This window comes from Vigna radiata, chromosome 7, assembly GCF_000741045.1.
Source record: "Vigna radiata var. radiata cultivar VC1973A chromosome 7, Vradiata_ver6, whole genome shotgun sequence".
Taxonomy (NCBI): domain Eukaryota; kingdom Viridiplantae; phylum Streptophyta; class Magnoliopsida; order Fabales; family Fabaceae; genus Vigna; species Vigna radiata.
The window spans coordinates 46,416,861-46,485,144 of NC_028357.1; the positions used below are offsets into that span (position 1 = coordinate 46,416,861).

The following is a 68,284-nucleotide window of genomic DNA, read 5'->3' on the forward strand; positions in this document are numbered from 1 at the left end:
ATTGAATCAAACTTATTTAAGAAAATATATCTAACTTCAAATTTAAGTCATGTAAATGCTCCATTAATGAGTCATGTAAATGCTCTATTAATGTAGAGAGAGAAAGAGAAAGAGTGTTAAGGATAGTGGGAAGGTGTAAGGTATTTTTGGAATAAAAGAAAATAGTGGGGAGGTGTAAAATATTTTTGAAATAAATTAAATTAATGGAGAAGTACAGATACCATTTGGGAAGGTGTAAGGAGCAACACTCAAAGAATATTTGCATATTGCATTAGGGTAAAACATTGTTCTCATAAAATCATGTTAGGAAAAGTACTTGTTATTATTTTTCTGGTTGAAAGTTCAAGTAAGCTCAAACTCTTATCTCTTTTAGACAGAGGTGTCTACTAATTTTATAATTTTTTAAAACAATAAAAAATAATAATATATAATTAATATTTCATATATCATATAAAATAATTTTTAATTTTAAAGCATATTGACTATCTTTTCTTTAATCATATTTTTCTTGTTTATATTTTTCGAAAAATACTTCTAATAAATTATTAAAGATATAACAAAAATATTTAATGTTTTCTTTCATTTAATTTTGAAATACAAAGGAATCATAAAACTCAATATTTTTAAGACTATACTGATCATTAAATCGACAGTGGTTCAAAATTTAATAGTTTAGTCATAATTGAATTAGTATTAAAACTTATTTTAACATTTATATCATATAATATGTCAAACAGATTTGAGTCTTATAAGATTCATCACCTATCTATCAACAAATATTTTTAACATAATATATTACGAATTCACATTAATGTTTATTCATTTAGACATTGTACAACTAAAATTATTATTTTAATATTGTTAGTATGATAGTATATGAATTATTTTTTATTTTATAGCAAGGACCCATAGCTACAGTAGCATGTGACCCTCATTTTGTCCCCTAATGTTTGAAAAACACTCGTGACTTATCCCAATACTTATTTCCTTTTTTGGCCTTTTTTCTATCACACACACTTTTCTTTTACAATTTTGAATTCCTTTTTTCTAAATTCTAAAATGAGTTCCGTTTATTAATACAAATTAGTTGACATATAAATTAATTTAAGGATTTTTTTAATAAACATGTTCCTGAAGACTTTTAAAAAAAGAAAAATAAGAGAAACAAAGTGAAGTAATTTTTTTTAATAAATATTAAAATTAATTTATTTAAAAAGCATAAAAATTTAGATAAAGCATGAATTTTTATAAACTGGTTAATGCATTGATTTTTTTAACTTTCTGGGAAAAACTTAGAATCAGTAAAAAGTATTTAACTCAACGGATTTGAAAAAAAAAAAAGATTGAAAACATGGATAAGGTACGTGCATGGCAGCTCATCAGTAATTTGTACAGATATAAGAAACGTTCACCTTTTTCTTCAGACGTCTATTTTGGGTTCAAATATCTCTGAAAGTGTAGCAGTGTCCTGCAATGGTTCTCTTGGCAACATCTCACAGACACAATCGACAATGACATTCAAATTATGACAGTGAAAGTGATACCAATGCCACCCTTTTCTTGAATTTGGTAAGAAGTGTGAATGACCATTTCTCAATGACACGCTTATCCTTATCAGTACTTGGAGCATCCAACCAACATAGCATCTCTGTAGGAGATTTGCAATATGTTAGAGAAGATACCATTGACCAAAAGAATGGTAATTGCTAAGATGATTAAAATAAATGAAGATCTTCATTATTCTTTGTTGCATTGCATGTCGGGGAACACCAAGTTGACTTTTTGCCAGTTTCCCTAGAAGAAGGGGAACGTATGGCAACCTCATATATATGTGCTTGCTTAATATCCACACTAACACACAAACAAGACTTGCAGAAAGGGTAGCTGTCAAAATGTCTTTTTATGCCCTTTATTTCTTTCTTTTGCTATGCTGTTGAGGACCACCACATGTTTGTCATTTTCAGATTTTCTTATTGTTTCTGGGAATGAACGTTAGATTTACAGTCTGTGAATTTCTGTAAGTAGAAAAGGAAAAAATGAGTGTCTATTTGGATAACATAAATAGTAAGTGTACAGAAACTGTGTCACTCTTGCAGATCATGATTGAGAGTATGGTAGAAGAGATTTTGTTGTTCAGACTCCAAATTTAGATAGTAGAAGCTAATTATGGCAAGTACACTGCTTGTTTCAAATAGTAAGATAAATTGAACGAGTTCACCCAAAATCCTAAAGCAAACACCAAATTCAAGAATTAAAGTGGCTAAATGATAATTTTGATAACACTACTTATTTAGTCCTTGACAATTTTACACTTTGATGCCTTAAATCCATATCCAAGAAAAAAAGAAACTTGGAATCTTCATGCATCTGAGTAGGAGCAATATTTACAATTTCTTGAAAAACACTCAATAGAGTCCAAGAATAGACATTATTCTAACTTATCCATGTTATAATGTTGATTCTGACATATATAGCATTGGAAACATTACCAAAGAATGTCTCAAGCACTAAAATTGAAGAATTAACAAAAAAAAGTATAATCTATGTATCTACACTATGCTTCAATCAAATGAACCAATGAAACCCATTCGTTTTGGATGATATATACTCCTACAATACAACACTGAAAACATCATCATTTTACCTTAAAACCCAGTACTTTCTTTTACTGTTTCTGTTCCTTCGTTAGTTACTAAATTCTGCATAATATCAATATCACCTTGAGCATGGTTGTTTAATGTTCACTTAATACAGATTGAAGCAGAATTATAAAGAACAGCATTACCATAAAGTGATCTTAGTTTAGGACATTACCAATAATCACGAATGCAAAATAGAGAACTTGAAATGATATCTTTCAGAGTAAAAGAAGATACTCGAAAGATGCCTGTGTTCCTTCTACATTCAAACAAAAAGTACGTCCTTGTTATGTACGAAAAAGTTTGACATTCACATGCACCAATCCAAGCTCAAATTATGTCCTTTATGGCCATCGGTGAGAAAAATCTATCAATATCAAATCATATCGAAACAATCCAATGGCCATGGTGAAGAGAGGTCCATACCCTCCCCTCAAATTATATATAGTGTAACCAACCAAACACCTTTACTAATACTGCATCAAGTTAAGGTGAGAGCATTCCAATCTACAATAAGCGATGATTCTCATTATCTTCCTCGTTTTTTCTCTTTTCTCCTTCTCCCATGCTTCTGTCCTAGATTTCTGCGTGGCAGATCTTGCAGGTCCTATTGGTCCTGCAGGATACTCCTGCAAGAAGCCTTCAAAGGTCACAGCAGATGATTTTGCTTACAGTGGCCTTGCCATTGCTGGTAACACCTCAAACATTATCAAAGCTGCAGTAACACCTGCATTTGATGCTCAGTTTCCTGGTGTAAATGGCCTTGGCATATCCGCAGCCCGCCTGGACTTGGCAAGAGGTGGAGTTATACCACTTCATACTCATCCCGGAGCTTCAGAATTACTTGTTGTAATACAAGGAAGCATTCTGGCAGGATTCATTTCATCTGACAACTCTGTCTACATCAAAAAACTTAATAAGGGGGATGTTATGGTATTCCCTCAAGGCTTGCTGCACTTCCAAATCAATGCAGGTGGTTCTTCAGCCCTGGCTATTGTTAGCTTCAGTAGCTCCAACCCTGGTCTGCAAATTCTGGACTTTGCTTTGTTCAAAAGTAATTTCCCCACACCACTGATAGTGGAAACCACTTTCCTTGATGCTGCTCTGGTGAAGAAGCTTAAGGGTGTTCTTGGAGGTTCAGGCTAAACCATGGTAGTTATCCATGAAAGAGACTGAACTCAAGCATGTTGTATCTCATGTTTAAGTTTATTTATCGCCTGGGTCTACATTTGGATTTAGTATGCATGTGTAGGTAGGACTCTTCTTTGAGCAAGCTTTGTAATTGAGAATAAAACTTGAGACGATGTGATTGTTGTAGTGTTTTTTATTGTTATCAAGTTTCAGTTGAAGGCAGATGATTTCGTACTTCAGAAAATTGAGCTGAGATGAGTTTAATATGTGGTCTGTTCTCGTGTGTATTTTTATGAATAATGATTGAAAATTTTGACATGCACTTGCAATCCAACCATTTAAAAATTTAAACTTGGCTTTTTCAGTAAATGCATGAAGCCCACTTCTTACTAAGTAAAGGGGTCTTCTATTCTATACAGTAATAAGGAGTGTTTTGTTACCATAGTTCTGCTATATTTATTCAAACTTGCTAGAATCTTAACACTATTTTAAATAAAATACATGTTCTGTCAACCCACTAGGTAAAAAGAAATTCAATGAGTTGTTTTAACGTATTTTATATATACTTAACTGTCCAGCACCAGAGTGATGGGGGTGATTTTACTAACAAGATAATGTCTAATGAAGTTTTTTTACACCCCTTTCATTATTTAGAAAAAAATGTCTGACTCGCCTTTTCAAGATGCACCCCCTCTATCATAAAATAATAGCCATTCTACTTTCTTTTCTTTCAACATAATAGTTTTTTAAACCTTTTAAAACCACATATAATTAAAAATAATAAATGAAGTACCACCTAGAGACACAAGTAGTTGACAGATGAAGATTTTTTTTACTGATTTTATATTAATTGAGTATTTTTTTTTACAGGTGTATTATCAGCTTCAGAGACAGTTATTTTATAATGGAGAGTTCAAAGGACAAAACTTTTACATACAGACTTCAGCTTCATTTAGTGGACTCCATGAGTTTCTCACAATAAACAATTTATTAGAAGAAATATATTAAAAGAGTACATTCCTAGTATTACTTTTCTAAAGAAACCAGTTTAAAAAATTGATGAAACTAGATTTCTATTCTTTAATCTTATTGTACAACAAGAATACAACTTATTCAGTCCCACCCCCTTCTCCTGCTATTAGTACAAGCAATGAATAAAATATAATCTAGAAAGAAAGAAAAACCATTCATAAGTGTGGTTAGACATGAGGTCTGCTTAAAAAGGTATGGTGTTTAATTTCTATTGAATGTATTGACAGTGTATACTCTGGCCTGCCCGTGCTCGATCCTTAAACTTAATACTGCTGCTAGGAATATCAGTTTCTTATCCCCCCACCTTGGCTTTTTATAATCTTATCCCAACAGCCAGGAAATCATAGCACCTTACCAGACAGCCCAGCACATTGCTATCTCCTCAAGACAGAAGTATGGAAAATATCAGACAATGTGTCTTTTGATTGTAGCTCTGCCATGACATCATAAGACAGACAACCTTGAGGGGCGTCTCTACTGCTATCTTGTTTCACAAATACATCCTGGCAGAGGATTTGCATAAAAACTTTCCTCCAGCTTTGGAAATTCTCCAGGTTCCCTTCGGTATGGAGCACCAATTCGGTCTTCATGCAGTTTTCTGACCTTGGAGCTAAACTTTTTCCATGAAATTTTTCCTTCATCCAACTGATCAACAAGATTAACAAAATTCATCCTGCATCAACCATTGAAATAAACTAGTGAGAATGAAGAATCAGTTAACACAGATCTAAAATGCATATCACCAAATCATCATGTTCCACATAATAAAGAAACAGGTTAGGAATACATTACTTGTCTGGATTGATGGTCTTCTTGAAGTTTTCAAAGCGCCTATGACCTTGTATCGCCTTTGCCATATTTCCATCATAAGTGTAAAGAAAAACATCACTCTTTAGGGCGACAACATAGTCTATACCGGCCAACATGTTCTGATGATTCTTGAAAGGATTCAACTCTTCTTCAGAGGACAGAGAGGAATGAGAGAAAATGTTGGGGAAATCATCCTTAAGATATTTCATACTCCCTCTTCCATATGCATCTCCAGCTACTAGATAAATCCTGGTGTGTGATGGAAAACCCAATGCTTTAAGCAATAGGGAAGTTTCCCTTGGAGTTAATGGACAACCTCCTAGCAATCTCCTCTCAGTCCCATTAATCTCCTTCTCCTTCCAGTGACTGACTTCATATCGCATCTGTCTCAGTTCTTCATCTTCTTCTGCAGTCAAATTATGACTGCATCCTGTAAATGCAAGCATATCCTTCTCATATCTATAACAAATTACGATAGTGTAAGGTTAGAAGATATTTATTTAAACTTCTTGACAAAAGTACAAATATCTTCTGAGTTGAGATCATCAAAGGAGTGCAAAACTAGGGTAACGCTTCGGATCCTTATTCCGTGAGACAACTTATAGAATCTGATTTAGTGATTAAACTCTAAGCGCGTATTATCAAAGAAATATGGAAGCAGGTTTAACATCTGACTCAATTTGAAATAGATATTGATGAAAATTTAATTATACAACCAACAACTGTAGGGTCCAAATCTTTGACTTTCATTTAAAAAAAAAAAAAACACCTCTAAACTTGCACAAAATCTGGCCGGGTCCAAAATTTCCATGATCAAAATGGCCAAGGAAAACTTTCATGTCAATGGGTCCTTCACCAAGAAGCATGCTAATTTACATTGATCTTATTATTAATCCATGTAGGTTCAAATGAGAGATCAGTTTTCAAGGAAATAATATTCCACTATATATTCTTGTCGCTAAAACAATCTAGGGAAAATCGCATAACATAAGCCAGGCCTTGTAAACTGCAGAAAAGGATCCTAATGTCCTGTCACTAACCCTATCACTATTCCTAGCCAAACAGTGCTTGGGTGTAATTGAGTTGCACTATAATGAGTTAAGAAAATCAACTAGTTAATTACTTGTTCAAACTCATTTATTTAGTTAAACAAACAAACTCAAGATTGAGATTAAACTTTCAAAAGCTCCCCTTAATCACATAAAGTTAGATTAGAAGGAAATGAAAGGTTAGGATAAGAAATAGCTCTTTAAACATGATCTACATCTGCATCTATATCTATCTATCTATCTACACACACACACATATATTAATATTGAGTGGTACTTAGTATTAAACATTATTTTCTAACGCAAAACATTTTGTATGCCTGTAAAGTTCTTAAAATACTAAATACATCTTAAAAATTCATATTAATTTCCTCCCTCTAAAATTTAAACATATTTTATAAGTTTCTCAGAAATTATATATGGTGTTAATTATACATTTAACAAAAATTACTTTTAATTGTAAAATTAAAAGGTCAAAATCGTATTCATTTAATTTTTTGGTATAATTACTATTACTAACAAAAACAAATAACTAAATAGTAGTATGTGTAAATTTTGATGAACAAGGAATAAAAATAATACCAGAAGTTTTTGGAAAACATATTTAATACATTTGAAATGCAAAAACACACTTTCCCCTTTTTTATTTACAAAATTATGAAAATGTAATAGTCTAAAAGTTTTTAATTTCACATATCACATGTCAAACACATTTTTGTATTGATAGATAGTTATCTAGTGTTAATATAGCTATTAAATATTATATTAATAAACAAAAATCTTCATAAAAGCATATTAGTTAAATTATAAATGAACTAAACAAGCTAAGCTGAGCTCAAACTTTGTTTCTTTCACAAGTTCAAGCTTTCAATTAGGCTGTTTAAATAAATGAACCACATCTAATTTTTTTTCACAAGTCAAACCCCAGCTTCAGGGGTTCGAAATGGCCTGGCTTGACTGTTTAACTCCTAATGTCAACTATCCCTTTGAAACTAAGAGATATGGTGAAAAGGTCTAAATAGCAATTGATAAGCACTTGGAAGAACCATACAACAAAAGCTATTCTATGCAGTTAGATTTTAACCTCCACCCTAACCCTTCATATGAATGCATAACAATAAAAAGTAGAAGAGAGAAGGAAAAATCCAGTATACATTTGTATCAGAATATTAAATTGTAACTTGCCTCAAATGAAGGGCAAGATACGAACTTCCATTCTGTTGCATCCTAGATACTAGCGTGTTTCCAAATTCCTCAATTGGAGCTGAATACTTCAGTGCTCTGTAATTTACACGGCATCTTAGTTTCTGTATGGAATGTGGAATGTCATTATTGGCAAGCCTGGAATCGGTATGAGTGAAATAGATCACTTTGTGCTGCTTTAGGAGGGGAAGAACCTCAGTCTTATAATAAGGAACCTGTACATAAACATTATGTATATATTTAACCATGGTTATCAGAAATATAATGAAGGAGCACAATGGTATTGTGTGAATAAAATTCAAACGTTATGATACAATGCCATTCATAATGAGAAACATAACTGGCTACCAAAAAGACCATGTGGACGGATGACAAACTTCAATAAGAAAGCAAGAATCAATTAATCAGACATACTATTCCAGATATGAAAAAGAATTAATCGAAGTTGAAAGTTTTGTGGACCTTGGACCAAGATATTGGAGTTTTTGGGAAAGGCTCAATTCCAGCATAAGCATGAGGTAATTTCTCAACTATGTGTACATCATCCTTCAGCATATGAATAAAATACTTCCAATCAAACAAATCCTTGAAGCCACTGCAAATATATTGAACAAATTAAGTTGTAGACCAGAAAGTATTCAACAAGAGAATGGAAACTCGTCACTTAATAAGTTAAAAAACTATAACGAAAGGGAGAATACATGAAGGAGAGATTAGGAAAACCAGTTAGATCTTTCTGCCAACACCCTTTCTATTAAAGACAAACTTATGATAATTGTCCACAAAAAGATGTTGATTGTATGATAGCAATGGATTGCATACTTCCAAAATAATGTTACAAAAGTACTAAAGGAATAATGCTGTATTCCTACATCTCTTGGACATAATTAATCAGCCGAAGTTAGCTGCTGCATGATTTGAACAAAAATAACATTCCAAGAAGGGGGTGTCAATGACCTGGTTGAGTTGAATTTAATCTATTTTTTTACCCATCCCAAATAAATTTGATTTGGTTGGGCTGGGTTTACATTTTTCTTATCTAGAAAACACAACTCAATTCAATCATAATTGGGCTTGGTTGAGTTAATCATCAAGTTGAGTAATTAAATATCGCATTTTACTAACAAAAATTGTCATCACTTCTCAATATCATAAGGCAACACAATAATTATAGCACATACACAAACCATATTCATATCATAAAACATAAAAACATAATGATAAAATTGTTAAACAATTAATATTCTTATTATATATTTATTAAGTACATGGGTTCGGTCACGGACCCATAACTCAAACCAATTCTAATTGCACTACAAAATACTCAACAAATACACAAAAATGTAATTGGGGTTGGGTTGGGTGGGTTTGTGGGTAACTTGCTTACACACACGTAATCTGAATCATATATCAATTCATACATATAATTAGAATTGATTGAAACTGAATATTGCTTTAGGCTTGCAAGGAACAAGGACATATCTAACTGCATAGTAGGAAAGGGAAAGAAAAAAAAACCTATCATCAGCCCAATAGGAGGTGTGGTCAAGAGAAGGAAGAACAAGCGTTGCCTTCATAATCTTAGCAACAGCAACCATATCGCATATCTGCAATCAAATGTATATTGAGAAGAAATCAGGTTATTGCAGCCAAACTTTCTATTATGTACCATCAGAAATCAACACAGCCAGACCCCAAATCTCATCTGATTCAGACCACCATTTGCATTTACTAGAATGTAGCCGTTGACCTTTGCATCTAGCTCTGGCAAAAGAGAATATCAAAAGTGAGAAGAGAAAATTCTTGGAATAACCTGTTGCATGACAAGAGAAAGAAGTATACTTGATAATATAACTTCATACTTTTACGATTACTTGGAAGATCTATGCATTGGGTGAAATTGTCACTGTTGGGCTTAGACCAGATCCCTGGATCCTAAACAAAAAGCATACTTTTATAAACGAAAAGGAAAAGACATGTTTGAATAGGCCTATAAATTACCCTTTTTTCCATTTCATGCACTTCCTTGAATCATTTGAGAACCGAACATAATTAAGTCAATGAACTTGAGATACAGATTTGAGACTTACTTCAGCCATGGCAGTATGGCTGCCACCTACTCCCGTTGCTAATGTTTTTAAAGTTCGTTCAACATCACTTGCTTCCCCCCTATATGCATAACCAAGGGAGCTTTTGTCCATTAGATTTAGACTAGGAATGGAGTCAGGCAGTTCCTGATAAAATGGTAAAATAATTTACTAGGTAAGATAAGAAAAGCAAACACAATCCCCACACCCCACAAATATTAATATTTTAACGCAAAAGGATACAAGCACCTAGTCGGAAATCGGATCATGATATATCAATCTACTTCTTAATCTCTACGTAGATTATTTTCACAATGGGGTAGAATAAGAGTAGCTGTCTATGGTTAACAGCCATAAATTCACATCCTAGTGCAAAAGACGAGGCTCCCACAAAGTAGACAGAGTGCAGCACATAAAAAAACAAAACAAAACTTAATTGGGTTTTGCACTTCACTTTAAGTGTTAAAATGATAAAATATTATGTAATAGTTAAGAAAGTGGGGCTCCCGCTGCTATTCCAAACAACCCAGTAGCTCACAAAAAATCAGATAGTTTCAAACACAAAAGTAAATAACTAGTACTCACAAAAGGACGCAAAGAAAAAAGCACAATTGCCCAGTTTCAGAACAAGTTGCAAATGAAAAGGTTGAATAAGAAATCCCATAATTTTAAGGAAATTATACTGTTTTGCACCTGAAACACAAGATTTCCTATAAATCACACCAAAATTTCAAATTCAAAAATACCAATCTGAGTTCTAGATCGGATGAAAGAAAATCTAATTTAAGTAATTAACTCAAACCTTCTGCAGCAACAAAAATAGATCCACAATAAGCATAATAAATAAAGAGAGTCTCCACTCAAAGACAAACTAATAAACACTATAAAATTCAGTTCCTTTCCAAAGTTAAATATTGACAGCAGTCTTCCTAAAACTTGAAGAACTTTCATCGCAGTAAGAAATTTACAATACATGATCAAAGAATGTCGATTGACAGGAGGCAGTAGCAGAGTAAAATATGATGCCAACTAACCAACCTTATCCGATTGAGCTCTTTCAATGGCAGATCCAAGCCAGCCAGTGGCACATATCTTGAGAACACCAATGAAGATGCACAACCCACAGAACGCCAAGAACATCAAGTGCCCAATTTTCTTCTTTTCCCTAAACCCCAAATCCTCGACGATGGAAGCAAGGGGCTTCTTCAGCAGCCCCCTGACGTGCACTCTCTGGGTCACGTGATTGTGACTGTGCCTCCCCACTGGAACACCCTCCGACGGCTCTTCCGATCTGGGCGAATTGATTTGGAGCTCAACCTCACCGGAGCCGCCGTTGGAGTTGGCGCCGTCAGTGTTGCGCTTGAAGGAGTGGGCGCGGCGAGTCATTGGGCCAGAGAACCGCGGGCTGTTGACTCGCTGGGACACCCCATCGGAAGCGTTGTGATGGTGATTCGATTCGGAGAATATCGCCATTAGAGTTACACCCAAGCTTTTTCTGCACTTGTATTTGTACTTGTAGTGCCTGTATTATACTTCTAATAATAATGATGATGATTAGTTAATTTGGTTATTATTTATTATTAAAATATCATTTCAAAGACCAATTCAGTAATAAATTAATAAATATTTTATTATTAAATTATAATATTTAAAATTTATTAAAATTATAAACTAACTCAGATTTATTAATCTTTCCCTGACAAATAGTTTTTTCTCTCTCCCCTTTATTACGCGTCCTGAACTCTGGACATATACACTGCTTCAAAGGTTGTTCTTAGTCTTTTCTCTTCTTCTTGGAAAAGAGAATAAAAAAAAAAATATCTCAATTTATGGAGGGTCATAATTCCTGTTCCTAATCATTGACATGGCTGCTTCTATATTTAAGGAAAGATGTTGCTTCTGCTCTGAGTTTCTTTTTAGTTGTAATTAATTAAGAATTAGGAAATAATAATTTCTAACAAAATTAAATTTCTAATGGTTATATATCTCTAACTATTTCCTATACTCAGTTAAAGGAAGAAAAAAAAAACAAAAAATAGTTATTTCCTTATTGACATTTAAATTTATCTACAACTATTGTGTTTTTATATTTAAAAATTAATCATTATTTGTTTGTTTCTGTCTCATAATTAAATAATATCATAAGAGAAAAATATTTCTTATCATTAGTTTTCAATATTTGTTACTTTTATATAAAATTGTAACTAAATAATAATGATATTGTGGTGAAGAATAATTAATACACTGTATTATTTTATAAAAAGTAATAAAAAAAGAAAAAATACCCCTTCTGAGAAAAAAAATATTGTATATAGAAATATAAAAAACATTTTGAAAGTATTATTTAAATTGTAAAATTTGTCTTAATTACGATAAACTTCGAAGTCAACTGTCTATAATTTTCTTAAAATTATATCATGAGTAAACTTACAGTAAAATGTTCACAGAACTTGGATTTATAATATTTAAAAAAAAAAAAAAACTGGAAAGAGATAAATGATGAGATTTAATATTGTATGTTTATGGATGATACTTATCGTATACCACAATTTAATTTTTATCTAAATAAAATTAAATTTATTTATCATAATAATAATAAAAAAAATCTAAAAAGCACGACACAGAAACTAGTTTACTGATATAGTTTATCAAAGTGAAATTATTATATGTTTAATGGAGCTTGTTAAATCTTACAATTTGAAAAGGGGCATTTAAAAGTGTCGGTGAAGAATGAATATTGAATAATTGCATATAAAAGATTAAGTGAAACGAACAGCATATAATTGCAGGCTGTAATTGACAACCATTAATGCATTCTTAATTTGATTCTGAAATTATTTGTGTGGTGTTGTTAGCTGGATGAACCTTTCAGACACGCAAACTGGATAACAGACATTGAACATGTTTTTTTGACCAACAACAAATATTCACTTAATTAGGTCATATAATTCAAATTTCGCATCCAATTTACTTTCTCATTTCACCACAAAATAGTGTAAACGTGTGACGACCAAGATTCCAAAACGGAATTTTGGATGCATTATTTAAATATTGAACCACCTTATCATTTTCATATTCGGTGGTAAAAAAAAAAGGCACTTTTCTCAAAATCCTTCTTAATTTTGTCAAACCTTGTCAGTGGACAACATCCATCATTCCGATTCACTTTCACATTGGACAAATCATAAGTGCCCTACCAAACGGTTTCCTAGCAATATTAAATGTAAAACGTGAGGTCAATTTAGCGTACTCATTAACTATTATATATGATTAGCCAAAGTCACTTGTAATGTTCGACATACTCATTGAGTTAAGTCACTTGTAACTAATAAAATAATTTTGATTTTGTGATTTTAACAATATAAAAAAATTAATCTTAATCTAATACAATGCATTAATTATGTTTCATTCTCGAGTTATGACAAATATGTAGATCTATTATTATTGTGTAAGCTATATAATTACATAATATTTAATATGTTAATGCAAGTTTGAATTGGTGTATTTATAATTAATGGTTTCAGTATCAAATTTGAATATATTAAAACAGAAGAAATTATATTAACTTGTAAAGAATATTGGAAAAGGGTGGAAGGAGAGAAGGTAGGTGAATGGCATAACTATGGTGTTCCAGCGAAGCCTCCCAATGGAAGTGGAGAAGGTGGTGGAAGAATATGACACAAAAACAACCACCAAGTCTTATCATATTCCAACCATGTTGAATAGAAATTCCATATCAATTTTTTTTTCGTACTTATTTTCTTGTTGTCATGAAAAGAGTAATATTTTCTTAATAAGACACGTCAAAATTATTTTTTTATTATGATGTTTTAATGTTTGAGAATAAAACTAAAAGAGAAAAAATAATTTCACGTTTAAGATTTATTTTTATTTCTAAATTGCTATTATTTTTTCTTTTAAGTTAAAGAGAAAGTTATTGTAATCTTTTTCTTTAGTAAAAATATATTATTATCTATTGTTTATTTTGTTTTTTTATTATTAATAATTATAAAGTTGGACTATGAAAAATTTATTGTATATGATTTTTTGATTAACTACAATCCAGACATAGAACTATCAAGCAATTCGAACATCAATCATTAATATATCTGGTCAACTATAACTTGAATGATTAACTACTACTCACACAACAAGTCATTGAGCTTGAACAATCAACTAAGATATCGGATAATCGTACATAAAATTGATTGGTATAAACATAATCAAGTGTAGATCAATCCTAAAAACCAATTAATTCAAGGCTAAAACATGATTATTCATGTTTTGGCCAAAAATTCACCATAAAATTTATAACTAAATGTTTGAGGTAAGAAAGTGGATAACGTTTTAATTATAACATTGTTTGATTAGTTTGAATGCACAAGAAAACTTATTACCAAATAATAGAACTTTGACTTGAACAACACATCAAAGACTATATAATTGACTTGACTTTGACCTGAAACCTCAAACAAAAAAATAACAAATTCTGACTTATTTTTATTATTATTTATCGTGACATTTGATAAACTTTGTGTATTTAGAAATAGTTATTAAAAGTGAAATTACTAGGATAAAAACAAAGACTTATAGAAAATGAGGGGTAAAATTAAAGTAATTTGAAAAATTGATTACATTGATGTTACAAAATGTATTTAATTGTTAATTTTGATTTGTAATAAAACAGGGAAAGAGTAATCAATAGAGATAGAGGTCATAAATGATCTTTGATCATTACCTCACAATATCATGAACTCCAAACTTTCTAGCAATAGAGGCAACAATGGAAAAAAATCTTTGTTTGAGTTTGTAGCTGCATCATGTTGTGTTAACTTGTTTTTATAGTTATGATGCTTATGTTGAGTAGTTCTATAGTTAAAATACTAATGCTGAGTAGTATTATTTATGTTTTTTTTTAAAAAAAAAAATTGGCGTATAGTTTGAATGCTTATATTAAACAATATTGCTCATTCTTTTATATATTATATTAAATTACATTTGTTAACTATATTTTGTATTCGTCATACTTATTTAATTGTGATTGATAATATTTTTATTTCGTATAATCTAATTATAATGTGAAATGTTAAATGCTGTAAAATATTTTAAAATTTAAGAATTGTTTAAAATTAATATGTATAAGTGAAGTAAAAAAAAAGTAATATTCATGAACGAGATATGATCACACTTTAAATATAAAAAGTGATATGATAATTTATTTAGAGAATATAAAATGAGTATACCAATTTTATATATTTCTTTAAAGAAATAAAATTTAATTTGCAATATTTCAAAACTAATTTGTGTTGCCATGTTTTATATTAAAGATGTGATCAACTTTGTCAATGCACTGTGTGTATGTGATTATAAGTTTTGTTTATATCACCACTGTAGTTACAAAATGATAAAATCCAAACAAGCACAACACAGGAAGTAATATAAATATGTAAAGTTTAATAAAAAAAAATAAAATATAGAATATTAGAAATTTTATATCGTGCTATTTGTGATAAGTAAATATAGAATATTGTTATAATCTAGATTATGAGTACTTGCATATTTAATAATCTATAATAATTAACTAATTTATTAATTCGACGTATAATAATTTAATATGCTTGATTAAATATATTAATTAATGAATTAATGATATTAAATATTATAAGACTTATTAGAATTCATATCATTAAGATAATGGAGTTTATATCTCTATCTATTTTGTTTAAACAATTAATCTCCCATATAACTAAATTTTATGAGATATATAGATACATATCGTTCGAATAATTATTAAAATATTTTTTATACATTACATTATAACAAAATTCTTAAGTAACAAAATATATATATATATATATATATATATATATATATATATATAAAAATAATTAGTTGTTATAATGCTTAATTTATAAACTAAAAATTAATGTATATAAAATAGTTTATATTATAAATAAAAAATTATACCTACAAATTAGTAAAATATACCTCGTAATACTTATATCCGTTTTTTTTATGTATTTAATATCAATTAATTAATACTTAAAAAAACATGTAAAATGAAATATGATATTACCAAATATTAAATATCAAAACTATACTGTCACACCCAATTTAATACCCTCCTTAGTGGGGGGACACTTGTCAAACCGTCCGGTCTTCTCTTGTAAGTGGGAGACCAACTCTGCCAAGCTTTAATTTCCCTTCCCTCGTGATCCGTGCAGTATCAGCATAGCAGTGAAACCCAGGGAGTGGAAGTCAGGTGTCACGCTGGGAGTTGGCCGACCGTTCGGATTGGAGGCAGTATTTAAGGTAAGAATGAAATCTGACGCCACTTTTCCATGCAATCTTCTTCTTCTTCCTCAAACTCAACTTATGGAAATCTCAAATTCTCCTCCTTCTCTCTAAACCCCCCCTACCTTCTCTCTAAAATTCTAACCCATCTACTGTTCCGATCACCATTCAGATCACACCTGAAGACTCCTGGTGGTCTCCTCTTTCACTTGAACCGTCCGGTTTCGAGTTTGCACCTGACCTTGGGAAACTTAGAAGAATAGTTCCTACCAACCTACTTTCAAAGACTTAGCTGGAATTAGAGGTAAGGGAAGCTTATAAAGTTTAAATTATAATTTCTCTGTATGGTTTGAATGTATGCCTAATTTAATGTATGTTTGATTTCTTATGATTGAAATATGGTATGTTGTTGTATGAGTTGTATGATAAGTATAAAACTATGAATTCTGCACTGAAAAGAGTATGTATGAAACTTAGAGAAAATATGAATCTGAGATCGAAGGTCATTAGGACCGTTCGGTCCTCCCCATCCCGTTCGGTCTGTTCGGACTGATCGGCCTAGTATGTTTACTAGACTTAGTTTATTTCCTTCAATTATTTCATTGACATATATTTAAGAACGTTGGTCATAAACCAAGCATTCGGCCTTACAAGTGTTCGGCCTTAGGCTGACACTTAACGTATGAAACTTAGAAATATGATATTCTTCCTTTGACACCGTCCGGTCACTTAATGACTGAATGGTCTAGTGAACCTTTAATTATTGAGACATCCAGTTTACTTGACTAAAGTCCTTTTACTCCTTTAAAGAGTTTCTTCTTTCTCCATTCGTCCGGTCTGATAAGTGTTTGGTCATAAACCAACCTTCGACCATTATTAGTGCCTATTTTATGATACTCTTGCCAAACCGTTCGGATGACTATCACTTATAGTCAATCCTTGAGTTATGGTCTCATTCCTTGCCAAACCATCCTATCAACCATTTGACATTCTTTTGTTATTCAGTCTTACCTTTGATATGACCGTCCGGCCACTTACTTGAATTCTTGATACTCAGTTTCCCATTTCGATTAAACCGTTCGGTCACTATATTTATAATTCAGTCTTGGATATTTGGTACTTTTCTCAACACCATTACAACTTGGAAGTAATAACGAACCTTGATTGAATTTGGCTAAGTAAGGGAATTCCACTGGAGGAATGTCTCATGAATTGGTGATGATTGGTAAAGTATGAACGTGGGAATGACTCAGGTGTCGTCCTGATCCTGATATTCCGTGAGGACGCTTTCTCAGGTAGAGAAAGGTCACTCATGTGTGGGAATGGCAGGAGGTCCGCGGTTATATGAATAGATAACCGTTTGAGGACTAACCTCGGGTGGCAGCTGATAAGGAAAGGCAGTTACTACACCACACCGGGTGCTAGGGACGACCGAGCTACATGTTCATACCGTCCGGACAGTGTCTTAGTGGTCGGTCATGATTTGAGGTCTGTAGTATGCATGTATTGAAATTGTATGCTTGCATGATTGATTGGTTTGAGTTTGTATGTTTACTTGTATGACGAAATGATAACTTAAATTTACATAAGCTTACCCTTATCTGTTGTGTCTTTGTCTATGTTGACGTTCGGTATTCAACCGTTCGGTTATTCTCTTCGTGGTCGTGATCATCCTTTTGGATGTGAGCAGAGGATATCTTGGAAGCTACCCTGGAAGACACTCTGGAGGACACTAGGCAGGCTGAGCAACCCGTGGAGGCCGTGCCTGAACATTATGCAGGACCGTCCGGTCCTTAGTTTAGTTGTTTTTAGTTTGTCTTGTGTTTTGTAATTCATTCTGTATAGGAGACCTTTTTATGATTGGCCGTTAGGTCAATGAACTCTATCCAAGGCCGTTCGGTCTAATTTTGTAAATATTGTATTTAATCTAGCTGTTGTACAGTTTTAAATTTAATGCTATTCTCTTATCTCTTTCACCTCTAAGCTTATTCTTCACTGTTCTCACTTATTATTCATGTTAACTCCGAGCAATGAAGTGTAACTTATGTTATATATTTATTGGGATGTTACATATACATTTAACGTCAAATATTTAGAAAAAGAAATAAGTGTATAAATTTTAAATTAGAATATTAAATATCAAATAATAATTAAATAAAAGTGAACAAATTATATAAAATATTATACAATTACACATAAATAAAATTTCATAAAAATCAAAATATCCATCAATTTTAAAAATGTTAATGAAACAAAAATTGATAAAGCTATAACTCTCTTTTAAAAAATTATTAAAAAAAGTAAATATTTAATTTTAAAAATATTTCAAATCTCTCTTTACTTATTTTATTTTATAATAAAATTTTACTTTTTATACATTAATAAATATTACAACCTACTACTTAAATGAAATCACTAAGTATAAAAAAGATTAAATTAATAATAATTCTAATGTGAGACCTATAAATTATTTATTAAAATTCATTGAACATGATAAAATAAAACGTGTAATAAAACGTGTAATCAAGATGGTGATAAAAAGAAAAATACCTGAGACGTGGGTGAATTTTGTAAATTTAGAAAAAGAAAATAAGAATTGTCAAACTAAACGCACACAAGGAAATGAAATTGAACCAACTAAACAAATAGGAGGATGAAATATATAATTAAGCCTTAATTTAATTATTTTATGTTTTTTTTATTGAAGTTGTATTTTTCAAATCATACCTTTTAGTATGTTATTTAATTTTGTTTCTTTAAATTATGTTTCTGAACATGTTTTCAGTTTCTTTATAAAATTATATTTGATGTATGTATTTGGAAAATACTTAATAATAAGAGTTTATTTTTATAAATGATATTCAATTATTTCAATAAAAGGTCAAATTATAAATAAAAAATAATTAATCAAATTTCGTTATATAGAAGTTATCATTTCTTTATAATATTATTTTTTTTCTACTTTTTCTGTAAATTTTAACATTTCTACTAATCTCTTTAAATATAAGAGACTACAAATTAGATCTGGTGTAGAGTACAATAATTTTTTCCGATCAAAATATTCAGTAGAGCAAGTTCCTCATTTACTTTTGAGACATTTTAAAAATTTGCCTATATGGTTCGATAAGTGTTTACATAAGGCTCTTTTGGTTTAAAACGAATCTCTAATTGTCTATGTTTAAGACATGCTTATAAAGTTAAATCAAGTTTTTTATGTACATGTATTGCATCATCGGTGAGCAGAAGTGTTTAAAGGTGTTATAGGATCACCAAACTTAGTTTAGGTAAGAGAAATTACTATATTTTTCTTTCAGTGTTTTGGTTGAATGTAGTAATTTTAAGAATAATTATGATTTGTTAATTAAGATAATATTTATATGTTGATAGAATGTGATTGTATATGAGTTGTTGAATTATTGAATTTTAAGTCAAATTTGAAATGAAATATATGATGATTGTTTAGTTGTGTAAGTTGTTGATTTGATTTTGATATATTATTTTGCTTAATTTCTTCTATGCATCTTTGAACTAAATAATAGTATTTTATAACATGAAAAAGGTGTATAACTGTCCAGATAGACAAATTGATGATATGATACATCAATTCAATTTTAAAAATTATGCAAAATTTGCTAGGTAAGCTAGCTAGCTATTAAGTGAAAATCTTAGGTTAATCTACTTGTTGAGTGAGCCAATACTGAGTAAGCCATTTAAAAAAGGCTCCAAGGGGTTTAGGTCGTTGGGTGAGCAAAATACTCGTTGAGAAAAAAAAACCCAAGGAGCTCAAAAGGGATTGATTATTGGTTGCTAGACAAGTCAGAACCCACTAAGTGAGGATACCTTTAATGGTGTCTCACTAAGTGTGCTTGAAATTTTGAGAACTCCCAACTTTGTCTCGTTGGACAAACTTGGGTGCTCTTAGAGTGAGAAGAGAATAAAATGTGTTAAGATTCAAAAATAAAATGGGTGGGTGTATGGTTGAGTAGAGCCAAGGTGTTAACCGTGGTCTCCTCCTTTTGGTGTGGGTGTGTGGTTGAGTAGAGTTAGGACATGAGCTGTAATCTATTGTGAGATATTAATTGATGTGTGAATGTAGTTATTTCCAAGGAAGAAATACGACATTGAAATGTTGTTATTTCCAAGGAAGAAATACCACATTGAGATGTTGTAGATTCTATATTGAGTAGTGATTTCATGTATAAGACGATCCTTATGTGAGTTGATAAAAGTTCCTATAATCTGGAGGGACAATGTAAAAAAAAATTATGTTTAATAGATAGAAGGAATTTGCTCTCATATGAGATGATGACTTAATTCTTAACATATGTGGCTCTCTATGAGTGAAAGGTAGTATGATAAATGTAGAATATCTTAATCTATTCAATACATTGGTCTTTCGAAAATAGAATCAAATGTCTGATATATAAGTTTGGGTCAAATGATTTGTTATTTAAATGAGACAAATGAACTCTCATTATTAGACATTTGATTGTGATGTTTGTAAATGAATATTTGAATGATAAATAAATATATTTAATGCTTATAAAACACTAACTGACCATTTCTTGTGTTGTGTTGGTTTCAATTGTAATGATAATGTGATACACGAGAACAAATAATGTTGTAGGTCGAGGTGTAGAGTTTAGTATGGGAAAAAAAGTTGTATTTTTATTGGATTTCATAAGTATATCTAAATATAATTATGTTAATAAATAGATTTTAAATTTAACTTAAACCTACATAATTAACTTGTAAAGTGAAGTTTGTAGTCATTTGTATCCTATAAATTTGTTTTATATATAGTCGATGTAAAATCTCCAATACTCACACTCAAACATGTATAGATATCACATGTGGAATTAGACATTAATGAGTAGTTTAATAAAAGATTTATTTTTTTTTAATTTAGTTATAAAGATGTGGCATGATTTTAATTTATTGTTATAGATAATTTTATTAAAAATTATAACGGTTTAAAAATCTTGTTTTAAATAGTTTCAGTTTTTTACTTTTTAGAATCTTTTGTATTTTTGTTTATTTTGTAAAGATACATTTAGAATTTTAAATAAGTTGGTTAGCTAATTTAATTACTCCTATAGAATGAAATTTAAAAAAAAAAACAATAATAGTAAAATTGATTTAAGATTTCTTTAAAAAAATAAAGACAAATAACACGTAAGAAATAATAAGTAGAAAATGATATGTGTACCGATCCTAAATAACAAGTAAGAAATATCTTTATCTCTACAAGGACTTATGCAATATATGACAACTCTCATAATTCACAATTCAATTAGACAATAAAGTTTACAAAAATACAAAGAAACCTTTTTTTGGTAGTTTACCAAGTAGTTGGTGTGCAACCAAAACAGACATAAAGTGCATACAATTATCAAAACTAAATTTCATCTACTTCATTCTCATGCATTTACAAACATCTCAATTCTAATTTAAAGTCAAAATCAACTTGCAAGATTACTCAAATCCTATCCCTAGTGACTTTGAGCCTATGATGATAACTTATGAAAGTCCAATCATCAACAAACAACCATGCATTAAGTTTAATAGTCTTAAAATTGCTAATGAACCATGTTATTATCTCTAGATACAAGCTCCATTAGGTATTTAATTTTTATCTAGATACAAGCCATAACAAACATTAAATATAGAAATAAAATACTAACATAGAAATGAAAAAAAAAAACATATGTATTAACATCACAAAATACATAAAATTCAATTTATTATATCTAATATCAATAAAATGTTTAACTCCATGATAAAGAACCTAAGATTTACAAATTGAAAAAATAAAAAAGAAATTAAAACCATAAAAAAAGATGAAAACCCTTTCTCAATATCCTTAATAGCTACTCCAAGCTTCCATCACGCATTTTCTTTGAATTTTCACATCCAATGTGCAACCCATCTTCCACATAGATGAAGGAGGGAAGTGAAAGAGGAGAGAGAACTTCCTAGCACTCCTAAACATGCTCTAAAAGCCTTCCAAGCATCCAAGTGAAAAGAAATCGTGAAAATGAAGAATTTCTCAAAACCTTCGAAGAGGACATGCTTAAATATCCAATTTTGACAAAGCATCCTCGTCGTCCAACACTATCTCATAATCGTAGGCATTATCAGTAAAAATGCAAAGGAGTGACTTTTGTTAAACTGGTGCTTAACTTTTCATCGCTCAACGTAAGTTCTTTCATATTAACTGTCACTCAACACTACTCTTCCACCAAGCTATAAGAATTGGTGGTGCTCAGCCTCACAAATGTGACGCTCTGCCAACATCACTCTATAAGAAGAGGTGAAGTGTGGCGGGAAAGAAAGGAAGAAAGCAGAGAGAGAGAGAGAGAGAGAGAGAGAGAGAGAGAGAGAGAGAGAGAGAGAGCATGGTGAAGTACGAGGGAAGTTTCTATTCTCTATCGTTCCCCGACATAACAATGGACACGATACAATATTATTAATCTCTCAGTCTCTCTCTCCTCTTTCTTTTTGCACAATTTGATGCAAAGGAAAGGCCCACCAACCAACCCTTTATATTCCCCACCTTCTTTCTCTCCATTCACCAAAGTGCGCAATGCTACCATTCAACCAAGCTACCCTAACTCCTAAACCCCTCAATCCCACTCCCTCACCCAACCACCACCAATCACCACCACATCCACCACCACCACCACCTTCCTCTTCTTCTTCCACTGCTCCAACCATGACCAACACCAATCCAATTCTAGATTCTAATCCTCCAAACCTCGAAGGAGATTCCGATTCTGATATTGACGCTCTCATCAATGCTTTTTTCGAACCTAATCCCCAATTCCACTCTCTCGATCACCTCCAAGGATCCACCTCCGATGCCAAGGAATCATCTCTCAAGAGGGGATTAGACACCGGGGGTGATTCTTCCCACGCACCAATTCTCCTCAAACGCGGTCGTATTGACAATGTCATCTTCCCTCGCGCTGATCTTCACGCCGCCTTTCAAATTCAAAACCCTACTCCTTCTCCTTTTCCTCTCTCTCAGCCTCTGCCGCATGCCGCCGCTACCAATGGAGACACTCAAGTTGTGGAAGGGCAGGGGAGGCGCCCGGTGTTTGACTCCGATTTTCTCTCCAGGGCTCTCCGTGAAGCTGAATCGGTCTTTCCGCAGAATTCAGGCGACAACGACGTTAACTTTGACGTGGAACCTGGAGATTTTAGTGCACCTTATCTATCGCTGAATGATTTTAGGAGGATTCGGAACATGGAGCGTTTCCGACAGATAGCGAAGGAAAGCGCCACTCACTATGCTCGATTCACGTCGGAGGAGACCGCAGATGAAAGGCCGTCGTCTTCTGCTGCGCCTCAGGGAATCGAAGATTCCACATCTCCGTTTTCGATCTCGATGAAGGCGATCAAAGAGGGAGCGGCGAAAAAGAAGGGGCGTGAGACGTGGGTTGCTAAGAGTCAAAAGGGGGAGAAGAGGGTCTGTGTTCCCTCCTTGCAAGAACTGTGTCTCAAAATTCTCGCGGACAATGCTGATGCCATGGTTTCCCTTGAGGGTGTACCGGATGAGTTGAGGCACAAGCTTTGCAAACTGCTCTGTGACTCGAGAAAAATGAATAGTCACTTTCTTGAACTTCTTCTCAGCGGGTCTCCGACGGAGATTCGCCTGAGAGATTGCTCGTGGTTGACGGTGGAACAGTTCGCCGAATGTTTTCGTTCGTGTGACACTGGAAGATTGGAGGTTCGTATGTTGTTCGGATCATTTTGATAGGCATATGTCAATTTTAACATAGAGTGTTGAATTTTATTTAGAATGTTAATTTTTTTAACAGGGTGGTTTACATTTTTGTTTATTAATTTTTATGTGTGTATATTTTTCCAAGGTTTTCTGTTGGTCCTTGTTTGAGTTTTCATCTGCATGCTCTACCTGTTTTCTGTGCATGTGACGAGCAACTTCTTCCATGGTGATCTGAATTCTGTTTATACATCTACTTGCTGTGTAGGTGCTGCAACTTGACCAGTGTGGAAGGTGTATACCTGATTATGCATTATTTGGTCCTCTGAGACAGTCACCATGGTGGTTGCCGAGACTAGTTAATCTGTCCCTCAGTGGTGCATGCCGTCTTTCAGACAAGGGGTTGCATGTGCTAGTTTCTTCTGCCCCATCACTAAGATCAATTAATTTGAGCCAGTGCTCCCTTCTCTCATCTGTCAGTGTCAATATTTTGGCGCATTCGTTGGGATCCCTACTGAAAGAGTTATATCTTGATGATTGCCTAACCATTGATGCTGCACAAATTGTGCCGGCATTGAAGAAACTCGAACATTTAGAAGTGTTGTCAATGGCTGGAATTCAAACTGTCTCTGATGAATTTATCGGGGATTACATCACTGCACGTGGTCACAACATGAAGGAGCTTGTTTTAAAGGACTGTAGGTAAGAGCTGCGTGAACTCTTTACTGAATCTGCTGACATTTGTGCTTGAGTCAGTTGAAGTTTGATTAACCATTCATCACTTTCTGAACATTGACTAATCACTATTTCTGACTTTTGGTTAAGTATTAGTCACTCTTTGAGAACGTCATTATTTATAAATTTAAGAGTTCTTTCTAATTGGGAATTATGTTTGCTAGGAAATCTCAAATTCTGATCTCCTTGCTGTTTTTCTTTGCATATTTTTCACTCTTGTTTATTTATGTTTCTTAATGTGTAGAAAATTAACCAATGCATCAATAAAAGTCATCGCCGAGCACTGTCCCAAGTTGTGTGCACTCGATCTTATGTATTTGGACAACTTGACGGATTTATCCATGGGATATCTTACGAATAACTGTCGAGTACTCCATACATTGAAGCTCTGCCGTAATCCATTCAGGTGCTTTTTTGTTTACTCCCATTTTCTCTTTCTCTTTATACATTTGCTCATTGCTTTTGCTAGTTTCTGATATTTCCTGTCTCATTATAAGTTTACTGTAATCTGTCTGGTCATTGCAAGATAGACTCTTTTAGAGGAGGTTACAGCTTTTAAATAAGATGATTATCTTTGTTCCTGTGGTAATATGAATTCTATCTAGCAGTGGTTAATTAAATAACTATAATTTCCAATTTCTTTTGGATATTGCTCTGATGACTTTCGAGACCTGAGTTAGATTTCAAACGGTTGATTTCAAAAGCGTTTAATTTAAGCACTTTGATCACATGTTTTGGTAGTGATTGTAGTATTTGGAATATCAGGTGTATTTTCTTTTATGGGTCTGAATGACACGTTCCTTGTCATCAAGAGATTTGAGAAAATTCTTCTATGCATCTGTTAATATCACCATTTATGCATGATACAATTGGTGTGTACTGGGATGGTGGTGATCAAGAGATCTCATAAATTCTTGTCGGTGAAGAAATTTAACACATTTTTTTCTCCACTAGTGATGAAGCAATTGCTGCATTTTTGGAGATTGCTGGAGGGTCCTTAACAGAACTTTCACTTAATAATATTAAGAAGGTGCGTTGGTATATTTACTTGTTGACTTTCCCTCGATTTACTCATATCTTACACGCTTAAAACACCGTGCCCCTTGTATCAGTAGCCTGATAAAAAGCTTCTCTGTGCCCGTAAAATGATTAATTTATTATCAGTATAGCCTAAAACAATTAGGCAATTATGTGTTCAGAGTGCAATCTATTCTATGCTGGTCATAGTTTTACTCAAGCAGACACTTCAACATGTAATGTGTACTTCAATTTATTTTCTCCAAAATTGAATTTTATAACTAACAAAGTAATACTCATATGATAAACTATGAACAAAATATGGAAGTTCCTTGCCGTGAAATGATCGGCCATTATATTTCTGGTTTACGGAATCATATGAAACAATGTCTCCCAACGAGTAGTCAACTGACTCTTGGAATATTACTATTTAAAACAATCTCTCCTAAAACAAGACTAGGATATTACTTAACGAATTAAGGTCGTTGTTAATATTGTATTTGGTTTTCAATTAGCATTTTGGTTGTGATGACAAACAAAACCTTATTTATAATGTTTTATTTTCTGACTGTATGACACATTTGGTTTAATTCAGGTTGGGCACCATACAGCCTTATCTCTTGCTAGTCATTCAAAAAATTTGCATACTCTAGATCTGTCTTGGTGCCGAAATTTGACAGACAATGAGTTGGGTTTGATTGTAGATAGCTGCTTCTCACTGAGGTTGCTTAAACTTTTCGGATGCTCACTGGTAAATATGTTTCATCGAATTGAACTTAAGGCATTTCTATGATGAATCTCTGCTGATCATAGAAAAAAAAATTATATATATATAACATTATCGTATCAGAAGTCTTTATATGAAGAAATTAGATTTTGTAGGAAAAAGGTTTAAAAGTTACATATTTTTTGTAGGTAACAGATGTTTTTCTCAATGGGCACTCAAACCCAGAGATTCAGATCCTAGGATTGAAGATGGCTCCTTTATTGCAAAATGTCAGAATGCCTGATACCTGTGAAGGTCCCTTGCGTTATTCACCAGTCTCGGTAGATTAGATATATAAATGACAATTAAAAATGGAACATATGGTTATTTCTAGTAAAAGCAGACATAACTTTCTGCCAACGTGGTGCTAACCAGAAGCAAGAAGACAGTGTTGCCCGATTACTTTTAGTTTTACTGATGCCATTGTTGTTGCAAGGATTCAATCCCAAACATACAGACAATTCATATTCATTATGTACAGTGGATATGTAAATTTGACTGAGACAGGTAATAATATTTTTTTCCTGAAAGGAAGAAAACTTCAACCCAGTTTGTCTACACTACAATGTTTTTTTTTTTTTTTTTTTTTTACGTAATAGAGAGAGAAAATAAATTATATATTTCGGTACGGGCTAAAAAAATTGCAGTCAGATGAGAATTTCCTCGTAATTTAGTGAACCCATGATAATGTGTTTTTATTCTGGAAATAATCTTAGATCCGGATTTAAATTTACAAGTTGAATTGAGATTAAAATTTTAAGTATAAATAAAATTCTAATTTATTTTGCTATGTCCACTCCAATAACTCAAATATATTGAGCTAAATTAAACTTAATGGAATTCAAATTCATGGGCTATGTGAAGTTTCTTAATATAAACTTGAGATCTAATTTATTAAATAATAATACTATTTTATTTATTAATTAAATATGCATTTTTAAAGTATTATATATTTAAGTATCAGATAATAAATTTTATTCTTTTTAGATTACATAAAAATATAACAAAAAAAACTTTGAAATTATAGTAAAAAACATTTAACATAGAAAACAAAATATAGCCTGTGAGCTTCAAACCGTAAATCAAAATTTTCTGTTAATTTTTGTTTCAAACGTAATATTATAAAACTAGAATTATCAAAAGTTAATATTATAAAATTAGTATCATCAAAAAGTTAATTTTACGACACTCATTTAAACCCACTATGAAAGTGAAATAATTTGATAAGTTGTTATTTTTCTTTCTGATAACACTGTTTAAGACAATAATGTTAATGGATTACATAAACTTAAAAAGAAGAGACACGCTAAAAAAGCATAACATTTCTTCAAGAAAAAAAGAGAGAAGGAAATGTGAGAAAAAACAGAAACAGTGAAAGTTGCTTTAACATGTTATGTACATGTATTTATATTAATCACAGTATCAGTTTGAATCCTGTAATCTTTGAATGAAAAATAGTTGTTGAAACTGTAATGTATACATGCTAGTGTTTAAGAAAATATAAAATTGTAAAATATCCAATGGTAGCAGACCAAAATATCTTTGGTCCTTTATATCTGTAAGCCAAGCAAGTACAAATTACACGTAATCAACAAGGGGTTTGCAATGTCAAGTACCTGTACAAAAATTAACAGACAGTTGCATGTATTATATGAAGAACTATACAAATTCATTATTTAAAGTTTAACAACATGAACAACAAACAGTTGCATTACCTCAAACCCCAACTTTTGGAACAATGCCAATGCAGGGCCATCATTTCTATTTACATGCGCATAAACACTATTCACACCTGCATGCATAACCAGTTCTTCACAACCCTTCGTATTAGCGTATAAAAGTTTCTCTCACATAATGTTCACATTATATTACCTCTAGATTTTGCATATTTCACAGCAAAAGACAACATGGTGCTTGCAATACCCTTGCGGCGATATGATTTAGTAACACACACGTTTGCAATATAACCGTATCTGCTTGATGATCTTTCCTTGACTTGAAAACCAGTAGCATACACCCTTTCCTGCACAAATTGTCAGTTAGAAAAGGAGTCAAAGATAAAACAATAAATAGTGATAAACATAATATCTTACTCTAGGATAGCTCTGCCCAAACTGCAAACATCTGATATTCAAATCAAGGGTTCCTACGACACTTCGTAGGACTATTCGTGTTACATCCTTTACTTGCTTTTTCACCTGATAACTTGACAGCACACATCGTAAGGGAAAGAAAAGAAAGATGCTTCATCAAATAAACCAACAAGAATGCTTATACCGCGATGATGCATGTGGAGCTATGGCCGGGTTGTGGCTCTCTGCACTGCTTCTTTATCTTATCATATTCCTATCCAAAGGTAATTCTTGTTAAGATTTTATTTCAGGAACACTCCAAAACACACAGTACATAGAGTTATTAGCATAAACTCTTACCTCGATAGTGTGTAGCCTCTTCTCATAGTGGTTATATCTGGATAAAAAATAACTACAATATTATACATAGCAGCATGCAACTTTTCATCCATTTGTCAATCAAAGCGTTACTATTCATTAAAAGAAGAAGAAATCCAAATGTCGATTCATTTACTATAAAAATTGCACGTTCCAAAACCTTTTCTAGAATCTCTATCACTATATTATCATTGATCATGTAAAAAAAAACACAAAACTAATGCATTTTGAGTGTCAGACCTTGATTTATTTTCCATCTTATGTTCTGCCCTTAGCGCAGCTGCTATCTGCATTAGTAGCAACAAAAGTAAATACTCTTAAACAGAATAAATATAGGTAAACAAAAATATAAAAGATTAAAAGAAAAGAAAGAAAAAAGAAAAGAAAAAAGAAAAAAATCTTACCCAAAACTCTTCATTAAGAAAGGCCTCTCTTACAATGAAATTCCTAAACTCCAAGCTTTCATGTGGACCCAATTCTTCTGGCGAAGGTTGCTTCCGCCCAAAGTTGAGATGGCAGAAAGTCGCAGTTTTTTGTCTGGGGAGATGGGGCTTTAGACTCAAAAGCTGCAGCGAAGCATCTTTCTTCAAGAAATCAGAATCCCTATGGCCGACAGAAAACAACAATGAGCAAGATCATACATTGAAGCAAAGAAAATGTTTGATAATGAAGAAAAAGAAAGTAACATGGAGAGAGATGACGCAGTTCTTGGGCATTTGGAAGAAACAGAATTGTGGAAGAATGAAAGGTGAATTGTGGAAGAAACAGAATGCATGATTGTTTGTAAGAAGAAACTGTTCTGAATTGGAAGGAGTGAAAAGAGTATTTAAAAAGAAAAAGGGATCATTTCTTCAAACTCACTTATTTTTCTCATATAACTTTTTTATTTTTTCGAGTAAGAAGAATGGTTGTTACCTTTTTTTTGTTATTCAATTGACAGTTACCTGTTTTTTTATAACTTTGTAAATTTTTTTAAAGGGTTTCCATTTCTGTATTTTATTATACTTGTTTATTCTAATTAGATAATTTAATATTATAATGCATAATAAAATTATTATTTCGATTATCAAAGGTTCACACCTTTTTTTTCATGGTTATAAAGGATATGAATTTGAACTTTTAAGAATTAACCATATTAACATCCTAATTAATATTTTGTGAAATAACTTATAATATCATAGTGGATGCTTGATATTCAGGAAAGTAGATACAACATGTTCTTCCTAATAATGACAAAGTTAGTTTAATTAAAAATTAATAATCAACAAAAGTTATATACCACAATGAATATAATATAGCATTAGAACTAAATTAGTTAAAAAATTGCTAAATGGCATACAAACTAAATCAGCTGTCAGGTAGGTAGTTCAAGCTTCAATTTATTAAAATCTAAATTGTAAATGGAAACAAATTGAAATGCTATAACTTTATTTCTTTGCAAATAAATGAAAATAAACTACTAATCAACCTCAAAAACCTGTATTGTTGAGTTTCTCGGTAACATCAGTAAACAAGTGGAAACCAATAATTGTTTGAGAATTTATATTTTATCAGCTTTTCTTTTCTAAATGATGTGAAATTCAGCTAAATCTAATAGGTCAACCATGGAGTTCCAATCACAGATCTCCTTTTTGTCTCTAATGTTCACCATGAGTCATTAAAAGAATACTCCTTTATTAATGTTATGTGTTACAGATATTTTTTTCTTATAAGCTATTTGTTTTTCATTGTAATTAGTTATTTTAATTTTAAAAAGAAGTTACTTAAATAATAAAAATATAAGAGTTTATGCACAACAATAAATAAAAATTCTATCCTATATAAACATAGCATATAACAAGGAGTAAGAAGAAGAACAAAAAAAGAGTTTGCAGGAAAAAATTGTTGTAAAAAGAAAAACAATCTTGTTAAACTCCTAACATACTTTAACTCTCACTTCTTCCAATAACGTTACAAAAATTAAATTAATTCTGATTAATGATATATGTATCATTTTTTAAAAGTAAGTTTGAGAAGAACTTTTTATTTTTTTAATTGTCCTGAAATGTAAACATGTTTTTCTTCATCCACAACACTAGTATTAGAGATAAAGATAATTATTTTTATAAATATGTCTCTACCACCCACTTTCTCGCATTGGTCATCGAATTTATTTGTGAAATGATTGCAACAACATCCGTTTGGACGAGATTTTTGAAAATATTTTTCTTTTTTTGATCAAGTTTGTCTATCATATTTGTTTATGCAGTAACACTCTCTTTTCTATTAGTATCCTCAATAATTGTGTGTATGATGAACTCTAGAAGTGACATCTACTTATGTCTGTATTTCAACTCTTGTTTGTAATAAGTCCAAGATGACGGTAATTTCTTGATCAAAAAGTTGTAAGACAAACTAATTAGGCAGAAGAATATTCTCAACTTTGATATCTTCAAGCAACTTGTGGTACTTATTGATTTGAGATTTTATATCCTTGTCTCCAATCATTTCCCAATGATAGTAGTTCCTAATGTCGAACTTTTTTCTGACGACATATTTAGTAGTGTATTTGAGAATCATTGAATTCCAAATATCTTTTTTTCCTTATAGAAACAATACACATCGAATAAATCATTAGAAAATGCACCAAGTAATGTCGTTATACTTTGTTTGCATGAATCTAATTTTCAACTTGTTTTTAATTTGAAAGGAGACTGAAGTCGAATTTTGGAGATGAAAGAGCGATAACAACTTTGTAGATGTCTTGGTAAATACACACTCTTGTCAATGCCAAAAGTTCTGACCAAAAAAGACCTCAATTGATGTCATCTGCAAGTTCTTAAGATTGTTATAAAAAAAATGACAGAAACCACGAACAATAATTTTCATAGACGTATAAATTAACTTTCTTTAAAGATTTATTTGTGATGTATTACTCAAGTCCCAATAATATAATAAGAAAATTTTGAAAATACCAAAACTAGCAAGTATGTTCAATAAATAAACCTAACGTTTGTGAAAAAAAAAAAGAGACAGAACAAAGGGACAAAAAGGAAATAGCTCAAGATGAATTTTGTAAAAGAAAAGAAGAGCTCTAGAAGAACTATTGGATAAAAGAGAGAACTGATAAGAATGTATTATATACTCTTTAGAACATACATTGATCTTTTATTCAGAGTTTGGATGTGTAAAGTTACTAGCCCAAAAGACCATGTCTTGTGGAAAATTATGTACTTTGTGATCCATTGAGATCGTATTAACAATCCACAAAAAAGAAGATGAAATCTCGATTCTTAGGAAGAGAAGCAACAACCTTTAGCGAAGCAACTTCCAACTGCACGTTATAACTACAAGTCAAAAAGTGAAACTTTTGTAATATCTATATAAAAGCACATGTTTTATAACACAAATTTTGTACAATTTATAATTTTAAATTAAATATTGTAAATTATATATTCAACCGTGAAGACATAATAAATGGATAATTATAAAATTAGAGAAAGCTTAATAAAATAATATAGGTATATTAATAATATTAATAGGAAGACTAACCTATAAATAAGTTTTGATTATATAAAATTTAGATGGAAATATGATTAATCACTCTTTTTTGTATTTCCTTTTATTTTTATCTAATTTTTGCTAATTCATATCTTATATTTCAATCAAAGATCACTTTTGAGTTCCCGGCGGATAATTCTACACATTCAGCCAATTGAAATATTAGAGTAAGTTATTCTTTTATCATTTTCTAGAAATTTGATTTGTTTTTTTTTCGTGAGTTTGGTACGCTGTATAGGGTTTCATCTTCTTTTATATGATGATAATGTTAGTTCAATTAAAATTTAATAGCTAAAGAACTTATACTAAAAAAAAATTTAACACCATATATCTAATATAATTCCATAAAAATTAAGTTTAACCCAACTTGAATTTATCCCATGTAGAAAAAGAAAAACATAATTTTCAGTTGAACATTATTTAATTATTTGCCACTTAGAAAATAAAATATAGTCCATGAGCAGTAAAGAAGTAAATGATCAAAATTATAGAGTGTTGTTAATAATTTTCGTTTCAAACTTAATTTTTTAAAACCAGTATAATAAATTAGTTTTATCAACACTTATTAATATATATATATATATATATATATATATATATATATATATATATATATATATATATATATATATTTTAAATACTTGCGAGTATAAATATATGTGTAAATATTTAAAGTAAAAAAATGCGAATACTTGCATAACGGATATTCACACATATGAAAGGGGTAAAACGATTATTTATCCAGCAGAAAGAGTAACTGGAATATATTTATCTAGACAGAAAAAAAGAAGATAGAAGATGTATATGTAATTTAATCCATAGATATGATATTTTTTATTTAAGCTTATTTTATAATTTAAATTATTAGTTTTTTTTTGTTTAAATCGTATATAAAATAAAATAGGTGGATAAATTATACATGAAAAACAAGTGCGAGGCACACACTAGTTGAGTAAAAAAGACTACTCCTACCTTGAATGCTCACAACATTCAAATTCAATGGCCACCTTTATAGTGACCCTAAACAATCAACACCAACAAATAAATAAACAATAATGCAAATATCTACACTAATAGTACAAGGTAGAAGGAAGGAAGACAGAGCAAAATGTTGAAAAACCTCAGTCTCATGGTTCAAAATCAGTCTTCACCCATTTCCCATAATTGTTTTTCATTTTCTCATCCAATTCTTTAGCTTTAATCTCTGCCATCTTGGTTGCATTAGCCATGGACTCCTCCTGCACTTCAGCAATCCTTCTACTCCTCTTCCTTGCTGAGGCCTCTTTCTCTGCATTCAGTTCCTTATAATCCTTCACCCAACAGCTATGCACTGCACAACTCAGCATCAACACCACACACTGCAACATGCACATTGCCATCAAGGCCCCACATTCCACCCTCACCAAAAGTTTGGCTTCTTTGGGGTCCCTTGGTGACTTCAGCATGGACATGCTTGCTTTCTCTTTTGTGAACAAGGCCAATATGCTCAACACTTGTCCTATTAAGGAGGCTAGTAGAAGTGAAATGTGGGTAAGGAAACACAAGTGTGTGAGCTGGGAGTAGAAGCCCACAAAAGATGAGAGAACTGATATGCCAGAGACCATAAGGAGAGCCAAGCCAAAAGAGGTTGGGGGCATCTTGAGGAGAATTGTGGGTGCAAATGAGGATGCTGAGAGGATGAAGAGAGAGAAATTCAAAAAGCTAAGGAGAAGGTTTGTGAAAGAACATGTCTTTCTGAGCTTGGAGGAAGCCATTTTTGCTTTGGTTGGTTGATTTCTTCAGACTTGTTTGTTTGCTTTGGTTTTTGAAGAGAGGGGAGGAGGGTTTGAATTTATAAGGGGGTGAAAGGTGCCGTTAAGGATTGGTATAACGGCTAGCACAAGGGAGACCCCACTTTTTTTTACTGGTTCTTGGACAGTGTTATATTCCCTCCACAGGCATTCAAACCTGTCCTGAATTAGAAAGACCTATGATTATGAATCATTGATGGAGCTACTTTACAAACGTAACTGGTAGTGTAGTAGTACACTATAAATGTGACAATAACGTAAACATTGCAAATACCCGCTGACGCGGATCAGTATCACGGAAAGTACCCCCTTTCAGCATATACAACAGTAAAATCCATGATCTCGTGATACGAATTTGATAATATATTGATGATCTAGAAAATATCCCACCATGCGACAAATATTAACTTCAACTATCAGCTTAAAAATAAGGTTCCATTGCAACAAAAAAAAGGGGGGATTTATTTGTATGGACTCCGTATACAGTATTCGCTTTTACAGGTATGGGAGTATTAAATTTTCAATACTGTTAAACCAGGTTCTTTTGCTACTGAGGTTAGAGAGCAAATGACAATTGAATATTCCACACTCAAATTTCCACATTCTTCTTCTGTCTGGTAGAACAGGGATATTTAGGGGAGCAATCAAGAAATTTGCAACATCTTAAATTTGGATCCGAAACAGCTATAAATTACAGGCACATGTACAAATTATTGCAATGGAAAAGCAAGTAAAAATAATGTATGCACAAGGCAAAATAGTCCCTTTGAGTACACGAGTAGTTTTCTCAGAGTATCAGACGCTCCATTACTTTTAAATGGGGGCCATGTCACGATTTACAAAAAACTTTCTCAGCTTCATCTTGACTCCACTTTTGAGACTTGTATGCATTACAAGCAGGTAGGCAACATTTCAAAATTGGACTTGCACACTGCAGAAACTATACTAGGATCAGGAAAGCTGTCAATTTCATGTAACAACTAGTGTTGAGCTAATTATCATGAAGCTATTTAATATTGCTAATATCTAAACAACCAATTCAATTTTTCATTACAAAAAGAGTGTTCTGTGCAATTTTATATTAATGTTCTAAAGAAAAGAGTACAGCAACGGCGTGATCTGCAGAATCTTGGAAAAAAGGTCTAATTCTTAATAACAATATGTATTTCTTTTTTTCCTCTCAACTACAATTGAGATTCAATGTCCACAGTATAAAATAATGCATAGATTATGTTAAAACCCATTGCACATAAAAACATCGTTGTATATATTTCTGATCTTAATCTTGACAAATTGAAAGAGTAATCAAATTGTTGAGTAAAGGAATGCTATTTTCAACTTTTAGCATGCATTTATTCCTTTATCCTGTTTGCTGGTGTTATTGTCTTCAACCACTACTTGGAACTTCTTTCAAAAGGGAATGGGGTCGGTCATACTATACCTCATTAACATTATCTTCTATACCAAATCATGCATCATCACTGTGGGTCAAGATGGCCTCAACTCTATCTAGCGAGGCTTGTAGTCGTCCCGAGTGCATGTTGAACAATGGTTCATCAGTACCCAGAGCCCTGTTAAGGTTTAAAATATAAATTAATCAGTCATTCATGAAATAAAACTTGGATAACAAGTAACTAAAAAGAATAAGAAATAAAAAAAAAATGTGATACCACAGCTCATCCCAAAATAATTTATCAGGGTATACTTTCTAAACACTGATAAAAGTATTTTAGTTTCAAAGCTATTATTCTGACAAAATCACAAAACTTGCCCAGTAATTTCAGGAAGAACATAGTCCGCCTTCCATCCAAACCGTAAGTCAAAACCAGGAAACAAGCCAACTGATGTCTTATTTCGGATCCGGGATATACCATCTCCACCCAAACATGTGGTAAGCTTCCATTTCCAACCAGTAGCATGCATTTGAAAATTGTGTCCTATACCAACCTGCACTGTTTATGTCAGTTTGAATAATTTCAAATGAAGTTTTTACAGGAAGTGGGACAAGAACATATCATGGCATGGAACACAATGGGGTCAACATATACAAACACAAGCACAAGAAAAATCTCACATTTAATACTATTTTCAAACATTTTCAGTAACTATCACAATAAATTGTCAAGCCATGAAAAATAGACACCACCGGACCTGAAGATTAAGAAATTTGGTGATGGGGATCTTTTTTGAGAGAACTCTAACGTCATGATGAAGGGGTTCATAAATTATCTTCCACTTCCATTCAGGTGTTAAAGGCTTCAATACAAGCTTGGCTTGATATTCATTGACTGGGGCATTGTAGAACTGCACCCAAAAAAAAAAAAACAGGATATCCTGAATAACTAGTCATCATATGTAAATAATAGATTGGTACACAAAAACTCCACAACATTAACCTTCTAGTTGGCTTGTAATCATCATAGGTATGTACATAGACAGTTAAACTTCACAGAACATTACTCCAACAAATTTTAGTGTTCTTTTTTACACTTATTGCATGCTTGCAACAGATGGTTTTAACCACGTACACAGGATAAAAAGCAATAGTCAACAGCTGCAGAATTAAGCAACGAAGAATAATATCTTGATAAAAAAAAACATATAATTGCTACTAAAACAAACCACATGGTTTGGAATCATACAAATTACAATAGGTTTTTCTCCCTATGGTTTAAAAGTGATATCAGCTAAGCTTTTCTTTGCTAGCTTTTGCATATAAGTATATATAACCACCTGTAGGTTTTTCTGTCCAAATTATCCTTCATGAAACATGATTAATAAAACAAGGATTAAGAATGTTTTTAGTCTCAGATTATGAAGCGAAATTAGAATTCGTCCCTCACCGAAACATTGATACATTTCCCAGTAAATATTGAAGTGAAAACCTATCAAAGTAAATAATTCAAATACTAATATGAAATTCGTTTGACACGTAAAAAAAATTTATTCTAATTAATATATTTTTAAAGTCTAAAGATCAAAATATATCAAAGTTTCGGACAACAACCGCTTCAAAGTTCAAGATCCATAAAACAACATCACAGCATGTAGCTGTCCATTTTACTAATATGTATGGAAAAAGTACAGTCTAATTTTTATCCCTAAAAGAGGAAAACTTAGTATGTTAAATATGTCTATTAGATGTTAAATAAGTCCCCAAATTTAACTGATTACTCTCATCTAAATATATCTTAATATTATCGCATTAGTCACAAGTTTTTGTGAACTTTGAACTAATGTGACTGACTGTCCAACTACACTTCTAAGGAATTCCTTTTTTTTTTCACATCCTTCAATTCAAAAACTAAGATAACAGTCCCACAAACTTAGGAACACAAAAATGACAGTTTAGTCGGAACGAAAACTCAACTTACATGAAACATAAAAAAGAATGTTAAATGATAAAAAGAGGGAGCTATAAATGAATTGGGGTATGGAAAGAATGAGTAGCGATAAGATGAAACAGAAAAAGAACCTCCATATTGAGACCAACTCGAATGCCCTGAAGTTCTTTTCGGAACTTGAAGAACAACTCGGAAGGCATCAAATTGATGTTGTATAGCTCATCCCACGAAGTGGGTTCCTCCCCGTTTGGCACCGATTCCATTTTTGCAGAAATTTGAAAAACTCACTTCAATGTATAAATAACATCATCCATCAATAATCAATAATAATAATGTTGTAATTTAATTATCATAAAGCGGTTTACCCCCAAAACCTGCACTGCACGGAGAAGGAAGAGAAGCAATTTCACAAAGGACTCTGAAACTCCCACTGCTATTTTCTTTAATTATTGGTAATTGTCTTTCTTATTGTTTCTACCATTTTCACTCACTCACCCTAACAGCACCCAAAACCCTTCCGCTGCTCAACTCAATCCTTAAATTTTTATATTAAACACTTCTGCTAAAACCTTCTGTGATTACTGATTTACATGTTAAATTTTTACAAATAAATAAATAAATATATTTTAATATATGTAATTTTCCTGTTCAATAACATGTCTTATTTTAATCAGATGGAATGAATGTCTTTTACAAAGTTATCGGTGAAAAGAAAAGTGTGATTGAATATTAAAGAAAAATTATTTCAGAAAAGAAAACACTAAAAATTTATTTTAAATATGACTTTAAAATAATTTCTATAAAAAAATTATTTATACGATAATTTATAATTAAATAACAGCCGTTTTGCCTAATTCATTGTACTTAAATTATAATGATTTTATCTGTAATTTTTTAATAATAATTGACTCCTAAAATCACTAAAAGTTTTTCATCTAGTAATTCAATTATTTTCATCTAGTAATTCAATTATTTGTAACTAGTTCATTTATTTAATTATAATTTCCTTAATGATAAATCCATCGCTACAATAACAATTGCTATAAATATGAAATATCATAATGATTTTTACGACGAATAAATTTCATCAGAAAATAAATATGAAATTCATTAAATTTTGGTTGTGAATCACTTCCCGAAAACAAATTAAGACCTGCTTACTTTTTTAATTTTTTTTTTTCTTGAAGGGTACATGAATAGAGGCAAGTTAGTAATTTAATTTATTTCAATATTTTTTAATGGGTTAAATATGTATTTAGTCCCTATATGTGGCGAGTTCCTCTTTCAAATTAAGGTACAGTTTAGTCTTTTAACTTTAAAAAACTCTGATTTTAGTCCTTTTTATACAAATTTTTTTTTTTTACTTTATTTGTTATTTTAAACGTATTTATCAGTTAACATTGAATAAAAATGTGTTAAACAGTATAAACAATCCAAATGCAAATAGTAAATAAAGTTAAAAAAAAAATTGGTAAAAAGAACTATAACCAGAGTTTTCTAAGATTTAAGGACTAAATTATACCTTAGTTTAAAAAAAGACTAAAACCAAAATCGTTTCAAAATATAGGGACTAAAAACATATTTAACTTTTTTTTTTAATTTAGTAATATATTGAATATTAAATTGAGACGAATGTTTTAAAATGAGTGATTACAGTACAAAATTTATTAAGTTTTGAAGATTTGGATTATCATATAGGAAGATTAATATTTAAGTAATTTCTCACCTTTTCATGATTTTTTTATAACGTATTGAGCAAATTATTTTCACTATAAAAACAAAAACATTATTTCTGCAATTACTTTAAGGATTTATTTTTTTTAAGGTTTCAATTTAAAAAAATAATAATAAAGAGAGTATTTTAATGCATAATAAATATCCAGCAACTTAAAGACGAATTGGTATTTTTGAAAATAGGTTTCAAAAGTATTTTCTAAAACTATTAAAATCTTAACGTTGCTAAAAGTATTTTTGGAAATATGATTATAAATTTTAAAATTTGTACAAAATATTTTTTATTATTTTGAAAAATATTAACATTTTACAAAAAAAAAATCAATAAAAGTAAAAAAAAAATAAACAAGAAATATAGATAGAAGTTAATCTTGGTGAGAAGAAGTATTTTTAGCTATCATTAAAAATTAATTTTTTTTCTAAAAAGTGTCCTTGTAATTTAAACTAGAGGAACTAAATAATAATACCATTTTTCTTTTGTTTTATACGTAAATTCTTCGTGTAATTGCCTAAATTAAAGGTAAAAGTTTTTGTATATATATATATATATATAATTATCTAATATGTGAAATACAAAATTTTATTTTTATTGAAACTTAAAATTAGTATCTATAAAAGGTTTATTCTTAAATAAGGATATAAGAGTTGTTTTACTATCATCTTCGTATGATTAAGATATATTAATATATGAAAGAATCATTTTGATAGTCTCATATGAAGTGTCACGTGGCTCATAGTAGAATGTCTAACCTCTAAATAAGAAATAGTGGACCATCAGAGACTAGATGGGTTGTTGCAATAGTTAGAGATACCAAAGTGAAAATGGGATAACATCTTTATGGATTTTGTTACTCATTTTTCCCTGTCTATGGGAGGACATGATGCAATGTGGGTGATGATAGATAGATTGACTAAGAATGCTCATTTTTTTGCAATGAATCTAAGGATGTTTATGGCTAAGCTGACATAATTGTATATCATAGATATAATAAGATTGTGTGAAGTGTCTTGTAACATTGTATCTGATAGAGATTCACGGTTTACTTTTAGGTTTTGACAAACATTGCAAGATGCTTCAGGGAATAAGACGAGGATGAATTTTGCCTATTATCGTCATATGGATGGTCAGTCTAAAAGGATGATTCAGTCACTAGAAAATCTGCTTAGGACTTATGTTCTAGATCATCTAGGTGGATCTTTCCTTTGGTGAAATTCACTTACAACAACAACTTTCAAGTGAGCATTGGTATGACACCTTATGGGGCTTTGTATAGTATGAGGTGCAAAACTCCTCTATGATGGTACCAAGATGGAGAGGAAGTGTTGGCAGGGTCTGAGCTGTTACAATATACCACACATAAGGTGAAAAAGATAACAGAGAGGATGAAGGCCTCATAGATTTTTCAGAAGTCTTATGCTAATAAGAGAAGAAAACCTTTGAAGTTTACACTTAGGCCTTACAGATTTATATATTAAGATATATATTAATAAGTGGAGAATAACTCAAAAAGTGTTAATTTGCTCAATTATAATCTGATACATAATTGGGCATTGTTGTAATTACCACTGATTTAGGGGCATTGGGTGCCACCTCTGGAACACCGGACGATCTCAAACCATTATGTTCCAGTGGTTGTACCACCAGACACCACTTCCCAGCATCGAGCACCACCTTTTTTTTTCTAGTTTGAGTCATTTAAAAAAAATGAGATTATCGGTTTGTTGACTATTAGATTAAGCTGAAATTTTTACCGTAGGTCTTAGACATATGAATCTTTAATTTGACACACTTTCAAATATCGAGCACCATCCTATTTTTCTAGTTTGAGTCATTTAAAAAAATGAGATTCTCGTTTTGTTAACTATTAGATTAAGCTGAAATATTTACCGCATGTCCTAGACTTATGAATTTTTAATTTGATTGTCAGAGCTTTGATTTGAGGTCTATGGTTAAAGAATGTTGTTTATTTTGATATACTTAATAGAAAGTAAATGATGTAATTTTTAATGTTTCCCTTTAGTTAAATGATATTTAGTGAGATTGGATGGAAGTTAGATATCTTTAATTGAATGTTTAGCCTTTAATAAAATATTGTGTGATATACTTATGTATATGAATGAATAGTAAGATGTTGATTGTTGAATGTGATGTTCTGATGATGGAAATGATGATGTATAGAATTTTCCAAGGAAAAAAAATCTTATCATGTGTGATTAACTAGATTAATTCTTGAGGTAAGGATTGTTTCATTTTGTAAAGTTATCTTGAACTCTATTAACCATTCATAAAGGAGAATAATTAGGTGGTAAGAGTGGCATGAGATCGTGTTATAAGAATTGTTCATGGTTTATGACCATGACAAAGATTAACCATATATGTGACAGCTCGATAAGGTAGTTCAGTCTGACAATAGAATATACTTGTATAAACCATTAAAAGAGTATGGTTTCACAAGTCTAACTTAAGTGCACAAATAAACTAAGTCTAAAAATTTTGAAAATATTTTTGTGAACAAATTTAATGGTTAAAATTTCTATTTGATTTATCAATTAAATAAATTATAGTATATGATTTGTTATTTATAACTCTTTTTCAATTAGTTTATCCTATTTTGGATCTTTGTTGATTGTTATATTTGTTTTTTCTTCCTACAATAGTCACTCTGTGATGTAAGTCAAAAATAATATAAGTGTTGATGCATCTTTATAGGTGAAAGAGTTTTTTTTATGTGATTTCATAGAAAAACTTATATCTTTGGAATTTTTTATTTTAAAAAAACTATAAACTTTGTAGTTTTCATGTATTTTTATAGTTATACTCTTTTATATGTTACTAAATATAAAATATATTTTATTTAATAATTTCTTTATTATTAGATAGGATGTTACATTAAACATATATCTCAATATAATAAGTACATTTTATCTAAAACAATATAAAAACTAAAACTCCACTCATATATTTTTTAATATCATAAATAATACATAAATATTTTATCCATTATTTAAAAATAAGTAACATTTTATCTTCCTAATCCTACCTATTAAAAAAAAAGTGCAACTGACTTTAGAAGACGTGTATGATTTGACTTTAGAATTTTATCATCTCGATTCTTACAAGCTTAGTAAATGATTGTTTACAGAAAATAACAAATGCTCTTTGCACTGATAACATGAAAAGTACATTTGTGTTTTTAGAAGGAATTATATTTTCTGAAAAATATTTTTATTTCATGATAATAAAGAAGTATATTTTATAGAGAAAAAAAATCAACCATTTATAAAAATAATTTAATAAAATATTATTAAAATAGTATAAATTACAAAATATATATATTTTTTATGATAATAAAATAAAACATAAGTAAAAAATATAGTTATTATGATGAAATTATTTAGAAAACATTAATGCAATTTATTTTAAATATATATATATATATAAATAATTATAAATTTTTAATTTTTATTTAAAAATTATTATTAGTATTATATAATACAAATACTTCTAATTTTTATGGTTAATTTTTTATATAAAATATAAAATAAAAGAGATAAAAAGTATAAAGAAAAAAAATTAAAATATAATTCCATTATTAATGGCTATAGATAAAAATTGAAACAATTCAATTTTATCAAACATAATAGGTTTAATTAGCCTAATTTATTTTCTTCTCCTCCTGATTTTTATGAGGTTCTTTTAAGAGTTGAGAAACATTTATGCAACCTTTTATTTTGAAAATACACATGAGTAAACTCAGAAAATACAACTCATATGTAAGAAAATATTTAGGAGATAAATAATAAAAATAATTCATTTTTTTTTTGTGTGAATTCTTGTCATACTCTTTTAAAATTATTATTTTTTAACACTCATAACCTAGTTTTATTTATGATTTTTTTTAAGATGTAAATGTGAACCGGAATGCACTCTAATGAATAAAATATAATAGGATAACTTTTGTGATAAAATGATTTATTATTATTATTATTATTATAATAATGTGACATTCCAAAAATATTATTTAGTTAATAATTAATGCATTAATAATTTTAATTATACTTTTAAACTTTTAACTTACATATTAATATATATTATCATAATTGTTTTATTTTATTAATGAAAACAAATATTTAATTACTTTTCTAAGTCTACTCAAATAACCATGACTGTCGTTTTCACTTCTCACATATACCTCAAATTTAAAAATAGTTTAACGTAAAACCTTGAAGAAAATTCATTAAAACATTTCAAATTAACTTACAAAACTGAAAAAAAACACATGGAAAATGAAAATAACAATTACTGCATGATGAAAGCAACTTTGTCTAGGATCTTGTGTTCGAGGCTTCCCCGGAAAAGTTGCTGAGCGTTGTTGTCAGCATACTCCTTGCAACAATTCGTTTGGGTACGAACTTTCGAGCCCATACATGCTTTCCATTGATGGTGAATTTGGCTTTGATTGCTCCTCTGAGAATCATGTCAATGGTGGAAGCAATGCGAAAAACAATGCGAGCAAATAGTGCTTGTTCATTTGATTGCACTTCCTGCATGTACAGTGCCTCAATACAATCTCCATAAGCTATGGTAAAGAACTCTCTGACTTCCCACTCCTCCACGCGATACCCCTTCGAGAACGTCACAAACAATGTTCTATCATCAGCTGGAACTTCAACCCTTGAATTCAATGGTCCAATTGAGCCAAACCACAAAGGGTTCTGGTTCTGATTCTCTGAACTGGGTTTCAGCACCACCTTTTGAGCTTCCACAACTCTATCATTGGAGTTTCTTATGATGGCTTGCTGCATAATGTCAGTGAAAGCCCTCACACACACATCTTGCATCTCTTTTGCCACACCTTGGAGTGCGCTAACGCGGTTTTCATACAAGAACTGAAGTGAGATTTCCTTGTCCACTAGACTCTGCAGAAGGGGAATCTCACTGTTCTCGAAAGAGGAAGGAGGTGCTATGAAATTACTGTTGTTAATACAGTTCAGACACAAGACGGTTTCGTCTGCAACTTCGTTGATCAAGATGTTGGGTAAGGCCAATACCCTCTTCACCACATTGCGAAACCCCACCCTCTCCAGCCACAGCCACAAGGCATGGACTTGCATGCATTCGCCTGGTTCACGGAAGAGAATCATCACGAGGATCTTGTACAGTTGTCTATCTATTCTGTGGAACAGATTGAACTCGTCTTGGGTGACGAAGAAAGAAGAACACTCCAAATCCATAAAAAAACAAATACTATGATGTTCCTGAGTAAATCAATAGTTTGATTGTCTCAGTTCTTAGCACTAAGTTGGCCAGTCCAATATAAATACTGTGAATGTAAATCAAACCCCTTGAAATGAAACGGTACAACCACTGGACCCAAAGCACGTGTCGACATGCATGTTTGGTGGGGGAGTTTGGGAGTTATGACACTAAAACTCGTTTCTATTTACTGTCATCAGTTTCAAGAAGAGCAAATGGGCCAACTCAGATTCTCTACAATGGAAAGAGAAGAATGTGATGAGGTATGATAGAACATAGAAACATGAACCAGAAACTGATGGTATTAATATAGAGCTTACAGGGTCACAGTAAGATAATCTTTTTAGTGTTAAACAATGAATTAAACTGTTAATGCCAGTGCATGCTCAGGAAACAATCAGTTACAAAACTTCTTCCATATCAGTTTCAAGGTTAACTTACAAAGCAGATTCTTACATTAGTTTATTGAATCAATGCATTAGATAAGAACCTTTTAAATTTAAACATGGTAATTACATCAAGGTTTTTTGAGTCTGCAAGTCCTAAGACTTTAGTTGTTCATTCCCATGTAGCAAATCCTACAACATATTTCTGTAACTTTTTTAAATTGATAAAGAAAGTATTATTATAATTGCAGAAATAGCTATTAAGGAAACTAAGGTTGAAATGAAATTATTTTAAAAAATACACGCTTTTACAGCTAAAATGACTGTTGTATTCTCTGTATCTAAACACAAGAGACGTGTATAACTAATCCGCTCTTATTATTTGGTAATATTCAATTTATCTAAATTTATAACATTTTTTCAAAAGTAATATTTAATAAATAATTAATTAATTAATTAATGATAAAGAGTTAATAACATTAATGAAGTTTAAACTTTTTAAAGATAAACTCTTTGATTTTTTAATCTTCAAAAGAGAAAGAGAAAAAGAAATTATATAAACATTTATTACTCAAAGACTAAGATAATTAAACGTATATTTGTATATTTTTAAAAGACTATTAACATAAATAACAATCAGGAAACATGGTCTTGGTAAAGAAAGATAATAAATACAAATCAAATTCTTATACATAGAAACTGAAAAAAAAAAATCCTAAATATATAGAGAGAGTTACATGAATCTATTTATGAAACAATGAAAAATACGATTTAAAAATAAACTAAGATATTATAATTCAAGGATAAAATTATCTATAATTTTAATGTCAATTTAATCTAAAAATTATATTTTAATTATAAAATTAATGATTTTAAAAAACTCAACAATATAACATAATTGCTGAACATTTTACATATTTAAGGTTTTAGTTTATATATCATGTATTCAGTAATAAAATAATTCTATAATAACAAATATCTCATTAAATTTACATTTTATATGTTTTTCCATATTCTTCCTCCATACCAAATGAAATGACATTACAAATTCACGGATTATGTTTCTCCTAAACATTGGCCACAATTGCTATTGGAAACCTCATAAAAAAAAAAAAAAAAAAACATTGAAAAACACAACTTCAAAACCTTGTTATGATTTAACAATACATCCATGATAAGGTGGTTTTCTGATTGAATACCACATTTTGTGTTTTTAAATAAAAATACAGTGAATGTGTACTAATTAATAATTACTATTTCTTTTGTTTGGTAACATCAGACAAGGCAAGAAATATTAAAATTTTTGTAAGACACCAAAAAATATATTTCTTCCTTAAAGTGTAAAAAGAGAAAGAAAAGTTGCATTGTTCTGATATATCTAATTCTTGAAATAAGGGGGTGAATGTGTTGAACTTAAATAGAAATTATTGAAAAGTCGTGTTGTTCTAATATCTGTAATTCTTGAAATAAGGGGTGAATGTATTGAACTTAAAGTAGAAATTTTTGAATATTACTTCATGATTGACCAAAATTTACTTAATTTCCTGTTGAACTTTAAAAATGTACATGAATAACAAATTAATAAGTAATTATGTGTATTTGCCTAATTAATTAATTGATCACATATCACTTATTATAACAAATTTTCTAATTATTACATGTTGATTATATAACTCTTGCCTGATATAATCAACGGAGATAAACTATCCTTTTTTTTATATAGTACTTAGAATTTCTTTTTATGCCTTAATATAAATGAGTGAATTAATTTACAAGTGATAATTAATATATGTTTAAATCTTTAATATATATGTAATAATGTGTTTAAGGTATGGTTTGATGTGAGAAAAGTAGTTAGGGAGGTGTGTTTGAAAATAAAAAATACGGGTTGTTGTATTGGACTTTATCAAGAAAGAAGATAATATGTGAAGTTACTTTTGTTAATGTTATACTTTCAAAATTCACTATAATAAGTTAGAAATTTCATCTATCTCAAAAGAGAACACTTTAGCCCTCAATTCCTTTTGTCTTCTTCTTCATGGTAAGATTTTATCTTTAAAGCTCTCCATTCAATATTCAAGGAATGACTGCCTAACTTATGCAATTATTCATATTACAGTGTTGATAAAAAGTATAAATTTATAACAAAACATCACTTAAGCAAAGAGATTAAGAAATATTTCCGTAGATCACGTTGTTCTTTTAATCCTAGTTCATGTTCTATTATATATTTTGGAACAATACAAATTATTGAAATATTTTTATCGACGGAATAAAATTAATTGATAAATGTTAATTATTGAAAAAGTTATCAACAAGTACTTTTGTTTGACTTAAAAAAAACATATTTGTTGGTAAATTTTTATTATCAACAAATTCATTGGTAGATGTAACTGTTTAATTTATTGACAAATATATTTATCGATGAGATTATGTGTAAAATTGTTAACTAATTTATTGACAAAAATACTTAATTATCGAGAGATAAAGTTTATCGATAACTTATTTGATAAAATCATATTAACATTTTATATTCTCTCCCTCAATTTCAGTTTTTCCTTCCACAATTTCATATACATGACTCTAGCAAAAAGCGAAGATTTGTGATGTTACCCTAACCTCGCTTTCTCTGACGTTACCATGATGTGTCTACTGTCCACTATGATCCTGTGGTGACAATGTATTTTTGTTTGTGAGTTGAGGGAGCTTGTCGTTAAGGGTGTCCTTTTTGCATTTTTTGTCACTATGATCTTTGTGGGATCCTACCATGGTTGTTGTTGAGGTCCTATCACATTTTCTACCACACCGACCATCAAGGTAAGTCGTGCTTTCATTGGTAGCCAATTTGTATTTTGGAATAGATTTAATGTGATTGTTGAAATTTTTCATGTTTAAGGTTTTGGTTTTGTTAAAATTGTTGAAAGCTTAATCTTGACCAAAGGAGGAGGTGATGATGGTTTTAGCATGTGTTGGTCTTTTGGGATGAGTAATGATATTGTGGCTTTGGTGTTTTTAAATTCTCCTAATTATCGTAATAAATGTGCTACAACCCAAAGGAATAAAGCCTTTGAAAAGGATAAAATCCTACACAGATGGTTTTATTATCATTCATGAGCATGTTATTCCTATGGTATAAACCTTAATTCCTTTTGTTTTCATATTATGATTTAACTTATGTTTTTTAAAATTTATGTACATATATAACCCCATATTTTGTTACAGGCGCATGGGCTGGAACGAGTTGTATTTGTTGATGAGGTATTTCAACAAACTCATCTTCGTAAGGGATTTGACCAGTTTGTTTACGAAAGGTCTAAGAGGACACATGTAAGTTAAGGCTTTTACTACTATTTCATTTAAACTTAAACTTTTACTCTTATTCAACTAATTCTTTAACAAAAAGAATTTTCAAGTAGACTCTTACAAGTCAAATTTAAGCAAAGGTTATGTCTTGATGTATTAGAAAAGCATAATGATGATGGTTTACAAGATGACATCATTAGGACACACTTTTTGGTTGATGTTGTTGGTGGAAAAAATAAAAGAAAACTATATGAAACATGACAATTTGCTACAAATTATATTGTTGGAAGAGGTACCTCAAGCATCAACCATCTTCTTCCACTAGTGCTATAAGGAGGTCCTTATCCACCTCACGCAATGACTATAAGCATGTGATCAATCTTATGATGACTTGAGTCACGGGTTTGACACATTACAAAATCTGGTCATGAGATTCTTGCCTCGAGAAGAGAGAGTTGTCTTCAACGACCTTAATACGGTCCAACATTATCCCAACAACAACCCACTCCAACTCAGTCCAACCACAATCTCAACAACAACAAAATTCTCAAGAAGAAGAAAATAATTATGATGGTTATCTAGATTATTAGGACTTATTTTCACATTAATACATTTCTTTATATTATGAGTGGATACATTATTTATAGACATTTTGAAAACTTTATGTTTGTCTGAATTGCCTTACTTATAAATATATTGTGATGTTTGTCTGATATTATAATTAATATTGTTTGGATTATTTAGCTAAACATATTGGATTGTCTAATTTTATAACATCGACAAACTTGACTATGAAGAATACATTTTAGTACACTGAAAAATAACATATTATTTATCGACAAAGATATGTTTGTTTGTAATATCTTATATATGAGTTGACAAATATATTTCTTAGTAAATTTTACCAATAATGCTTTAATTGATAGATTTTTGTTTATTATTAATTTATCAAAAAATAGTGACTATCGAGGAAATTTTACAAATTTCCAATAGATATAAATCATAATAAATTTAATTTTTGTTGTTAGAATTATTTGATGGAATATTGATTGTAGTTGGTGATAAGTTTTAGTAAAATATGATAAATAAAAACTTATTTTAAATACGATGAGAATTATGATGGGGATAATGTGAGATAGTAAGACGGTAAAAAAATCTTAGATGAATATACTATAATTATGAAATATCAAAATTGTACTAATAATACCAAATACATATATGTCAATGCATTAGATGTTGAGATTGAAATTGTACAACTATTTAATAGTTTGGTATATCACGATAAATATACCTATATTATTCAATTTGAATTTGACTGCTAAATAATGACTCTATTCATTTATTTAACTAAGTTTAATTGGAAATTTGATTTTGACTTCTTAAAAAATATTAAATTTAAGTTTCATTTGTTTAATTGATTTATAATTTGTATTTTAATCAAAATTATTATTTTTAAGCTTCATCAATATAATATTTGAAGTTTTTTTGTAATTTATATACTACTGAAATATATGCATAAACGTTTTTATTAGAAAATATTAAATGTATTAAAAAATTATTATTATTTTATACAAATACAACTCAATACTAGTTAATAGAACGCGAACTTCATAAATATACCAATATAACATAAATTAATTTATCTTTTCCTTTATATATTGATAACTTTTTAGCAAGTATACCAAATCAGTGAATAAGTAAAGTATCGTTCTCCCAAGGGACTTGTACAACATCTGACAATTCTTCCTTTTATAACTCAATTAGACATCAAAATACACAAAACAATACAAGAAACAATTTTTTTTTTTTTTTATCAACCGTTGGTGTGCTAGGAATTGGTCTTTGACTAACATTACAGTAAGATCCTGGATAAAATACGTTCTCTGTTCAAGCATTCACATAAGCCTATCTTGATTAATTCCTTAAAGCAAGTTCTAAAATTATCTATTAAATTATTAATTCCTTAATTAATTCAACAGATAATTTTGCATTAAAATCAAATGTTTAGAATGACCAAAAGTACAGAAGCTATCTCTAGCATCGTTCCTTTTAGTTTCTTTTCTTACGTTTCTGGTTCTAAAAATACTTCCCAGTACAAAAGAACCTTTAAAAAGAATTATACTTCCGTATAATCTAAAACAAGTCAAGAAAAGAACAAGAACAGAGACCTATATTGCATAGGAAATTTACATTAATGTATCGTCATACAACCAATTCCAATGAACAGAAAAACTAATCTCTCCTAGCCATCTAAAACGTACTTTTTACAGCAATTCCTTGCAGAAAGTGAAGTCTTGATGTCTTGAAGGGTCTCCTGATGGTCTTCTCCAGTTCTCCAGAGCGTTTTTCTATTTTTCGTGTCAGGAGATCCTTTCTGCCTTTTCTGTCATGTCTTTTAAGAGCCACTTAACTTTTATGTGTGCGCTAACCGAATTTCAAAATTTCCTTTTCTTCAACTTCTCTTATTCGCTCAGCGCACAGGTTATGGTGCCCTGTGCGGATCTATTTTTTTTGGCTCTGCGAATTTAGCTTGCGCTCTGCGAGAATTGGTTGACATATTCCCATTTATACAACTTTTCCTGAACAATAATTTACAGAACAATCTACTTCCTATTACAACTTTTCACTGAGTAATAACATGAATAATTATAAAATTGAGATTATTTATAAGTGTAAAAATAACTCATTTTCACACTTATTATATATATATATATATATATATATATATATATATATATATATATATATATATATATATATATATATACACACACTCATATTGCTTAATGTGAAACTCTTACAACTTGGATTGAAATCATTTTAGTAATAAAATCTAATTGAAAGCTTAATTTTATTTAATCAAATTAAAATTTGATTAATTATTTAAATAATCAAGCATGGGTAGGAGTTGATTCTCAACCTCCAAGCTACTTTGTTCATTGTCAATCTCCAATCTTATCAAATCTCCACTAACATGTCAAATAACATTGAGAGCTTTTCTCCCTCCATTTGATTGTACAAAGCCAACATATTGCATCAATATTAGACCACGTATAGTTTTTAGATGTCTTCACCATAGCTTTAGCAACAAAACTTAAGGTCAGCTACATAAATAAAATATAATTCTATTATTTAACCAAATTCGACAAAAATAACAATATATAGGTAATACAAAATAGGACAAAAAGATGTACCAATGATACACGTCTTAACATAAGCACTTAAACATCATTCATAGGTCACCATCGTTTGACTCATGCTCAATACTGTTTGTGGGATTATTCACAATATGAGAATGTCCTTATTTAGAAATACACCACATAAAATCATCCAAATTATAAAATTTGACAACTTCAAATAATGTCCGAAATATAATAAAGGATTCCTCAAACTCAAATTCTCAATATTAGAGACATTGTCCTATGGATCTCTTAAGTAGTTCCTCCCAATTAATAGATATACAGGAGTTAAGAATTAAGTATACCTCTCTCATTATTAATCAACTTAAAAATGTTTTCTTGTCTCTCAGTTGCAAACAAGTCGATTATGAAATGTTGAGATTATCTGAAATAACTGGCTAAGCATGTTATCTAGGAAATTGTGATTATAAGGAGTGAATAACCAAAAGCTGAGATATAATATACAACAGTCTAGTCAGTTGGGTATACATACGACGACATTGAGGAGGAGTTGAGAAAGTAATGTGGCATTACAAACAAACTCGAATGTGAACTAAACTCACCAGTGGGCACCAGCTACCAACTAAAAAGTTACATTTTAGTGTCAAAAATTTAGTTTCCACTACAAATAGCCAAACCAGATATATCATGAGCCTCAGCAATGGCGTTTAGATCAGACCAAGAATATGACCTCCAAGGAACACTTCGTGTGGCAGAAGAAGGTTGAGGCAGTGATGACCTATTGTTGGCACGTGGATGAAGAGGAGGAAGAGCGCATGGAGGAGATATGGATGAGGAGCTGCTACCCTCTTCACTACTGTGCAGATTGAGAAGGGATGTTCCTCGACCAATGTTTGATGGTCGCTTTGATATTCCACCAATGTTACTTGCACAACTGCGACTCCTCTCAATCGATGCATTGCGAGCTATTAGATTCTTGCGTTTCTTCGCATAAGGGTCCTCTGGCTTCACTATCTCTTCCATAGAACTTGCAGCTGCAGCATCTGCTAAGCTTGTGAATGACTTCGATTTCCCACTATAAAACTTGGATATGCCTTTCCTGAATTACACAAAAACAGAATCACACAGGTCAATAAAAAGGTCTTTCTACGTCTGCAATTTTTTTAATTTTGCATCACTAGTTCTCAGCAATTTGGTTAATCTTCAACTACTGAATCAATAATATTCATCACTTTGACACAAAAGATAATAACAGTCATGATAGGAGCATGTGTAGTGTCGTTCGTAGTAGCTAATGCAAACTAAGGTAGCACTTCCCAATTAAGGTTGTTCACTTTGCACAGGAAAGTTTATATTTATGTCAAAAAATAATTTCCCTTTTCAGCTAAAGAACTTCTAACACCTAGAACTCATCGCTTACTTTAAACGGTTACAAGACATCTTAGAAGGGTGGCAGTTCAACTCTCCAACAACGCCTTCTCTATACACACCTTCTAGTACACTTTCTACTATTGACTAAGTTTATAGAAATTACAAATCATGAGAGTCTAGATGCATTTATTCGAAAGATGGTCCTAGAGGGAAGAAAAAAATGTCCATAAGCATTATCTAGGCTTCTTCTTAGTGTTGTTTAAAGTTCTCAAGTGCTGTTTAAGGTTCTTACAGGGAATCCAAGAAATATAATAAATTACCTTGATTTTAATAAAACAATTCCAATTTACCCTTGTTCATTAAAGAGTGAATAATGTTGTTTTCAATTTTGAGAATCTCTTAAACTTTGATAATGACAACTTAAATAGAAACATTTTTTTTTTCAAAGATAGAGGGTCAGAAAAGAAACAGGGAGGGAGTATAGCAGAAGAATGAAATATGCATCTATTTAGAAATCTTAGTTAATTTACGAGAGAAGTTGTTGTTTAGAGTAAACAAAATAGTAGGCACTATATGACCTTAAATAGGGGTCTAGTGTTGTGAATGCGATAAATAGTTTAGGTGTTGCTTGGAAAACTCTCAATATGAGCAATGAGAAGAAAATAAAAAGAGATAAAAGAAATTGAATTTTATAGCATAAGTACATTTTAATTATTTATTTTCTTCGTCTAAAAGTACAAGGGAAATATTTCATTCATGCATTAATTTTTTTTTGAATGACCTGTACATGCATTAGTGGTCTATTTTTATCCAACAATTGTTTTTACATCAAAAATTCATGCAAGTCAATCTACTTGCCATCACTTAGAAGCCAATATATCATGCTGTGAATTTGATGATCTACTCTGCATATTAAGACACCAATGTTGTTTAACTTGTTTTCCTAACCCAGGGACATCATAGAAAGATGCCCTGTCTCCACTCACCAATCTTTTAGGTTTTGGTGGTGGAGATCCATTATGCAAATCAATTTCAACAATCCTTTAAGTAAACGTCTGGAACCAGATATATTCTGTAACCCACTTACCACAACCACAAAAGCAGATCACTGAATTCAATAATGGATTATCTAATATAAAGAAAATAGTATACAACTGTATGGAATTTTTCTAAAGATGCACTTTCCATAGTGCTTAAGTCACTCAAGATAAATAAGCACACTCAACACCAACACTAACACTGGTAACAAACCAAACCCCTCAAGGTCAAAACAGTAAATTTCTAAATCTCCTAAAAACAAAAATAAAAACAATTTCCTCTGCTCTTTACTCTTAACACAAACTGAGTACCAGAACAAAATAGAATCCCAAGACCCCAAATCAACATGCTCTATTACCCAAATGAAAATATTGAAGCTTTACGAACACCCAGTTCAGAAAAACACATAAAAAAACTTACTTGACTGGTAAATCTTCCTCCAGATCGTTCATGGTATCCAAAGGGCCTTTGAAGGAGCTCTGAACCTCAAGGGCGTCTTCGTGGTCAGAGGAATCTTCCGACGAGACGCTGTTCCTCCCTATGGAGGAGTCGGAGCTGGAATCAGAATCCTCAGCCGGAAAATCCTGATCGCAGATCGCGACACAGTGGGCTAAGGAGGACAGTCCGATGCTAACTCCTCCGTTGTTTTGCAGAGCAAACGTCATCTTTTTTGCAGAAACTTGAGACGAATGGTTGGGTGTGAAATGAAATGAAAGCAGAGAGAAGCATGCGATGAGTTGTGGGGTATAAATATATAAATGGCTGGTGTGTGCACATGGGTATCAGATTTTTTTTCATCCATAGTCCGATGCACATAAAAGAGAACAGTGATTGATAAATCATTTTTTTAACCTAAAGTTTTAAATTTAATTTATAAGAATTGTTGTAGAAAATAAATAAGAATAACATAGGACGGTGACATTTTATCCTCATTGGGTTGAATAGAATAACATGCCCTACAAAACAAGTCTCTTCAGACCACGTCTTTAAATATAAAATTACAAAAATATATTTATAATTTGGATTTAAATATAATAAAATGTATTAAATAATCTCAACCGGTATGACTTAATTTTTCTCCATAAACTTTTTACTGCAGAAAAGATCAGAGATTATCCCTTTGAAAAATAATAACCTTTATACATTATTCTCTTTGGGGTTTGTTTTTAATTGGATGTTTCTGGTGAAGACAGAAAAATGGTTGACTGTGAACCGTCTGATTAGGTCTGATTAGGCAATGGATATAATCTTGGAAATGGATCAGGTGGATCCCACATTTCTCACCCACCATTTTGTGTTTATTCCTTCCTTTCTGCTTTACCTTTTGTTTAATATTTAATTAATAATGAGTAATTATAGAATATATTCTCTTAAGCCATTTGCCCCTTTCTCACTGATTATAATTATTGGCTTTCCACAAAACAAACAAATTTTAACTTATTTAAATGTTCATCCAACTTTATCCCATTATTTATTTTATATATTCAAATGAAAGTTCTATTTCAATTAACCCTAAGGATCCTGTAACTAACATTCTTACAACCAATTACAAAATGGGTTAGCCCACAATACAAAATAGCTTACAAAAATATATTTTAGTTTTTCTTTTATTTTGGATTCAAAAAGACATTTATTTTTTGTGGTCCTGAATAATAGTGTAATGTATTTTTTGTCATTATTTGTTAAATTGATAATAAATAATACATTAGGTTTATTTTGATAATAATGTGAAAACATCAACAACGAGGAGGGTGGCACGTTGCTGACAGAGAGTGGCCGGCGGGAACTTGTCCCTAGACTAGAAACACAAAGATTATGCCACGTATATATCAGAAACAGGGATTTGGACACGTGTCTCACAAACTCAATCTAGATAAGGCCTGCAACTACTTCATTCTACTATACTATTGTGACATCCACTCTTTTCTCTTCGTCCTTCTTTTATGGCGGCACAATTTGAGTTTTTCATATTTCACCACTCTTTTCCTTTTCTCTTTTCTGCAATTATTCAATTTTATGCAAGTATAATTATTTCCGTCAAATTAATTTAAATAATTTAAATGTTACAGAAATATATATGTTTTATATTTAGGGAAAATAGACGTGTTGATGTGTATGCATACGTTTATTTTTTATAATTATAAAAATAAGTTTATATTTTTATCATAAGTGAATTTTATTTAATTTTTAAAGATGTGTTAATTTAGTTTTAAAAAGGGTTAAATTTAAAAACAAAAAAAATTAAATTTAAAAATATCAATTAAATAATAAAATAATTATTTTCATTTAAATTACTATTATATAAATAATAAAATAAAATAAAAATAGACATAAAAAAATCTTTATAAAATAATATAATTAAATCGTGTGGTGTCATCTTATTAAACGGGAATAAAAAAAAACTGAGGTACTCAATTCGGGATGTTGTGTCCCTAAGACCAGAGAGAAATGGTGAATCATGGGCCCTCTCCGTGTCCTATATCCATGTGTTTTTGGGCTGCACCTGTTACAGTAATAGTGTGTTTACTTTTAATATAAAATAAAAGTATTTTTTAGAGTAAAATAATAATAATAATAATAGAGTTTAACGAATTTAAAAAATACAATATAATACCTAATCCAATTATAATTACATCTAATCAAATTTTATAAATTAATAAAGTGTTAAATATAGATCAAATTACATTACATGATGTTAAAAGGGAAGATATTACTATATTATCACAGTATGCTAGACAATGGACAAATGTGCATGAGTTTCAAATAGAAAAATTAAATTAAGTTAATGTAAACAAAAAAATCATTACATTTTTTAAAGTAAAACTGAATTTTGAATGGAATTTTAAAAAATCAAATATACACAATATTTTATGTTATTGAAATTTAATTTGATCATTCCAACTTAAATTAAAATATTATAAGTTTTTTTTTCTATGCTTATCTTCTCTTTTAATTTAAATTTTTATTAACTTAAAAATTAATGTGTTCATTAGTCTTTTAGTTATGATTAGTTGAATATAATTATTATTCTTTTAAGAAAAAAATACTCAATTTAACCGTGCTCAACTCGAATTAAAAATGAACTGACCCTAATTCATCATCATTCTGTTATTATCTTTTTACCATTTTCTTATAAGTATTTTTATTATAATTATTTATTTATATAGATTAATAATTTAATATTTTTAAATACTAAAATGTTGCTCAAAATATTTAATTAGTTTAAAGTTTAATTTATTCTTATTTTAAATTATTTAAGGTGATATTTAAATTTTTAACTATTATTTTATAATAATTGATAGAATTAATAAACATTTTTATCATACAAGTATGAAGATAAATTAATTGAATCAAATATTAAATCTATCATAATAAATATATAAAATATATAACATCAGCTTACCAAATCCACTTATATATTATGATACAGGAAGTTGAATCATGTTGTACAAATGATCATTTTCAATATCTTATTTGTTTATTGGTATTTTACAAATGATCATCTTAAAGTCATTCAAGAAAATTAAAGAGTATTTGAAAGGAAAATATAAAAAAAAAAAATAGAATATTTAAGGCATGTAAATGATAAATTTGATGATGGATTTTGAACTGTAAATGATGAATTAGTTAAAGATAATTAATAAATATTGAATCATATTGTTGTGTATGACTAAGAAGATAAAACTATTAAGAAAGAAATGAGTTTATAAATTCTAAACTTACTGAGAAAATTAGATAACAACGTCAAAGAGATATAAAACATTTATTATTTCATTAGAAAACATAAAATATTAAGCTACCAATAGGAATGATATAAGAAAGTATCATGTGATTAAAGGTACTTTACTTCATATTGATAAAAGTACTTTTAAAATTAACAAAAGCAGCAAATACAACCACAATATAACATATGTTTTTTTTTCCACGTTGTTCCTATTAAAAAAAAATAATCATCATGATTGTCCTTGGAAAGTACATCTATAATTGCAATTGAAGCTAATTTAAGTGAAAAATTAATTTTTGATGTATTATATACTTTTGAGATTATTTAAATTTTGTCAAAATGTTACTCAACTCATGAAGAATATAAGGTGTATATTTTGAGAGAAGAATTTTTTTAAATGAATGACAATATGATAAGTATTTAAGTGACAATATGGTATTTCAAGTACGAGGTCTCCAAAAAGAAGGATAGAAATTTAGTGAATAATCTATATATTCCTTTCTTTAAAGTTTTCTTACAATTTATATTTCTACATATATTAATGGTTTCCAAATATCACAGTAAACATGTAAACAAAATAAGAAAAAATTGCTAACAGAAAATATCCTCACAAAACAAATATAATAATCTCTCTCAGGTATTCATCCCAATACGTGAGTCTCCTAATATTTCTTTTGGACTTAGCACTAACACTTTCAGTTAACCCAATATTCTCATGAGTGCATATTCTATCACAATATCAATGATATATGAACTCAACACATAAGATGTTGATACTACTTTTAACCAAAAACTTGAAAATAATGAGTATATATGTCTTTTGTCTTATATGATACTTGATTTTTCCTTTTTACGTAATGTGAGACTTGGACTCACATTTGGAATCATACATGAACAAAAGAATATGATGCTAATAAAAATAAATAAAACAAAAAATTAAATTGAATTAATATATGATTCCATACAAGAAAGTTGGGAATTACAAACAAAAAGAGGAGGAAAAAAGCAAGCCAACATATAGAAAGGGTTACCAAATTCCAAATTTTAGATTCACATCAACAATTATCAAGATAAGAGGGAATGCTAACAATATTTGCTTAATATTTTTTTATTAAATTATTATTTAAAAAAATATTTTAATTTTTTTGAAATATTTTTATACAAGGATATAAAATATATAGTTAAATATGTTTTTGGTCTTTTAATTTTGAGTAAAAATTAGATTTAGTCATTCTTCAAAATTTTGGACCAATTTAGTCTCTCATATTTAGAATGAATTGGATTTAATCATTTTAATAAATTTTACTAAGTTTATTGGATATTTCAAACATACTTTTTAACCATTGAAGCAGAAATATGTCAAATAATATAAACAATTCAAATATTATAAAACAAGTTTAAATCTCACACAAATCTAACAAAATTTGGTTAAAAAAAATTCACGCATTTATAAAATTAGAAAACTAAAATAGATCAAAATTTAAAAAATAAACTAATTTTAATTCTCACTTAAAGTTAAGAACAAAAACATATTTAATCCTAAAATATATTTATTTATTATTTATACTTAATAAATCAAGATTATAATATTATAAATATTTAATATTATATTACATTTTATTTTATATAAAGTATATGAATAAAATAAAATAAGAATATTTAGATAACATATTTTTTTAATTTATCTTACATTTCTAAAATAAAATTTCCACAGTTGAGCAAAATTGTTATATGATTCCATGAGGTCTGATGGGCAATTGCTTGATTCTGGAGTTTTGGGTTTTTTGGTTTCCTCTTTTGCACTGACCGACAGGTTTGATGTTTCAAAGGAATTACTTGCTGAAGCTCTGTACACTGGGATTCAAGTAAATGTGATTGCTAATAACTTTTTGAACATATTCATAAAGGCAGTATAGGAAATATTTTTAGCAAAGTACTTTGTAGAAAAGAAAATTAATTAAGGTATAATGAATCATCTTTTTTCCAAGTTAACATTTAGTTAAATATTTCTACTCTTTTAAAACAAAGTTGTAAAATTCTACATATCGTAATAGTGGTATGGTCCTATCCAAACCATGAATTTTAATTAGATGATGATTTTCAAGTTTGATTCAACTAAACTCCTGACATAGTCAAATATTAGTCAAACTTTTTTGCTTCTTTTTTAATTTTGTTGAGATAAAAATGAGACTGAAAAAACTCTACAAAATATGATTTCAAATTATATTTTAGTTTTTGAGAAGTTACATATATATTTAACATTCGATTAGAGTATAGTTTGACGGAGGCTACTAACATTATTACAACACCTGCATTCACAAATTTCTGTAAATAATTAAATATATAATTTCTTATTCTATAATTATACGAAGTAATAAATTAGACTCTTATCTTTTAATCCGCAAGAAACTATCCTATATACATTCAAACAATGCCACACACACGCGTCACGCGCGTGTATATATATATATATATATATATATATATATACTTGGTAAAGCCTTATGATAGCTGCAATTAATTATTAAAATGAAAAAAGAAATATAGTGTACAACTTAAGAAATTTTAATACGTTATAGTAAATTGAAAGGACAAATAGAAAGATATGAAAATATTAATTATTATTTCTTTCTTTCTTTAATTAAGTTTAAAATTTTTCAAAATATCATTTTATATAATCATATACCAATGTGAAGAAAAAAAGATTAGATAAAATAACAATTAACAAAAGAATTAAATATAAAATTTAATTGAAAATACAAAATTTTGTAATAAATAAAAAATAGTCAGTAAGAATTTAATTAAAAATATGCACAAATTTATGACTTACTTGACATTTAATTGAACTTTATTTTTTGATTGATTGAGATGTGAACACGAATTTTGATTTTATTCTTTTACATATTGGTTAAAACCATGGCTAACGTTCCGAAGTCCACAATAAATGTTGGTATCTGTCATAGTCTATTCTGCTGGTGGTCCATACAAAATGAAATCCAAATCCAGAACATAAGTTTTTTATTTGAATTGAAAACGAGAGGGAGAAACCATGCAAAGTTTGGTCCATTGGGAGATGATAAGTTCGTGAACCATACTTTCAACAGCATGCTATCCTTAAATTTCAATGAGATTGGAAAATCCAATCTCAAACTTATTCAACAAATAATACAAATTATGATCGAAGTCCAGCAAATAATAAGTATTCACCGTGATGGAAAATATGAAGCATGAGGAGCAAGGTGCAATAAAATTGGCCAATCTGGGCACAGAATCTCTCTCCCCCGTACAATTTAAGCCACAACAGGATACGATGCACAAGTTGCAACACCTGAAATTAAATCAAAATGATATAAAAACCAGTAGTAAAAAATGACTAATCTCAGATTGTCAAATTCAGAATTATATCATTAATATAAAAAAACTCTAAGAATGTCAAATTTTCACCAAGTCACAAAAGGATTTGAAATTTTTGAAGTTTCTCTCTATATCACAATCTAAATGCCTTTGCCACATTTCTCCAATAACTTAGACAGAAAAAGACTTTAGGGGTCACTTTTGTTTAAAATATTAGGAAAAGTGTTGGTTGCCCCGTCTCCTCTGTTGATTTAACAAGTTCTTCTATACAGAAATGTTATAGTTCTATTGCAATAGATAATGTTTGACGAAGTGCTGACAAAAAAAAGGTTTGATAAAGTAAAAACTCATTGCACAAAAAAATGCCAAGATAAATATTCTGATTAAAAGAAAAGTTTGCTACTCCTTGTTTAATTATGGTAAAACTAGTGTCCTTGAAACTTAGGAAATGCATAGAAAATACCCAATGAACTTTTAACTATTCTTTAAGAATTTGGATCCAGTTGAGCCTTACCGCACATATTCTTTCCATATTCCATCTTGAAGTAGCCATTGTCTCCCCAGTTGCTTCCCCACGAATTTTTAATGATCCAATATGGAACTCCATCTTCAACTCCATACCCAACAGCAAGAACGGCATGATTTACATCCTGCCACCCAAATTCATATTCCAATTAATCTCCAAGAATGACTGTCTTAGTTACGAACATGTGTCACAGATGCCAACAGTTATATACGTGCATGAACAACAACTATGTTTCAATATCCATAAATTTGACATAAACAACTATTCATTGAACTTGTAGCATTTTGTTCGGAAAATTGCATGACACACTAGATTTGACACTTACCATGGACGTGCTGCCACAAGTGTCGCTAGTGTAAACTCCTTTCTTGTAAAATCGGAAGTCGTCCACCACCTGATATGCCACACTAACTGGTCGAACGAAAGCAACGGCATGTTTCAATTCATCCTCAGCACCCTATACCGAGACAATTAAAATCATTTGAGTTGTTTAGTTTTTTTAATCAGCACTGAAATCATTTGAATATCACACATAAAAGTAGTGGAAGTAAGAACTATCCACACTCATCAAGAAGAAACCTATCATTCACTTTAATTACCAAAGTGATATTAATAGAGTCAATGACTCGAACAGCAACGTTTGCAGATTTAAATTCACATGAACCATCTTTTCCTGTGTAGGGATATGCTTCCTCAGTGTCAAGCCCACCATTGTATTTAATGTATTCAAATGCTTGGGACGGCAATCCACCTGAACAGCCAAAGTTGTTGAAAGCGCCGGCACAATCTACTAGCTGCTGCTCAGAGAGACTGATATTCTTCCCAAAGGCCTGTGCGTAAGCTGCCTCCAAGGAACCAGTTGTGCTGTAGATGACAAGTTTTGCAGTTAAAGGAGTGACAAATAGAACATTTTACTCATTCCAAACAGTTTCTTAGGATCACAATGCAACCTGAATGTCCAGCAAGATCCACAGTGACCTTGATCTTTAACTTCGCTCACTATACCTTCTTTTCTCCAATCTTTCTGCACGCACACAAAGGCTCTTTGGAATAAGATCGCAAGGTTTTCTCATTTATCAAACATTCTATTTTTAATTTGTATATAAACTATTTAGTTTATGAAAAAGTTAATTTTTTTTTCTTGTTATTCTTTTTTATACAACTTTAAACATGTTTAAGAATTGGTATATAAATTAATTTTAACTTATACTTTTTTATTTAATAACTTTACTAATACCTTATCTCTGAACAAATTATCTATATATTTATTTTTTTTAATAATGTGGGACAATTTTTTCATAAATACTTATAAGAAAAAAAAACATACATATGCCATGAGTCTAATTTTCTTGTTATAAATTAAAATGAATTATTATTCGAGTTAATATAACAGTTTTTTTTACAAGTTAATGTATAAATAAACTTATAAAAGATAATTTATTTAATATTTTTATTTACTTGTCTTATAAATGCTTTAAAAAAAGTGTACACAAATGTACCAAACTGACCATGAATAACTTCATCAAATGATAGTGAAGTGAAATTTCACATAACATAAGTGGTATTTTAATCATACTCTTTTCTTTATCATAATGATGAGAGTCTTTTTTTTTTTATCCCAGATTACTGATATAATGAAGTATTGTTTTTTTTTAATTTATTTTTAAAAATACATTAATATTTATATTTGTAACAAATAAAATGATTTATTTATTGAAAATATGTGATTATTGTACTAAAACAGTTTGAAAAAAAAATATTTACTATTAATGTAATTAACGTGAATATTTCTTAAAAGAAATAATTAATGTAAATAACATAAGCCTTTTACTTGAATATAAATCTTGTAAAAGGGTGTCACTTTTACTTTTTCTCTTTTTTTATTTTACACTTCATTTCTCTTTTCTTAATTTTTCATAGTACCCCCAAATCCAAAACATCAATGAAGCCAACAAATTCTAACAGTTAAACTATGCAATATTCTCCACTACACACAGAATCTGTATACTCAATTATATTATTTGATATTGGCATCATTTAGTATGCACTATATTAATTTCTTGTGATGATTAATTCTTTCATTAATTTCATGAAATGGTGAAGTTAAAATCAAGAACATTTACTATTGGCGAAACTACCTCTTCAGGAGGAGCGGCATCCGTGAGCCTGTAGTTGCCTTTGAGGGTAGCGGAACAGTTCTGAGCAGCCCCGAGTCTGTGTCTAGTGAACTCCTCCCAAGTCCAGTCAGCAAAATCTGAGGGTTCATAATTTACAATCTCAATTCAAAATGTAATGGAAGTGAGAAAAGGAAGAAAGATAAAAAAAAAAAAAAAAAAAAAGTGAACAGTGTTGTGGCTGGTTAGGCAAAAGCCTTGATGATAGTAGGGGATCAAAGTAGCTCTTTTCATTAAACAAGAAACATACAAAAGAAAAATGCAGATAAGAGGACGATGAAAAAAAAAAAAAAAAAAAAAAGTGAAATAGTGAATCAGTAAGCAAACACATACTATTTACACCGAGTTTGTAAGTGAGAAGCCTCTTGTTAGTGGATCTGATGAGTCTGACATTGTCTGAGAAGATCCGAAACCGGTGCTGGATCTCGTCAGTGGAGTGGTAGTTCTTGCCGTGACGGAGAGCAAAGCGTACAAAGGAAAGAGCACGGCGGCTTTGTCCGATCACATCGAGCATGCGTGACTCTAAATCTGACGCCAGTCGGATGGGGTTTGACTCGTCAAAGTTGGAGCCTGCTACGGCTATGACAACCGTGCAGAACGCAAAAATCGGTAACAACAACCGTGCCATCTATATCAACAAAAGTATGGGTTTTTCTGATCTTTTCTCGCGATTGACTGGATTTTAAAGAAACGGAGATTGGCCACAAGTAGTATGGGAATGACCAAATTGTCCTCCGTTTATTTTACATTATTTCACTTTCACGTTTAGCATAATATAATTGTAGTTGAGTTGAATGCATAATTATTAAAAAGGATTCACTGATATTTAATTGTGAAGAAACTGCCAGGAGATGTGTATAGAATAATTTTATACCATTCACTGATACAGTTTATCAATTATATTATATGATTCAATATATAATTTTATATTACATGTATAGAATAAATATTGTCATGCGATTAGTAAATGGTAAATGTAGGATAATGGACTTTATAAATCTGACTTCAAAATCATAAATCCAAGTAAAAGACTTTTTTTTTAGTGATAAAACATTAAAAAAGAAATAAGTACAGGAGAATAAGTGAGGAAGAGTGTTTTCTATTTTTCAGTCACACTTATTTTAAGTTTGGCACTAAATTTATATTTATAGGAAATGTTATACAACTTATAGAAATTTACAAATTTTTATTTTTATCAAAAATTGATTTTTTTTTTAAATAACTAGTTAAGCTAAGCAGACTGAAATTGATTACATATTGAAAACATCAACATGATCTAGTCTCATGAAAAATGGGTATTTTTTTTTCTTTTTAAATGACTAAGATTAACATTGACTGACAAATTGAAAACATCAACATGACCTTAAATTTTGATGCTATGACCAGTTAAATTCTATCTTGCACTTAGATCTTATTTATATTGTGTTACCAACTTATTTTGTTAGAGGATGCATTTGCAAGTAAATAAGATGTTCATTTCACTGTATTTGAAGGTAAAGAAGGAATGGATGTGTAGGAAGATTGAAATTCACATATGCTTTTGTAGGAGGAGATGTGCACGATTTATTGTTGCATAAGTGTGAAGAGATCAAATTCTTCCAACACTATTTTAAAAAAATAAATAAAAAGAAGTAGTTCTGACAGAAAGAAAAACCTGTTGTAATAATAATAACAATAATAATATAATAATAATAATAATTGTGAAGACTTAAAAAATTGTATTTTAGAAATGATAATATTTTAAAACATATCATTTTTCTATCAATTATTTTTATAGAGTTTTTTTACTTCCTTTAGAAGTTTTTATATTTTGTTTGTATTAGCGAGTGATTTTCGTGACGAGCTCTTCAATTTGTACCTATCAGTTTCTTTTATCGAATAAGTCATTGTTATTTCTCTTTTCATATGATCAATTTGTTTTTATCTTGCAATGTGCTCTCTAAATCATCAATATGACTCTTTACTTATCAATGATCCTTATGATAGGTCTTGATCATTCTTGTGATGTTTCTATGTGTAGATAGAACATCATGTGCAATGGGAGATGTTTTAAGTTAAGGGTTGTTTCACATGTGTGGAAAACTAATTATACTTGTTTTAAGTTAAATTGTTTGGTTAATTATATGTAGTTGTGTTGAGATATGATTTAATGCGATATGGAGTTTGATTTAATCTATTTTATATGTGTGTTATTCTCATGTACTGTGATATGAATTTTATGGTTTGTCTGTGAGTTGTAATGCTTTCGCGAAATTCTTTAATTGAGTAATATAGTCTGACTCAAGTTTAAAACATAAAATTATAAGTGTTTGAAAGTTTAATAAGTGGAGATTAACTCAAGAGGAGTCAAATTGTTCGATCAAAACTCAAAAGGAGAGTTTTAGGTATTAATACACCATTGAACGGTGTTGCAACACCGTCAGACACCATTAAGACACTAGCCACTGACTTGGGGGCACTTGGTGCCACTTTTGGATTGTCAAACACACTCAAATCAATGGGTTCAGGGGATAGTAGCGTTGAGCGTCACTTTTCCAGTGTCAAGTGCCACCTTTTTTACCGTTAGATTGAACTCAAATTTTGATAATAGATCCACAAAAATTGTTATTTTGACTATGAGATATTTTATTTGAGGTTTACAGTTAGAAAAGTTAGTTTCTTATGTTTGTCCTATTTTATGTTTCTCTTTTGTGAAAACATTTTTTATTTATGGTTTTGGTTTGATATTGGAATAAAAGATGGGATATGGTTGTTTATAAAATTGTTGATAGATTCATTGATTAATATGCATGTGTATAATGATGTATGAAACTATGATGATGATGAGCTTCTTAATGGATATGAGCATGTATAAAAATATATTATGGTTGTATTTGATCACAAACATTATATTACTTAGTATGGATGAATACAAATATGGGTGAATGTTTTGTATTAGGAATTTGATGTGGAATCATGTTTATGGATAAAAATATGAGTTTGACGTAATTTCAGGAATCTTGATGAAATATTCTATGGTGGTATTCGTTTAATGTATGCATTGATGTAATGATTAAAGTAAGGAGTTATCTTGATACTCTAATTATCATTCACACTCATATAAAGTAGAATGAATTATATAGTGAGAGTTGCAAGAAATTCTAGTCTAAAGGTAGGAAAATGGTCTCAAGGGATTAACTGTGTAAGTGGTAAAGTGAAACTCATTGGCAACAACTCTGTAAAGTAGTAGAGGTCAACCCAAGTGCATGTCTCTAGTGATTTCAACATTAAATGTATATATCCGGATAATTGAATTTAAAAGAATTTTTTATTATATGATTTATATCTATATGATTGTTTAAAGTGCATTGAATTCTGATACAACATGTTTTATTAATATATTATGTTTCTTTTATAAATTAACTTATTCTTTTGTGTTGTTTGTCTTGTCTGTGTTGGTCTCTTGATCTTATTACTGTTAAACGAAAATATACAAAGACATAAAATTAAATAATGTTTTGAAAGTATGAGTGATATATTTTTGTAAAAGACTTTTATTGGTTTGGTTGTATAAATATTATATTTTTATATATAGTCTTATATTTTTGTAAAATTGTATTAATTTACATTATATTCTAAATTATCTATTTTAAATATTATTACGAAATATTTTATTTTATTAATTTTATGCAGATGTTGTAATAAAAATAATATATTAATTTTAACTATTATGGGTTCAAAAATAGTAATCTTACATCTATCAAATATTTTACCTTTAAATCTCTCCACTTTTATATTTATATTTATATTCCTTAAATTAAACAGCAAAAACTTTATTTTAAAATCCATCCAAATCTACTAATCGCTTTTTCAAATCTAACTTAAATGTTAACACAGACGACAACTTATAACAACTTATTGTTTATAGTTTGTGTGATATTGATGAAATCAGCATACCAAAATTAAAAGATAAATAGAATTTTAAAATTTTACCATATAAAAACATACTTTTGGAATGTTTTATCCGTTAAACATTATCTTGTATCACATACAATTTTAAACTTTGTTGAACTGGACATTTTTCTTAATTTAATATTATCCTTATAAATTACTTAAAAATTAATAGAAATATATATTTCCTCCTGAAAATGGCTTTCAACTAACCATCTTACTAATGTCTAAACTTGAAAATTTTCTTCTTTCTATTTTATTTGTTATTTCTTCTTTCTATTAAATTGATTTTCTATCTGCATATTTATTATTTATATAATGCTAAAAAATTGATCAAAAAAAAGACGTTGAGTGGGCTTTAGGTTTATAGGTATGCTTTGGGTTTTGGAAGTGCGTTGAGTGGGCCTCAATATAATAAACTGGGGTGTTGCTCCCTACACCTCCCCAAGTGGGATTTGTACCTCTCCATTAATTTAATTTATTTCAAAAATATTCTACACCTCCCAACTATTTTCTTTTTATTCCAAAAATACCCTACACCTCCCCACTATCTTTAACCATCTTTCTCTTTCTCTCTCTACATTAATGGGTTCATTAATGGAGCATTTACATGACTTAAATTTGAAATTAGATATATTTTCTTAAATAAGTTTGATTCAATCTTATTTTCGTTGTTGAATATATTTTTTTCTTTTTAAATTACTTAATAAATGGTAAAATTTTGTTCTAAATTT

The 68,284-nt window shown here is 30.1% G+C and overlaps 9 protein-coding genes across 11 annotated transcripts; 2 read left to right on the top strand and 7 right to left on the bottom strand.

Annotated features, from left to right (window-relative positions):
- The first annotated feature begins 3,078 nt into the window (after positions 1-3,078).
- Positions 3,079-4,088, top strand: LOC106766819 (auxin-binding protein ABP19a). The gene has a single exon (XM_014651581.2). It carries the CDS (start codon positions 3,159-3,161, stop codon positions 3,783-3,785), a length of 627 nt encoding a protein of 208 aa, XP_014507067.1. The 5' UTR covers positions 3,079-3,158; the 3' UTR covers positions 3,786-4,088.
- A 651-nt stretch (positions 4,089-4,739) lies between these two features.
- On the bottom strand, positions 4,740-11,491 carry LOC106769084 (uncharacterized protein At1g04910). The gene is made up of 9 exons (XM_014654549.2): positions 10,990-11,491; positions 9,955-10,098; positions 9,727-9,799; positions 9,558-9,628; positions 9,383-9,471; positions 8,327-8,459; positions 7,847-8,079; positions 5,595-6,071; positions 4,740-5,475 (listed from the first exon to the last, which is right to left on the bottom strand). The coding sequence occupies exons 1-9, from the start codon at positions 11,422-11,424 to the stop codon at positions 5,283-5,285; spliced, it is 1,848 nt and encodes a 615-aa protein (XP_014510035.1). The 5' UTR covers positions 11,425-11,491; the 3' UTR covers positions 4,740-5,282.
- Positions 11,492-22,626: 11,135 nt separating this feature from the next.
- Positions 22,627-27,038, top strand: LOC106769554. The gene is made up of 6 exons (XM_014655219.2): positions 22,627-23,977; positions 24,240-24,673; positions 24,951-25,112; positions 25,661-25,736; positions 26,319-26,474; positions 26,639-27,038. Exons 1-6 carry the CDS (start codon positions 22,832-22,834, stop codon positions 26,777-26,779), a joined length of 2,115 nt encoding a protein of 704 aa, XP_014510705.1. The 5' UTR covers positions 22,627-22,831; the 3' UTR covers positions 26,780-27,038.
- An 838-nt stretch (positions 27,039-27,876) lies between these two features.
- LOC106766506 lies at positions 27,877-29,797 on the bottom strand. The gene is made up of 9 exons (XM_014651228.2): positions 29,626-29,797; positions 29,344-29,542; positions 29,180-29,226; positions 28,922-28,958; positions 28,767-28,835; positions 28,583-28,687; positions 28,362-28,512; positions 28,205-28,281; positions 27,877-28,105 (listed from the first exon to the last, which is right to left on the bottom strand). Exons 1-9 carry the CDS (start codon positions 29,712-29,714, stop codon positions 28,040-28,042), a joined length of 840 nt encoding a protein of 279 aa, XP_014506714.1. The 5' UTR covers positions 29,715-29,797; the 3' UTR covers positions 27,877-28,039.
- A 3,573-nt stretch (positions 29,798-33,370) lies between these two features.
- Positions 33,371-34,550, bottom strand: LOC106767579. The gene has a single exon (XM_014652501.2). The coding sequence runs from the start codon at positions 34,231-34,233 to the stop codon at positions 33,607-33,609; it is 627 nt and encodes a 208-aa protein (XP_014507987.1). The 5' UTR covers positions 34,234-34,550; the 3' UTR covers positions 33,371-33,606.
- A 275-nt stretch (positions 34,551-34,825) lies between these two features.
- Positions 34,826-38,144, bottom strand: LOC106767447. Of its 3 annotated transcripts, none has more exons than XM_022783970.1 (6): positions 37,988-38,144; positions 37,745-37,900; positions 36,421-36,573; positions 36,041-36,216; positions 35,711-35,840; positions 34,826-35,200 (listed from the first exon to the last, which is right to left on the bottom strand). In XM_022783970.1, exons 2-5 carry the CDS (start codon positions 37,874-37,876, stop codon positions 35,738-35,740), a joined length of 564 nt encoding a protein of 187 aa, XP_022639691.1. In that variant the 5' UTR covers positions 37,877-37,900; positions 37,988-38,144; the 3' UTR covers positions 34,826-35,200; positions 35,711-35,737. The 3 variants fall into 3 exon arrangements, with proteins under 3 accessions (XP_022639691.1, XP_014507835.1, XP_014507834.1); XM_014652349.2 differs by having other exon boundaries at positions 34,826-35,209; positions 37,979-38,144; XM_014652348.2 differs by having other exon boundaries at positions 37,979-38,143.
- A 5,529-nt stretch (positions 38,145-43,673) lies between these two features.
- Positions 43,674-44,582, bottom strand: LOC106766507. Its single transcript, XM_014651231.1, has one exon. The coding sequence runs from the start codon at positions 44,580-44,582 to the stop codon at positions 43,674-43,676; it is 909 nt and encodes a 302-aa protein (XP_014506717.1).
- A 7,276-nt stretch (positions 44,583-51,858) lies between these two features.
- Positions 51,859-54,624, bottom strand: LOC106765703 (the record flags this gene model as incomplete). The annotated part of the gene is made up of 2 exons (XM_014650408.2): positions 51,859-52,532; positions 54,263-54,624. Coding segments are annotated over 2 exons (810 nt in total), but the record flags the coding sequence as incomplete, so codon positions are not given.
- Positions 54,625-60,556: 5,932 nt separating this feature from the next.
- Positions 60,557-64,285, bottom strand: LOC106769487 (thiol protease aleurain-like). Its single transcript, XM_014655125.2, has 7 exons — positions 63,954-64,285; positions 63,585-63,700; positions 62,397-62,470; positions 62,046-62,310; positions 61,772-61,903; positions 61,435-61,570; positions 60,557-60,894 (listed from the first exon to the last, which is right to left on the bottom strand). Exons 1-7 carry the CDS (start codon positions 64,246-64,248, stop codon positions 60,857-60,859), a joined length of 1,056 nt encoding a protein of 351 aa, XP_014510611.1. The 5' UTR covers positions 64,249-64,285; the 3' UTR covers positions 60,557-60,856.
- Between the last annotated feature and the right edge of the window lie 3,999 nt (positions 64,286-68,284).

What these genes read in the sequence shown, in the direction of transcription:
- LOC106767447 (XM_022783970.1), bottom strand. Translation starts at nt 37,876, where the DNA reads ATGGAATCGGTGCCAAACGGGGAGGAACCCACTTCGTGGGATGAGCTA. An exon ending in GAGTTGGTCTCAATATGGAG is followed by an intron (nt 36,574 to 37,744) that starts GTTCTTTTTCTG and finishes TTTTGGGTGCAG; the next exon opens with TTCTACAATGCCCCAGTCAA. An exon ending in CCAAATTTCTTAATCTTCAG is followed by an intron (nt 36,217 to 36,420) that starts GTCCGGTGGTGT and finishes TAAACAGTGCAG; the next exon opens with GTTGGTATAGGACACAATTT.
- LOC106766506 (XM_014651228.2), bottom strand. Translation starts at nt 29,714, where the DNA reads ATGCATTCTGTTTCTTCCACAATTCACCTTTCATTCTTCCACAATTCT. An exon ending in ACTGCGTCATCTCTCTCCAT is followed by an intron (nt 29,543 to 29,625) that starts GTTACTTTCTTT and finishes TGTCGGCCATAG; the next exon opens with GGATTCTGATTTCTTGAAGA. An exon ending in AAGATGGAAAATAAATCAAG is followed by an intron (nt 28,959 to 29,179) that starts GTCTGACACTCA and finishes TTTTTTATCCAG; the next exon opens with ATATAACCACTATGAGAAGA.
- LOC106766819 (XM_014651581.2), top strand. Translation starts at nt 3,159, where the DNA reads ATGATTCTCATTATCTTCCTCGTTTTTTCTCTTTTCTCCTTCTCCCAT.
- LOC106769554 (XM_014655219.2), top strand. Translation starts at nt 22,832, where the DNA reads ATGCTACCATTCAACCAAGCTACCCTAACTCCTAAACCCCTCAATCCC. An exon ending in CTTGTTTTAAAGGACTGTAG is followed by an intron (nt 24,674 to 24,950) that starts GTAAGAGCTGCG and finishes CTTAATGTGTAG; the next exon opens with AAAATTAACCAATGCATCAA. An exon ending in CACTTAATAATATTAAGAAG is followed by an intron (nt 25,737 to 26,318) that starts GTGCGTTGGTAT and finishes GGTTTAATTCAG; the next exon opens with GTTGGGCACCATACAGCCTT.
- LOC106766507 (XM_014651231.1), bottom strand. Translation starts at nt 44,582, where the DNA reads ATGGATTTGGAGTGTTCTTCTTTCTTCGTCACCCAAGACGAGTTCAAT.
- LOC106767579 (XM_014652501.2), bottom strand. Translation starts at nt 34,233, where the DNA reads ATGGCTTCCTCCAAGCTCAGAAAGACATGTTCTTTCACAAACCTTCTC.
- LOC106769084 (XM_014654549.2), bottom strand. Translation starts at nt 11,424, where the DNA reads ATGGCGATATTCTCCGAATCGAATCACCATCACAACGCTTCCGATGGG. An exon ending in AAAGAGCTCAATCGGATAAG is followed by an intron (nt 10,099 to 10,989) that starts GTTGGTTAGTTG and finishes CCATTTTATCAG; the next exon opens with GAACTGCCTGACTCCATTCC. An exon ending in CTCCAATATCTTGGTCCAAG is followed by an intron (nt 8,080 to 8,326) that starts GTCCACAAAACT and finishes GTTTATGTACAG; the next exon opens with GTTCCTTATTATAAGACTGA.
- LOC106769487 (XM_014655125.2), bottom strand. Translation starts at nt 64,248, where the DNA reads ATGGCACGGTTGTTGTTACCGATTTTTGCGTTCTGCACGGTTGTCATA. An exon ending in ATGCCGCTCCTCCTGAAGAG is followed by an intron (nt 62,471 to 63,584) that starts GTAGTTTCGCCA and finishes GTGTGCGTGCAG; the next exon opens with AAAGATTGGAGAAAAGAAGG. An exon ending in CTTGTGGCAGCACGTCCATG is followed by an intron (nt 61,571 to 61,771) that starts GTAAGTGTCAAA and finishes TTTGGGTGGCAG; the next exon opens with GATGTAAATCATGCCGTTCT.